This window comes from Saccostrea echinata, unplaced genomic scaffold (genome assembly GCF_033153115.1).
Source record: "Saccostrea echinata isolate AGI-Se365-2 ecotype Australia unplaced genomic scaffold, CSIRO_AGI_Sech_v1 ptg000009l, whole genome shotgun sequence".
Taxonomy (NCBI): Eukaryota; Metazoa; Mollusca; class Bivalvia; order Ostreida; family Ostreidae; genus Saccostrea; species Saccostrea echinata.
This window is the reverse complement of record NW_026889758.1, coordinates 10,210,803-10,263,378: the sequence shown is the minus strand read 5'-3', so window position 1 is coordinate 10,263,378 and position 52,576 is coordinate 10,210,803. Positions and strand designations below refer to the sequence as shown.

Here is a 52,576-nt window from a genome sequence, read left to right as displayed (position 1 = left end):
AGAAAAAGTTATTAGTGAACGAGGTAAAAATTTCAGTCAAGTGAGTAATGTGGCTAAGGTTTATTTTCTTACTATCAAATAAATGTGTCAACCATTGTTTCATATATGTTCACAATAGATAGATAGATGAACATGACAAAAAAGTTGAGAGAGAGAGAGAGAGAGAGAGAAAGAGAGAGAATTTTCATGGTATGGAAAATCATAATTGCTCCCTTTTCCCTAAGAAAAATGTGATGCTTTAAGTCACTTATCGACACCTACATCTACCGAACTTATTAGAGACTGGATAAAATTTAAAAAAGAAAAGAAAAAAAAGAAACGAAACTGTGCTACTAAACAATCATTCCTCCATTATTTCTAAGACCCATTTCCCTTTTATAACAGTTACAAGAACCTTTGGAAACAAGACAACTCCTAAAAATCTTTAAAACGTCTATATCTCAGATCCTGACGTCATCAGCGAAAAGTTATCCAACCAGGATCGAATAATTATTTATCATGTCTAAAATTTGCAAGAATATTGACCATGCCGTGCAAATTTTTTTTCAAAGTGCGTTAATATGGTCGATATTAACGCACTTTGAAAAGAATTTTTTTTTTCAAAGTGCGTTAACGTGGTCCCAAAATTAACGCACTTTGAAATTTTTTTTCAAAGTGCGTAATTTTTCAAAGTGCGTTGTAAAATACCTATTTTAAGGACATACGCAACGTACCTTACCTACTGATAATTTTTCAAGATATTCTTAATTTAAGATGAGAGGGCAATCAGGTGTTCTTAGACAAAAAATCAGCATGCATTACCTGGGGTTTTGAAAAGATATCAACTGATGAAAATTCTTGTATAATTTAAAGAAAAATATACAAAAATTACTAAACTTTTATTCTAAGTGTTTTGTCTATCCAAACTTCTTTTAGAGGAAGTATACAACACCATATATAGACAATTAAAATGTAGCACACAGTTCCTTTAAGTATTGGAACTCTTCAACTCCAGGGAAAAAGACAATAAAGTTCAAACTACGTTGCGTATGTCCTTAAGAATGCAGTGACTACCCGGATCGGTGAGTGCACCTGTGTTTGAATCGGAGACCTAAATTTTTCGTATTTATTTCTGTTCCGAAAAAAATGTTATCAATTCAGATTCCTTTCAAAATTTTCCATCGGCGCACTCTTAATAATATTAGTTCCAGCTGCATATATGTCGCATATTCTTGCTTAACAAAACGACATTCAATGCCATTTTAAAGCAAAACAATTCGATTACCACGAAATAATAAACTCAATACTTTATATCATGATCTAGATCATCTTAACTGCCCCAGTCGACAGCAGATATTCTATCAAGTTTTGTCCTTAATGACGAATCAAAACAAAACCTCACTCTCGCATTTTATCATTTCATCAAATGGTAAGGAAATTTCATCGGTTTTAAAAGGGAACAGTGTTTTGACGGAGCGTTCTGCCTTTTTCCGATTCTCTGCAGCAAAGAAAGTTTTAGACTGAGAATAAAGCCTTCCTGAGAATATTGCTAATACTAAGTAGCTGTTTCTCTTCATATGCGTCATTATATCCAACCCGTCTCCGAAAATTATATTTTTCATAGTTTAATTTTTCACATTCTCCAAAGATTCCTTCCAAGGTCTTTCGATACTTAGTAGTTCATTGAAAATACTTTCAGAGCATCTGCTTGTACATTCCTGCCATTGACCAATTCCCTAACTTCAAGTTTCTGAATATTGTCTGCCTTCTTTCTCTTGTTAGGTCATTCCATATAAGTGGAGAATTTAATTGAATATGGCATTAAAACCATAAACTGAGAATGATTTAAAATTTCAAATGAATCTTACTTGAAATAATTTTCATAATCACACAAATTTTTATCATGTGTTTGCATTTAGTTATTCTACGAATTCTTGAATTTTCCGAATTTTCTGGTATGAGAAATAAAACTCGATACGGTATTCAGAATCAAAATTTTTACTTAACTTTTTTTTCTCAATTCATGGTCTTGGGACCTGGGCATGCCAAGTTTTTAGCATATGAATAAAGACATCTAATGTTGTTTTACATACACAGTTTTTGACCCAACCATTTAAACAGCCATATTGTACAGTTGTAACCTGTTCTGTGTGGGACATATTGATGGTTTCTTTTTTGTAAATACTAGCTCTTAAATATTCGAACTCTTTTCTTTTTTTCTATGTTTTGCTTGATATCTTAAACACTTAAGTATATTAAGGAAACAGTCTCTGTTTCTTTTTATCTTCTGAGTATTATTTACCTAGAGATTCTCTAAAATCCTTCATTATCATCAGATGTTCATATTTTAAGTTACTTTTTCCCCCGAGTCTCTGAAACAGCTTCTTTTGACTTGTTCTTAAAAGTTTAAAACCAGTCGATAAATTGCTTTTATTCTTATGTGCCATCCTTCTAAGGTAAAATATATAAGGAAAAAATATAGAATTTGATCTTACGTCGTAGCGAAGACATTTATATTTTCCCTCCTCACATTGTATCCGTACAAAAGTATTAACTGCTACAAGTAATAGCTTTTCAAAAAACTTGCCTGACTTAATCAGTCAATATCTATGGAACGTAAAAGCAAGAAAAGTGATAAACGTTTCATCAAGGAGCGACATCGGGATTTTCTAAACATCCACATTAAACATTTTAAAATCATAGCGTGGAGTAGTTCATTTCCTGGCTGTATTATTAGATGTTTTAAGATAACAATCAAATATGCTGTATTGTATTGTTTCCAGCTTCATTACACAAAATGTACAATTGACTTTCTCAAATGTCATAACCAAATATTACAGATTAACGAATATATCGAAGACATGCCACTGTTTGGTCATTTATTAGCCTGTATTTGTTAAAATGCCGGTAACAAATTCCAATGTAAATCAGTTTGAACAAAATTTAGCTCAATAAGTATGATCGCTTAGTTTCGGACCATGGAAAATTTGTTCCTTATACTGCCTGACGCTAGTGGCGTCAGGCAATAAAGGAGAAACATCAGAAGTACCATGCTACTTCATCTTCTAGAAGTGGACTTAATCAAATGTGGATTATCAAAAACTGACAATTAAGTAATATCAAAACTTATGACTTTTCTACGCTTTATTCAACCATTCCTCACGATAAATTAAAAACTAGGCTTTTTGATACGATAAACAACTTACTGCTTCTTCATTTAAAATGGAACTCAGAAATTTTCATATTTTGTGACTGGTCATTAACAAAATTACTTTGTTAAAAATCACTCTGATCCTATATACAATTACTTTGAAGTTGATATTAAAAGAATGCTGGAGTTCCTCATCGACAACGTCTTTGTAGTCTTTGGAGATGTTTATGTCTCGCGACTGATTTGGTACTCAAGGGCATGCTCTGAGTACGGTCAATTTTTCAAACCAAGGCAGGCTACTGGCAGATAACTTCATGTTACAAGGAATTTCATCAGCCTCGTCGAAAGTCAGCATTTCGTAAATTCTAATGGTCTTTTGACCTTGTTAGCATATACAACCTATAATTGGGTCTTATTTTGACTTACGTATTTTTACCAATTATACAAATAACTTGCGACAGATGTAGCACCTAGCTGATCCAACATCTGGAATGGAATGTTGTTGTTGTTTTTTTTTTTTTTTTTAGATCGATCACTATTCGTTATCATCACCTTTTAATTCCAATACTCTCACCCCGTGTCCGGAAGGTCGTGGATTTAAACTCCGGACGCTACTGACGTAAGTCGCTATAAAATAGCTAACAACTGTTCCTTCGCCAAGCACTCGGAACCTTGAAGCAAAAGTTGCTGGTCTTTTGGATGAGACCTTAAAAACCAAGGCCCGGTGTCACGGCAGGCGTTGGCACGATATAAAGATTCTTCACTGCTCAATGGCCCTGCGTGCTGGGTAGAGCTCTAAATTTGAAGCCATAATCAGGTATATGGTGACGTCTTTATATGAGTGAAAAATTCTAGAACTGGACGTAAAACAACATAATTCAATCAATCAATCAATTAATCATTTCACTACTTGAAAAAAAAACCCATTATGGATTAGAACGGAGACACCGTTTTGCCTCAGATGTCTGCAACTCCTGCGATTGCTTTTCTGACTCGTCTTTGCCTGTTTTCTTCTTTTTCCTTTGGGGAGGGGGGAAGGGGGTAATGTTGTACAATGAATGGAATATCTCTACATTCATTTCTCTTCCCTTTTCTTTTTTCCGATAAAAACCCTTGGTTTATTAGGTTTTTCTTGCGCATTTTGAATCCCCGAACCTGAACTTCCAAGATTTTTCTTTAAAGTCTTACGAAAGAAACTAGGTAAACATACAAAGTCAACAGTATCTTTTTTTCATAAACAGAAAAAATTTAAGTGCCTTCCAGCCTTTCATGAGGAGGAGGGGGCAAAATTTTCATTAAAAAAAAAAAGCCAATCTAGAAATGTCATTCATTGCAAATCGTGAAATCTATCAGTCTAATTTTCTATAAACGTGATTTAAAGCTGATTAAATGATTTGAAAATATTCTACAGTTCGGAAATTTTAAGATTTTCTTAACATAAAACTCACGAAGAGTTAATTTTAGGACTTGCAAAATTGAAACTATTGTCAAATGATAATTGCTAGAATCTGAAACTAATGACAAGCGTACTCTATGACATAGAAGTGAGTTATTTTTCCCGAGTTCTTCAGTATGTCTTTGACATAACCTTGTTTTATTTAATTAGTTCTAAATCATTTAAGAACCATCAATACACTGTACACTAATGAGTTCTGATTCTGTGGTATTTTATGCGGTTAGAATAATCTGTCCTTAGATCTAGAACAAAATAACTACAATGTACATTTAATTTGTAATCAATTCAAACATTCTTAAAATACACTGAGATAGGTTAGGATAATTCGATTGAAAACTCTACTTTCATGCATTTCCTTCTACAGTAATTCCTGTTTATCAATACTTTGTTTTCTGAATATTTTCTTGGATACTAGATACCATTTGTTAAAAATGAAATAGATACTCAGTAAGCTCAGTATTTACACCTTTATATATTATAGACAAAATTGCTAACGCACCACCATTGAAAATTTATTTTGATCTTTCCAAAACTACTTTGTTTGGTATTTCATGTATAAATATGTTATTTTCATTATAAAATAAGACATTTAGTAGGAAAGACTAAATATGGTAAATAATAACTGAAGTGTGATTATTTCGAAGAAATGCATGAAAATTATACTTGCACTTTTTTCGAATAAATGTATAATTTCTTGGTGTTTATGGTCTTCATGTTTGCATTCTTTAAAAAATCAGAGAAGAATGACACCGTATGCAGCGTTTGGCCATAGAAGAGCATGGTAGGACAGTCAGTATGGTGTCTGTAGGATATATGTATTCCTGTCGAGAGGTTTAAAAAGATTTAAACACTTTCAAAAAATTATTTTATTCTAGTTAGAAAAAAATGCTGCCATTAGATTATTGAATATAAAAACGATTTCTTTTTAGGGCACGGCATTCAGTAGACACATATGGTAGATTGTACCGCAAAATTGTGGCAGCCAGAAGTATGGTGGGAAAATATGCCAAAGTACTGGATAACTTTTAGGCCGATAGGATAGGCATACCGCTTTACTTCATTTCAGATAAGTAAAATTTCGCTGTTGTAACCACAGTGACCATCACCGATAACCACCAAATTCATATCAGAGCATAAACGGTGTGCAGTCAGCTTCGAGAAATTTATTTCATCTCTTCCGCTGCCAACATCATCCAAACGTGACAAGAGCAACCATCCAGTCTTCCACTTGTCAGTTACGGGTGATTCTGAGACAGGGACTTCACGAGGGAATTATAACAAGTATATTTTGTGATACATTTTTGTGACAAGTTCTTTCGACTTTGTTTTTAAAAAGAAGTATTTGTGAAAACATAATTATTTCAACACCTCTAATGTGTCGCCTTAAACTGATTTATTCAAGTTACTGGGTTATTTGTTCAAGCCATCTTTCATTCATGCTCATTGTGGTAATGAACATTTTCGGAATCTCAGACATCTGACAACGTACTACGGACAGCGGACTGCAAACAATAGAAGACTTGCGGGGAACGTATAGAAATACGTTTTCAAATTTACTAACATGTGTGTACTGTACTGAGAATTTTTTTTCTCAGTATCTCCTACATCTATTGAAATTGAATGAAGATAAAATAATAAACAATGTCATAGCTGTAGAGATTGGTAGAAATTAAAAAAGAATTGATTTTGGGACATCTTACAAACAAATAAGTGCATGAATTGATCTTGATTAATATATATCTATACATGATATGCAGCTATAGATCCAGAGGGGGTTACGGCGGTTGCACTCTCCTCTATTTTTGTGCAAATAAAAACAAAAAAACATTTTCAAAAAAGGTAGATGTGGTGAAAAGGAGAGACTTGTGTAAATTGAATTTTAAAGATTTATCCGACCTTGTTTAGTCCAACCTCATGCAGTCGATCAAAAATTTCGATTTCTCTCAAGTGTACATGGAACATAGGAAAATAAGTGATTTTGTCATTTATTCACATCGGCTCGGTTAAAATAAATTGAATATAGAAACCAGTAAACACTTTTTACTTGTTTAAAATAAATCGGATATAAAAAAAGAGTGTTGAAAAATAGTTTTAGCATATTGCAATATATCTGGCTTGATCAAGAACGAGGAAATGCAAGCAAAATACTCGATTTGAATCATAAAGAAAGTTTATTGCTAGGCTGATTTCCTTGAGTGATTTTAATTACTCAAAATGAAAATAATAATGAAAATTTCTTCTCTATTATTTGAAGATATAAAATAATTGAGAAAGATAATACATATACGCGCAAAATGTTGAATAACTTTTAGCATAATTTAGGCGTTTCTTTGTTGAACATGAACTATTATATCCATGTATATAAGACTGATAGTGTTTATGCAATTCCCCCGATAATTCAAACTACATTATAATAATGGACAAGATCTAAATACACATTCTTCATTGTAATGCGTCGATGCGAACTTAAAATAAATTAATGCATTTTGTATTAAAAAGTCTGTTTTTCAAATTCCCAGAATCTAAGCTTCCTGGATCCAGCGGAGGCCCCAGATTTTAGATACTTGCCTAAATTGAAGCACGCCTGGCTCATCCAATATTAATGAGAATATTACGGAAGCGTATTAGGGCCGCAGCAGTATCTTTTATTAATTTGTTTTAACAAATTACTAATTTGTTATAACAAATTATTAATTTGTTATAACAGATTTCTAATTTGTTAAAACAGATTACTAATTTGTTATAACAAATTACTAATTTGATATAACAAATTACTTATTTGATATAACAAATTAGTAATTTGATTTAACAGATTACTAATTTGTTATAACAGATTACTAATTTGTTATAACAAATTAATAATTTGATATAACAAATTATCAATTTGATATAACAAATTATCAATTTGATATAACAAATTAGTAATTTGTTTTAACAAATTATTAATTTGTTATAACAGATTACTAGTTTGTTAAAACAGATTACTAATTTGTTATAACAAATTACTAATTTGATATAACAAATTAGTAATTTGATATAACAAATTAGTAATTTGATATAACAAATTAGTAATTTGATATAACAAATTAGTAATTTGATTTAACAAATTACTATTTTTGACAAAATATGAAGGTGTATACAGATCTACGGAAGCCAGATCAGTTAATATGGATTTAGATCAAATTGCAAGTTAGATTAAAGCACTTTATATTGGTTAAATTGTTACCGAAATTGCAGGGTTTTTTTTTTTAATTTTTGTTATGTTTTGTTGTTGTTGTTTCTGTTTTGAGTCGGTTTCTTGGAATAAATGTCTCTGTTAGACAATTAAAAGAATAGCTGCATCCCAGGGATTATGTAGAAGAAATATAGAATGTTGGATCCTTCCTATTGAGACAATTTAATATGATTTCAATGTCGTCCATTGAAATTAACATTGGAATGGATTTTTTTTTTCAAAGTCAACACAGGGGTCAGCAGGGGAGAAGATCTAATTTTTCCTTCTTTACACATGTGTAATATTTTGTGTGAATTGTTATAACAAAATTATATTGCTTACCGATTTCTTGTAAAATGTATGAGTAGTCCCATATGAGGCAACCAGGATACAAATTACAAATGAATTTGAAGAAACAACTGTCAAAGTTTTCAGCCAATAATAAGTTATGAAGGCTTTGGTGGGACTTTGAGGGTTTTTCCAAAAGGCGCTTATTTTGATTGTAAAAATTACATACATACATGAAAAGATAACACAAGGTATCTAAATCAAAATTTTACCAAGTACTACCCACTCAAGAATATTGTTTATTTTCGTTTTCAGAGAAGATTGTTACGGAGTGTTTATCATTTTTTCTGTGATAATTTATCTACAAATTCATTTTTGTCAATGTTGCCTTTATTGCCCCCAGCGTAAATTGGGGCCAAGGAGGTTCACCAGAGGAGCAGATTCAGGTTTTTGCATTAGGAACGGCGGTTTAGTTTAAAATATATTTTATTCATTATACATACACTGGATTGAACAGTAGGCATAAATACCTATAATCACTCTCTCCATTTGTCTCGGTACACACATGCATAAAATTAATGGTACATTTAAAAATTGAAAAGCAGTATGTAAAGTAGATCATCATTTGGTACATGTGGGGATGCTATGACCTGGTAGATGGGAGTCAAGGACGAAGCCGGGGGGGGGGGGGAGCAAGAAAGGACAAAATTCAATTGAAGCTCCTAAGAATAAGCAATTATAGGAACCAAAGAATTTGATGCATTGTATCTTTATAATAATAATGTTTGACTGTATAAAACTAAGTGCTAAAAGATGTAAATCCAGATTAACATATCAACATAATTGGTCAAAAGCTGTAGCTGCAGAACTTACATATTTATTGTTTTCACAAATCCAACTTTTAATAAGATTTCTGATCCGATCTGGCTTCCGTAGATCTGAATACACCTTCATTTTATTAAAAATAGTAATTTGTTATAACAAATTGCTAATTTGTTATAACAAATTGATAATTTGTTATAACAAATTAATAATTTGTTATAACAAATTAATAAAAGATACTGCTGCGGCCCTAATACGCGTCCGTAGAATATGATATTCAGTTATATTTTAAAAGAAAAAAATATTGAAATTAGAGTTATATAATCGAGTGTAGTTCAAAGCTCTTTGCTTTGGTTCGTAAATATTATTTTCTCTTCACCCTCTCCTTTCAAATACATGTGGATCCTATGATAACCCACTTATTGAAGGAAACAGAGTTGAATATGGATGCCAAATGCCGTATATGTATATTTAAGGAAAATTCGGTGACCAGCATAAAAAAATTCAAGTAACGCGTATGATAGGGTATGAAAAAAGTTGTAAATGATATGTTTGTGACATGTATGTGACATGGGGTAATGTCCCCCCCCCCCCCCCTAGACCAGGTATTTTTTCTTTAAATCAACAAAACATTTTTTTTTGAGGACGCCATTTACTGCTTTTTTAGTCGTAGACCTTGACCCATGGTTTGTTGGAAAAGGGTGGTAAATTAAAATTTATAAATTCGAACAATCTCTTGGGAATAGAGCGTTACATTATTATTATAATTCTCGGACAAGTGAGGGACCCCCCCCCCCCCCAACACACACATACCCACACTTCGTAAATGTGTTCACAGTGTATGGTGGTTTTAATCATACAAATATAAACAAAATGTATATATCGATAATCAAGACTTCAAAAAAAAAATATTCATTTTATCTAAATTATGTTTTGACACTTTCCCTTATCTGAAAAGTCCGTAGTCCGAAGTCTGCTGTCGGGTGTCTGAGATTCCGAAAATGTTTAATAGCCAGTTATAACGAGAAGCGCGAAGCGCTGCTTTCGAAGAGAGTTCAATAGACTAACGTGCAAGAACAGAGGAAATTCGGAATGAAATCTGTACATACATTCCCAGAATTCCTTCGCTACCAGGGTTCCTAGCCTGGTTTCCTGGCTCATCCTTGCCTTAAGTGCTATTCCATCGTTAACATTATGTTTTATTGTTGCCGGAAAGTTAAACATCTATTTCACCTGTGATATATCATAAAAATAGTGAAGATAACGAACAGTGATCGATCTTTAAAAAATGTACAAAAAATACAAATCTGTCAACAAGGCATAAAACACAGACCCCGGGAAATTCCAGAGAAGGGATAAGGTGCCTATAAGGAGTAAGCATCCCCTGTTAACCTGTCATACCCGGGATGAGCCCTATGTATGGATCAGGTAGACGAAAAATTCCGTAGTCAATGTAAGTATATATATGTAAAAACAAAGGCTAACAATTGGTATGAAATAAGTAAGTCAAAATAAGACCCAATGATATGTTATATTTGCTAACAAGGCTATTAAAGCTAGTTAAGCGACCATAAAATTTACGAAATACTGACTTTGAACGAAATTGTTGATATCTATGTAACATCAACTTATCTGTCAGTAGGCTGCATGGTTTAAAAATTGATCTTACTCAGGCTATGCTCTTGGGTATCGAATAAGTTTGGAGACGCAATCACTATATTCAGGTGATAGCGGAATATTGCTACATAAATAAGGAGAAATAGAGAATATGGAGTAAAGTTAATCAGACATGCCATTGCATATATAACGGTATACACATATACAATGATAGAGAAATTGAAACAAAGTAAATCAGTGATTGATTTAAATTTATTTCTTCATGCTATCATAAGTATAAACAATTTATGATATTGATTCTTATTACGAATCTGTCAGTCTCTTGTAATTTTTTCAACTTTTTAGGAACTAAAGCACTAGCTGTAATTAAATTTTCTGAAATATAGCTTATCATTTCAATCCATCATGAACTTTTAAAGCACATTTCTCTGTCGTATTTATTTTCTAGATATAATTGGAGACCATATAACCTAACTGATGCGGAATTAGTATATTTCTATTACGTGTATTTGCAGGTGATAAATATTTTGCCATTGATATATACTTTCTCTGGCTTCTAGCCCCCTGCTCCCCAACGAACATATGTCGATTTTCCGGTGTGGTATATTTCGTCACTTCCGACCATGCCTTTAAGGTAAGCGATGAGATCGTTAATGCTGTATCTGTCCCCTGGAATGACAAATCAAACAAATTGCTATTCTCTTTGTGTTTTTCTGATGTTATAGCTTGAAAGATTTTTTTCACGGTCAATTGAACAAACAGGAGAAATCTGGATCGAAAAGACCAGACCTGCAGCAAATGCTTCAAATATTGGCAACTAACACGGAATCAACTTTAAAAGATAAAAGGAAATAGAGTAGAATTGTACGATTTTGCCTCCAGGATATCGGTTTAGCATTACAACACAAAATATCGGCCACAATCATATTGAGTGTTATATATCTCATTGGAAGTGCTGATGACTGATGAGTAATCTTATACATGTATGTACATGTATATTAGTTGTCCCTTTAAATACATCCAATGTTGTGTGTATGAGGCTCTACATCCAACATTTGAGGGGAAAAAACCGTCAAATCAAAAAGTAAAAGTAAAATAGTATGAAATTTGAAATGTATCAATAAGGTAATTTGTATTTTATTAATTTATTTGTTTTTTCCCTCATATCAGACATTAATACATAACCTAAGCCAGATAGTTCTCTTTTAGACTCCATAAATGTCAGATTATGAAGCAGGATCTTTTATTGCTGTGTTTCTCGTGTAATTGAAGTATAAAGAGAGAAGAGAGGGAATGTCCTTAAGATACATCTCTGATATCAAGTGGCTTGTTTTCCATTTAGTTTTATGAGACAATAAAAGAGAATGGGGAAGATATGATACAAGTGAAATTATGAGTTCTTTAGAAACTAAATATCTCAACAATTATTTTTATTTCTTGGTGAAAAATGACACTTTATTAAAATAAAAAGAAAGTCCTTTTCAAAAATGGAATCTACCTGTATCAATTTGATTAATAATCTTATGATTTGTTTGACAGAGATAATGAAAACTGCAAGCAGATTATTAATTATTAAGAATAAAGAAGCTTGAACAATAAACGTACAATTGGGATATATTGTTGTGGAATCTTTAAAATATACGGAAACCTATCAGGAACCTAAAAAAATATTTCTAATTCGATATAACGAATTGCCGAATTAGTCTCAACGAATTAAACTCGATTTAACATTTTTTAAATTCCATATAACGAATTAAATTTGATATGACAGATTTGTTTATCAGGTCATTCGTCCAAAATTGTTATACACATTAAATTTATTATATCGAATATATCAATATTTTTCTATTAGGTTCTAAATGTCGAATTCGCTTAAACGAATTTAATTCGTTATTTAAAAAAAAAGGAATTCTTTTAACGCATTCAATAAATTGGTTATAACAGATTAAATTCGTTATAATGAATTCCAAAAATTCATACAATGAATAAAATTCGTTTTAATACGTGATATGGAATTCAAAAATATTTTCATAGGTCCGAAATGGGATTCCTAAAAATTGACTTAAATGCCATACATAAATCAAAAGTGCAATATCCTACAAAAGATATAAACTCGAGAAAATATTACCTCTTTTGACTGTGGTGATATATTGAGCTTGTTCTGGATACAAATGCCTGGACCTTGATTCTGCAATTGAACAGTTGAGATGGAATACAAAATTTAAATACATACATATCAAAATATGACATTGATAATTCTATTCTGATTGGTTTCCTAAACATCTGTCAAGTTTACAATTGTCATTATAGCCTCAGCTCAGCCTATGTTGCCTAAGTTTGCTTCTCTAGACAAACGTTTATTTTCGTGTATTTTTCTATATATTATAAAATTTTTCTTCTCTTTCAACACATCTAATTATTTATTCTTTCTCATTACATATTTTGCTTTATTACATGTATTTCAACCCGAACGTAGTAGGTGGTGATATTGTTATTGTTCCAACTAATTTGTCCACAAGAACCCTTGCAGCTGGCTCGGACATTTTTCAGAAAATTAAAAGCAATGATAATCACCAAGTAACATTCAAAATAGTTGCCATTGCCATGGAACTGGAGGAAGGTCAATTTCAGATGACATTCTATTAGTTGCAATAACAGACATAGATAATTGTCCTTCTCTATGTATAAAAATTTGTGCCGGAACATTTAGCCAAATACTTTCATTCAAAAATTGTTCTTACCTTTCAGTAAATCTTGCAAAATGGTATATGTTTGTCTCTCCGGTCTCTGTTTATATTCCTTTTCCCAAAAAAAGGCAAATATTCCAGGTAAAAATACAAGGAAAACGAGGCACTTGATTGTTGTTTGACAATGCATTCTTAATTTATATGATGCTACTGAAGATGTACAAATGCCTGTAACATGGAACAGTTCATATCTAATGCTCAAGAATCGTCTTATTGTTTGGACATCAACAGTGCTAAAGAAGCTTATCTGAGTCGTGAACCATTTTATATGAAATGTGAACGGATTCTGAACACTCAGCGCCTACGACACGTTTGAAATTAACTGCGCAGGCTAAGGAAGGCATCTATTATTGGATGAATACCTTGATATGACGTTAGATCACATGTCTATTCTTCATTGCAAACTCTATGTCGAAAGGTTAGATGAGAATGCTAATTATTTAAATGTTATATTGTTGTTCGGCACTATTCAGATTAAACGATAGGGTATCTATCATGATTCGAGATAATAAAAACAATTAACACCTAAGAAATAGATTGGAAAGATGCTCTTAGAAAAAATGACAAATCAATCAAGCTCCATATATATACCAGCAAAACATAGAAAAAACTACAATCAAAATGCTTGACAACATGGGTTTTAAGCACTGTAAATAAAAAAAAATCCCTGTTTTTAGATTTTTTTTTTTTTTTTTTTTTTTTTTTTTTTTTTTACATTTTGTAATATGAAAGTTATTATTATGACATAGATACTGTATTGTTATTTATTACAGTGTAATATAAAGTACGCGTGGTCAAGAAAGCTGTAATGTGTAGATCCATTGACGGAAAATACAAATTCATGATATAACTAAGGCTAGGATCTTAAAAACCGATAAATATAAATGCATTATATGGATGTTATTTATAATTTAATCTTAATAAGCATAGATAAAAGTATCTATAAATGATATCTGCACACGTGAATTAGAAGTTTATATAGGCGAATACGGCTAGTAACCTTCATTTCAGTTACACCAGATAATTGCATATAAAAAGTGAATATTGTCTTGTTTTCTTGTTTGGACCTCAAAAAAAGAAAATAATAATAATAATAATAATAATAATAAAAATAGATAAACGTTAACTCCTCTAAATGTAGTCTCCTACATATCTAGTATTTAGTATGATACATCTTTTTTGAGATGTTCCAAAAAGATTCAGTATGGCACAATTTTACAGTTTCAATTCACTTTTGCTGTACATATCAAGGTAAGATGAAATGTAAAATGTAAGTAAAGGGCAAGTTACGTTCTATATTTCTTTCAAAAGTTGTGATCGTATGGCGATGATTAATTTTCGAAAATTGCTTGAAGCAACATAGAGGGAAAATTCAAGCAAGAAAAAAAAAAACCGGTAAAATTATTGCCAAAATACTCCAATTATTGTTCAAGCCCGACAGTACAAATCATTATAATTTAAAGATATGCTTTGTGGGGGGTTTTAAATTCATTCACATATCGTCACCATTCAAAAATCTTTTTTACGAAATTTAAACAATGTTATAGCACGTTTAAGGAAGCTGTAATCACTGCACACTTAAGGGTTATAATTGGACGATAGTTTATGCAGTTAATGTGATCTGAACTTAAATATAAAAAAAAATATACCCCGGTACACCGTTTGTTGTCCTTTTCATTCGTATGGAGACGTCATTACCTGCCGGTGGAGGGCTGCAAATTTATACCTATACTCGGCACTCAGGGCCGTTGAGCAGTGAGGGATCTTCGTGCCAATACCTACTGTAAATGGGAATCTACAAACAGAAGATTACACAATTTGTAATAAATTAGAGTATTGAAATATATGGAGATAACGAAAAGTATTCAAGCTCAAAAGTCCATTAAACAATACAAATTTTGGAGCAGAGAAAACATGGACCTCTAAAACATCAGAGATGGGATCAGGTGTCATGGAGGAATGAGCATCCCCTGTCGACCGGTCACAGCCGCCGTGTGCTCCTTGTCATGACCGGGAAATAACGGAAAAAAATTCGTCTTAAACATTACTCCTCTATTATCCAATAATAAAGTAATGTGTACATTATAAGTGTGTACTTTTAGTTCTACTTGTCAGAGACCAGAAGAGCTTATGCGATAGTAAGGTGTCCGTCGTCAATCTGTCTGTCTGTAAACAATTTTTCAAAACGCTACTGTCTTGTTCTGATTTCAATATAACTTGGCACACAAGTGACTATATTAAGATACATAACTTAGTGCATCAGTTTTTGATTTTGTTTAACGGTGTTGGTTGCCATGGTTACTGAAAATAGAAATTTATGTGAAATTCCCTCAAAACACTACTTCTCCTACAGTTTTGGATTGATTTCAATATAACTTGGCACACAAGTAGACAACACTAAGATACATCATTCAATGCATCGGTTTTATATTTTGTTGAGCAGTGTTGCAATGGTTACTAAAAATAGAAATTTCTGTTTCGTTTGTTTGTTGTTTAACGTCCCTCTCGAGAATTTTTCACTCATATGGAGACGCCACCACTTGCCGGTGAAGAGCTGCAAATTTTGACCTACGGGTATGCTCGGCACTCAGGGCCATTCAGCAGTGAGGGATCCTTTTCGTGCCAGCACCTACTGCGACACGGGACTTCGTTTACACGGTCTCATCCGAAGGACCGGTCTCCAAGACCCACGGTGGGATTCGAACCCGTGACGTAAGGATCAACTCTTTTGATTCATTACTACCTTACGTAAATCAACAGTTAGGTCTAGATCATATTCGCCCCAAACTTTACTCTGTCCCTTTAAAACTGTTAAATAGTCTTCTTGGAAAGGTCAAGGAAAGTCCATTTTTTAATTCCTCGACAGCAGAATATGGGCTCGGATCTGTGATTATGGATATTGCAAATCATAGGCTTTTTAAACCCCCACTTTTTACTGAAGAGAATGCAGCTAAAACAATCCGTTTTTCCTTAAATTTCAATATGCCAACAAAGGAATTGACGCGGTTAATATAAGTAATATTCTTAATCACAAAAGGGTCCAGTCTTGTATTCCACCATATTTCAAGTTAAAGACTACACCTTGTATTTCCTACAAATATACACCGACTATTGCTTCCAAACTTTTTAAATACAAGAAAACTTTACAGGGCCTGGATATCGAATATCTGAAGCATAATCCTCCATCGTGTTCATGTTCTTCTTCACCCTATAACTATAGTCCTGCTGGACACGTTTTTACTGGTGACGTAAATATAGTTAATAATGAGGACCCTAGATCACTAATTTTAAAAGGTCCTAAATATAGGGAACCCCGATCCTTCAACTTGCGTCGGAATTTCATAAATATTATGGATTCTGTAGAGGATTACACCTGGCGATGGAACAGACATGAAAATAAAGACCTTGACACTTTGTCAGAATGGATTAAATGTATCAGATGTATGTTAAAATCGCGCATTAAAAGATTGAGGGGCAATATGAGAACCATCTATCCTTCTGTATTCAATAATCCAGAAGTGAAAAAAGAATTAGATAGATTACATGATCAGTACGTGCTGGTCCCTGCTGACAAAGCAAATAACAATATTGTCCTTGTTTGTAAGGCTCATTATATTAAATGTATTTTAGAGGAACTTGGATTTAATTCTACAAGTGGTTATCCAACTTATACTCATAGTTCCCTTTCTAAGGAAGAAGTTCTTTAAAATCATATGTCAGTTTTGAATATTTTTTAATATTCCAAACAACCAAAATGAATTTGAATTACCATATCTATATTGGATTCCGAAATTCATAAAAATCCTTACAAACAAAGTTACATAGCGGGTTCCAGTAAATGTTCAACCAAGCCTCTTTCTATTCCTCACTAAGATATCAACAGTAGTGAGGGAGAAACTTCAAGAATACTGTGCAACAATATATTCGAGAAGTGGTGTAAACCAGATGTGGATACTTAAGAATTCCAAGGAACTTTTGGAAAATTTGAAATCACAAGATTTTACCAAAATCAACAGCTTGAAAACTTACGACTTTTCAACTTTATACACAACCATTCCCCATCATAAATTAAAGTCCAAGCTTTTTGATATCATTGACAGCTGCTTTTTCAATAAAAATGGAAGACGTAAATTTACTTACCTTGTCATTGGTCATTTGCAAACTTATTTTGTTAAAAAACATTCTGATTGTACTCACAAGTACTCTGAAGTTGACATTAAAAAGATGCTTGAATTTCTGATTGACAATATCTATGTGGCTTTTGGAGACCAGGTCTTCCAACAATCTATTGGAATTCCCATGGGTACCAATTGCGCTCCGTTATTAGCAGACCTATTTTTGTATTCATATGAAGCAGAATTTGTCCAAAATCTTATACGTGAAAAGAAGAAAACCCTTGCTGTGGTTTTCAACTCGACATTTAGATATATCGACGACATATTGTCAATTAACAGTGGTTATTTCCATTCTTATGTCGATACGATATATCCTGATGAGCTTGAGATAAAAGATACCACAGAGTCTGATACATCTGTTTCATATTTGGATATTTTACTTGAAAAAGACGTTAATGGCAAACGTGATGACTTTAACTTTTCAATCGTCAACTTCCCTTACTTATGCAGCAATATACCTTCATCACCTGCATACGGGGTTTATATCTCTCAGTTGATTCGATACGCAAGAGCATGCTCTACTTATGTACAATTTCTATAACGAGGTAAATTATTGACAAACAAGTTGCTGAAACAAGAATTTTAGCAGTCTCGTTTAAAGTCATCATTTCGTAAGTTCTATGGTCGATACATTGACCTTGTCAGCAAATACAACTTATCATTGAGTCAAATGCTGACTGACGTTTTTCGTACTAATTGTTATTCCATTATTTACAAACTGAATTGTCGACGGATTTTCCCGTTATTTCCCGATCATGACAAGGAGCGCACGGCGTATTGTTTAATGGACTTTTGAGCTTGAATACTGTTCGTTATCTCCATATATTTCATTACTAAAAATAGAAATTTCTGTGATATTCCTTTAAACACTACTCCTCCTACATAGTTTTGATTTGATCTCAATATAACTTGGCACACAAGTAGACTACACTAAGATACATAACTTAGTGCATTAGATTTTGATGAATAGTGTTGCCATGGTTACAAGAAATACAAATTTCTGTGAAATTCTTTTAAAACGCTACTTCTCCTATTATAATAGTTTCGGCTTGATTTCAATATTACTTGGCACACAAGTAGACTACACTGAGATAAATAATTCTGTTAATCAGTTTTTGATTTTTGTGAAGTGTTACCATGGTAACTAGAAATACAAATTTCTGTGAAATACATTCAAAATGCTACTTCTGGTTTCAATATAAGTTAATTCTATTCACTAATACTTCAATGACTTTGGATTTCTTCCAGAGGTAATAAGGCACATACCCTATGGTTTAGATGAACTCAATATATTCACCTTTATATTTTATAATTTTCTCTCCAAAAATACTTTTATCTAGTAATTCGAGCTTCCATCAGGAAAGACACATTTGTCAGAGCTTAGCCCTCACTACATTCATAATCTTATTGTCGTCCTTATGTATATTTTTCTACCAGACAATAACAAGTTAATATCATATAGTTTATTGGATAATTAAACTTCAGGTTGTATAATTTTTTAAAGACTTATAAATACCTTTTGACATGCTCGTTTACACAAGGATGTACGAGGGTTGTTAGAAGAGTGCGCGGACACATTGATTTACGAAAAATTTTATTGTGTGCTTTGAAGTATGAAGTATGTATGATTAAATTCTTATTTTATGTGTATTAGTATGTAAAAAATGAGGTCCATTTATTAAAATTTTGAAAATCTACAATGATTTTTTCTGTGCGGTCATAGGATTCAATGAGAAATCACGTCGTTAGGTGACGTGGCAATCTGAATTCAAACCTCTAAAGCATTTTCACAGTTCTAGATATCTTTCAGTTCTATAGACTTTTCATGTCTTTTTCGTACTAAAAAATTAAATATTTATATTAAAACGGTTCTTTTCTTAAAATGTTTTTGTGCGTATTTTGTGGATATTAGTGAAATATTAAAATTAACGTAAGCGATCAGGCATGGAAACAACGCAAAACTCATAGGTGCGACGTCCGTGCGATACGTGAGGTTTTGGGTATCACAGGCGTTGATCATAAAAAATATCAATCCTTCCATTCTTACAAAGTTACTACCTTTTGAATACTTTGGTCCTGGGTATGTTAGGCAATCTCCAGCAGCATCTGAAAAATTTTGTCTCTTTCGGGCATTTCCCTGTTTGCACACATTATTTTTCAATATATTTCGGTGCTCCAAGACGTTCAAAGACGTTGTCATTCTTGATTTTGTTTTTACGCATTGATCATCTATAATTAGATGATCAATATCCCCTTCAGTCATATCCCCTCCAATTTAATTAAAAATTTCGCCAAATGACTTTTCATAATTATTGTAGCGACTGGTGAAATATCATATATCTTTATATGCTTCAACGGTACAACTTTTAATTTAATTTTTTTTTTAAATGTCTGTGCAATGTAAACGTGCAAAAAAGTGGCATGCTCCATGAACAATGTTTTTGTTAATAATATCTATTAGCTGTATATTTTTAAAGGAAAACACCAAATCTTTGCATATTTATTGGAAAATACATATTGTTTTTATCTAAAGAGTTTTGCTGGTTTCATGCAATTAGCGCATTCACTATTATAGAACTTGTCCGTGAACTTTTCTAACAACCTTCGCATAACGATAAATCATTCAAGTGCTATTTGATTTGTAAAAGTTTCTGATATAACATTATGTCTTGCAAGTTATACAACTCCAAGATATCATATACATTGTACCAACTCAAATTTGTTCACTCAAATAATTTTTTTTTCCTTTAACCCGAATTATTTTCCAGAAGAAATCTGATAGAAAAGTAAAATGCATACAATATTGTTCAGCACGCCTTGTCTGGCAAAACTTGGCTTTTTTTTTAATCGACAATTTTTTTTACAAGAGTAAAGGTCATTTATCCCAGTAAGAGTTATCAATGAACCTTTAATTTTGAAAGTGTTGACAAGATATTTATTTTTTATGACTAACGTTCTTTTGTGTTAAGCCAAAAGGTATAGGGAAACCAGAGTATTCTTAATTTTACTGTTGATATTTTTTGTGTATTTAATCAATTTTGTTTATCTTGATTTCTTGAAATGAAGTGAGTAAACAATTTTGATTCCTTTAAATTACAGCCAAATCTTTTTATTGTTTAAACCATTTCAAGAATTCCCTTCTCTTAGCCAGAAATAATAACTCTTGAAGTAAGTACGTCACAAAAGAAGATTGAAGCTGAAATCTTTAATTTCTTGCAAGGTTCTCTTAAGTCCTTGAAACGGCCTTTTCAAAAATAGATAATTATGTGCATTCTATAAAAGGACAAAAATTGACATTTTCAGAAAATTAAATTCAATTTCCTTTAAACTCTACACATATTCCAATTTAATGTAAAAGGTTAAGTTAACGAACAGTGATCAATCTCATAATCTCTGTAAATTAATAAAACGAATCATGAACAGGGCAAAAACACAGATCCCTGCAAACACCAGGTGGGATCAGATGTCTAAGAGGAGTAAACATCCCATGCAGTCACACCACCGTGCGCTCTATGTGTTGATCAGGTAGACGGAACACTCCGAAGTCAAAGAAGAAGGTACAGTTTTAGCTTTATTGTGCCCTAAAAATTTAATGTTTTCAAAAAGTTTTGAAACTGGCTTAAATATTAGTTGAGTATATGGCTGTGATAAATCAGAAAAGAATATGGCATGAAGGATTACCATTCTGGAAATTTGACGTCATTAATTTGATGCATTTCTCTATTTCAAACAGAAAAAGCCTCAAAAGGACCCATTTCAATGGTTATTTTTCTTAAGAAAATAATGTCCACAGCCATCGCCCACTTTAATTTTCGGATATGTTGTGTAAAATTCTTTGAAAAAACACATATCTCAAAATCTTTGTGGGCGATGCCTGTGGACAATATTATCTGAAAGAAAATTCCATTGAAAATTGGTGTCTTCTGCAACTTTTAAGAAAATACGGGAAAATGCACAAGTTTATGACGTCACAGTTGGCATTTAAAAGGTCATGTGAGAAAAATGATTTGTATGATCTTTCTGCATGTAACTTCAATGATTCAGAAAGCACAAGTTTTAATTTTTTACATCACTTTCATTTTTAAGAAAAACACAGGGCAAGATTTGTATTGAAACTGTACCTTGTTCTTTAAAAAAACAAAAAAAAAAAAAAAAAAAAAAAAAAGAGTGTCCAAGGAACGCATGTGTCGCCTACTTTATAGCATCATTAAAGATGTAAATAATCTAAGAATGGTCAGCTATTACTGCAATTGTCAGTCTTCAACTTTATTTGAAATACAATCTATTTTAGTGTACCGATCCCCATGCATTTTCATATCACTCCCCATGCATTTTCATATCACTCAAATTTCATTTTGTGTGGTTTATATACAGTTTCAAAGTACAGTGTCACAAACTCATAAACATATGATATACATGTATATGCCAGTAATCGAAAGTAAGTCTGCCTCCCAGGAGGCCAAAGTTCAAGGTCAAGTGGACTGTCACTCTGATACTTTTTATTAATGTCTTTTGACAAACAGTACACATGTCAACAATAAGCTGTCTATCGGCTCTGTGAACTATTTGAAAAGAAGGTCATAGATCAAGTTCAAAAATCACAAGGTCGACAACAATGGTATTTCACGAAAGCCATAGTGCCAAGTAATATATGTGTAAAATATCAAATCCATATCTATTACAGTTCTGGAGATATAAGGTGTGACAGACGGACAGACAGCTGGACGGACGGAGAGAAAGATGGATGCCGGGTAAAGTGATCCTCTTAGTGGCGCTCTGCTCTGCAGGCGACAAAACAATGGCCTAACAAACGGTATGAAACATGCCAGACCAACTACGACCCAACGATAGGGTGTTATTTAAAAATAAGGACATAAAGACCGTAGAATTTTGGGAAAAGCTGAATTTGATGAAATCTTGGTAACATCAACTTAATTATCACTTGCCTCGGTTACAAAAGTTTTGTATCCAGAGCGTGCTCTTGCATATCAAATCAGTCAGTCTTTGTACTCTCCCTCCCACTTTTTCAGCTCTTTGAAGTTTTTTTTTTAATTTACATATTTCGAATTTCCAACGTTTCGGCATGAGCATCACTGAAGATACATTGTTTGTCGAAATGCGCATCTGCTGCATCAAAATTGGTACCGTATAAGATTTACATTCGGAATTATAAACACCATAATTATACATAAACACCATAATTATGATGTTGGAATATTACTATATAAGTAAGAAAAGTTTAAGATGGAAAAGCTCAAATCAACCTGTTTGTCATACAGTTTAGATATTAGTAGACCATTACCGTCTATAGTCAGTTAAACATCCAAATATGAAACAGATGTAGCAGAATCTGTAGTGTCTTTTGTTTTGAGCTCACTGGGATATATATCGAGTCGAATATGAATGAAAAAAACTATTTTTAATTGATAAAACGTCGTCGATATATCTTATGATGAATTGAAGGCCATAGCAAGAGTTTTTTCTTCTCATGAAGAAGGCTTTGAATAAATTCTGCTTCATAGGAATATAAAACAGGTCGGGTAATAAAAGAGCATAATAAGTGCCTATCGGTTTTCGAACATATTGTTGGAAAATCTGGTCTCCTACGACTACATAGATATTGTCGATGAGGAACTTAAGCATCTTTTTTTATATCAACTTCAGAGCATTTGCATGTAGAATCAGAATAATTTTCATAACAAAGTAATTTTGTAGATGACCAATCACAAGATATGAAAAGAACGAGTGCACTTATGGGCCCCGGTAAAATGTGAAAAAAATGAAAAATCAAAATAAGCATAATTTTTCATCTCAGATCATTAAAGGCCGAGGTTTTCAACCGGTCGGTTTTCCTCAGGTAAGTTTGGTGTGGGGTGGAGCTTAATCGAAGCGGGTGAGAAGCCCCGAGGAAACGACGCTAGCTTGTGTATACCTACCTTTATACACAGGATGTTACCTGAATGTATTACCTGTATACGTTTTACTACGACATAGTAAAATGAAGTCATTGTTTTTCTTGTGTAGTTCAATTGAAATGTTGACCGTAAAATTCTGAAATAAAGCATGCGAAATGTTTTTGTTGCGGACAGTATCCTACTCAAATTCTTTCTTTTAAAATTAATCTTTTTTAATAATTTGACAATTTCAATTATACTGTATGTTTGTTATCTAATTTCATATGTTATAACGAATATTATAGGACCAAAATTTGTCGTTGTAAGCTGGCGACACAAAGGGAAGTAATTCAAATTGCACGTCGTGTACGCAATTTATACGAAAGAAAGTGAGTCATAAATAAGTCTCTCAGAAATAATAAAACTCAAAAACGCTGTTTGGAGGCTAAATTGTGTAGCAATATAATAAACTCAATAAATATTTTTAGAAGATAATTCCTACGTGATTTTAATCCATGACGCATTGTCTGTAAAAATGGCCAGGGCTTTGGACCGGGGGTGATTCCCCCGACAGCTATAGGTGAAACGGGAATTGAATCACCTGCATTGTACTTTTTTCCTTCGGGATTCATAATTTCAAATATTATATGCAAAGCAAGATGTTATAATCCGAATAATTTCTCTTCTAAAACTGGTTATGATACTGTAACTTCGCCACCATGTCTTGAAGAAAAGCGACACGTATTTGTCTTATAAAGTTTCACTTCAGCAATATTACAATGTTGTCATACTTGTTTTAAAAAATGATTTTATTTAATTCTATGATATTTCAAACGCGGGTCGGTATATTTTGTTAAGGTAGAATAAATGTACGTCAGTTAAATTATGTTTTGACAAATTAGAATTATCGATTGTAATCGTGAAATAAAATCCCCCTTTTTAAATTACAATTTTAATATATAAGCATGATTTTTCTTATCATTTATTTAATTATTTGACAAAATGATTATATTTATGGCATATTCTTATGAATTAAAAAATGCCTTGATTGCTTCTTTATCACGTTGGCATTTGCGGTAGGCATCAAAAGCCTGAATGTAAATTCGATGGTCGGTACAAGCTCCAGACAAGGTACACAAGATATACACAACAGCAGAAAACTAAATATCAATCAAATCCAAGTATCCAATCCAAGGCTTAATTTCAGATGATTGACAGGGGTTCTAAGACCAGGTAAATTTGAAGGAGGTGCTTATTTCCTCCCCTTTTAATTGATATCTAAACCATTTTATGGGTAAAATTCATGAATATACAAAGAGCAAAGCAATACAATATGGTAGGGGTCAGCCGACATTCGTGATTTTCTATGGTAAATCGAGGACGGTCATTCATTTCAAAGCTTTTGTTTACTGTCAGCATAACGTTGTACAAACCTGTGCGAATGACAAAAAACGCATTATACATTTATAAAACTTGTGTGGAAGTAGGAAATTTGTACAAGATTAGGCTTGTACTTAAAATATTAAAAATGTGTGAAAAGTTCAATGTTTAGCAAGCGAGAGCTATTTACCTGTATGACCTTTGTTAAACCCACCCGTGGAATAAATTATTTAAAATAATAATCAATAACCATGAAATTTCAAAAGTAGGTCACGGTGACCTACTTTTCAGTTGTCGTACTTGGCAATTGTCGTATTGTTATTTCCTGATTATGACAAGGAGCACATGGCGGGTGTGATCGGTCGACAGTGGATGCTCACTCCTCCATGGCACCTGATCCCACCTCTGATGTTTTAGAGGTCCGTGTTTGTTTTGCTCCTGATTTGTATTGTTTGAATGGACTTTTGAGCTTGAATACTGTTTGTTCTCTCCATATATTTCATTGCTGTTGATGTCTAAAATCCTGTTCTTTAATTTATCGTGAAGAATGGTTGTATAAATCGTAGAAAAGTTATGGCATGTCAAAAGCATTTTCTGCACAACGATCGCGATTTTATACACGAGCTTGTTGAAAAATATACATGAGTGAAATAAAACTGCACATGTCGGTAAAAATTGCACATAGATTGGAAGATTTTTACACAAATATAACGAAAAATATACGAATTTGAAATTTTTTACAGGATTAAGGCATTAAAAAATAAGAAATTACACAATCAAAAGAACTGAAAATATAATATAACAATACAACAATAAACAGCACAACTGTCCTTGATTATAATTTAGAAAATGTTGATAGAATCATTAAGATATATGTTCTTTTTTAATTTAGTTAATGATTTTTTTAATAAACACTTTAGCCTTGGAAAATTCCCTTACTTGTTAGATACAGTTTTAATGATAAACATAGAATTAAAAAACATGCACTTTACAAAACAATTAATAAAGTGGGTTTTTTATGATAATGATGGTGGATTTATTACTTATTATATTTATTATATTATAGAATTTATTTTGAGTTACTTTTCATTTGTACAGATTTCTTTTGGGCAGTTTTTTTTCTTTTGGAGAAGAAAATAATAGTAGTTGGCAGAAAAGATTTTTTTTCAAAAGGGTGCAAAAAGTTATTATCATCTGTGAAACCATAGAAATATTAAACGTCAGATATGAAATATTTCTAACTATTTCTAATTTTGTTCTTACTTATAAAATATGAGCACATTAGATAAATTATATAGATAATAAAAGTTAAAAGAACATATAGGGTACACAAACACTTAATGGATTGAAACTGTACAGGAATTCAGATATCAATTTTGGCTGGATATATTTTGAATTCCATGGCTTTCGTGATTTTGCATTCTTAATGAAGATTATTATTATGTTCCCCAAACGGAGTTTGGGAACATATTGTTTTTACTCTGTTTCTTATTAAGGTCTTCCGTTTCAGTCGGAAGACCTTATAGTGATTGTACTGTTTATTAAGGTCTTCCGTTTCAGACGGAAGACCTTATAGTGATTCTACTGTTTATTAAGGTCTTCCGTCTTCACGGAAGACCTTATAGTGATTCTACTGTTTCTTATTATTATTATTATTATTATTATTATTATTATTATTCTTATTTTTTAGACAAATTTTGTGCACGCAATATCTCGAGAACTATTCAGTGGTTTTTCATCAAACTTTCAGGGATAATGCGCTTTCAAATGCCATTGTTACATTTGAAAGAGTTTTGGAGAAATTCTCTTCCGGTTCCAAGTTATGGACATTTTTCTGATTTTGAAATGAAATTTTATCCGCGCGAGATCTAAAGAACGGCTATAGATATGAACTGGAGACTTGTTGGAGAGCATAGAACATGACTTTTAAATATGCGGGTTTGCCTTTTCGTGCGTCGTGAGTACTTCCGGTCGCTACCGGAAGCGAATTTAAAAAGTCAATTTTTTCAACTTTTTGGTTTTTCAATATTTTTCTTTGATTTTTATAGGGGTAATAGAAACTCTTATTGTCATGCGTAATTTTTAATTTGTTTTTAAAACTGTCCACCAGAAGACATTTTAAAAATAGATTTTTTAGTCAAATTTTGTGCACGCAATATCTCGAGAACTATTCAGTGGTATTTCATCAAACTTTCAGGGATAATGCGCTATGAAATGCCATTGTTACATTTGAAAGAATTTCGGAGAAATTCGCTTCCGGTTCCAAGTTATGGACATTTTTCTGATTTTGAAATGAAATTTTATCCCCGCGAGATCTAAAGAACGGCTAAAGTTATGAACTGGAGACTTGTTGGAGAGCATAGAACATGACTTGTAGATATGCGGGTTTGCCTTTTCGTGCGTCGTGAGTACTTCTGGTCGCTACCGGAAGCGAATTTAAAAAGTCAATTTTTTCAACTTTTACGTTTTTCAATATTTTTCTTTGATTTTAGTAGGGTTATATTCCTTTATAGATGCAAGTTACCAAACATAATAGGTATCAGATTCCTTAAGCGTCATATGGCGAGACGTGTTTTGTTGCAAAACATTCCAGTCTTTTCATTAATGTTTCACTAATTGGAATAATCCACTTTGGGGGTAAAGAGGAATATGAAATGTGTAAGAAAACTTAGCGCTGCCTTTATGTTACTTGCCCGTATACGATATGTTATATGTACAGTGTGATAAATAAACATTCTTAGGCTCGAAAATCAGGCTATAGCAACATATATTTTTTTAATTTCATTGAAGCTATCACGTACACTTATTCAATTGAAGACACATTTCAAAGAAAAGGCGCGAAGATTTACTCGTGAAGTTTGGCGCGAAATAATGTATCGTGACCCGCCTTTCACAAATGGTCTGATGCAGTAGTGTAGAAGTACAGAAAAAGATTACACGGACATGTCTGTATTTGGAATTGCATAGAATAGAAAGTTGAATGCATAAAGAAAAAAGGAAGTAAACACAATAGTTTTTTTTTTTTAGTTTTTATTAGTAACAGATTATTTTCTCTGCTATCAGTTATTGTTAAAACTCAAGTAACAAATCCGATGTAAATCTATTAGCACTTGCACAAAATTTAGCTGGCTAATTTTCATCCTATAATTCCACACTAGAAGAAAAAAAATTAACCTGTCTGACACTCGTTACTTCAGGGAAAGAGTGCAAGGTAAACATCGATGATGGCTGGTACATTGCGCTAGTGTAGTGGTTTCAATATTAAAGAACAAGGTTCACTTAGGGCCTTTTTTGGCCCTGTGAACTCAGAAAAACTGAAACTGCTTCGTTTTAGTTGACAATGCATTAAATTTCATTTAGACCTTTGATGACTGCGTATCTATAAAAAATGACGTAATTTTCTGGCTTGCATATGCATTAAGACGTCATGAAATGCGTCATTTTCCTCATATCCTGAAAATTTCTACAAAACAGCCAATTTTTAAAGCTATTTTTCGATATTTAATATAGGGCGTAACCTCTGATCTTAAATATGCAACTATTAAATGATAGTACTATTTCTGAGGATTACAAAACCTGTTTTATTTTTCAGATCAGAGGGTGCGCACATATTATTTCTCTTCTGTGAAAGTACTTAAATATACTTGTTTTTCTTAAAATTCAAGAACATTGCAATTCCATGAAGCCTGTTTTCCAAGACCTTGGCTTTAAGGAGAAAACTTTTAATAGGAAACGAAAGCACTAAGTCTCTACTTCATCTTCATGTTTAAAATGGAGCATAAAGTGTTAGTCAATAAATTGGTATATCTACAGGGCTATTTTATGCATAAAGTGAACCTAGCTGTTTTTGGGCAGCCGATCTTGGTTTAATCCCGACTAAATCTGATTTTTTTGCTTAAATTTACGTTTTCATCTTTATCAATGATGTTGAACTTTTTTTTCTCTTTGTGAATTCTGTGCTCTTTTTTTTCATAAATAAAAAATCTTTTTAAAGACCCATATTAAATTTTATTAGATCTCTTTTGTAGTTTCGAAATATGTTGGTCCCAAGAAACAACGTCAACGTCTTCCGGTTATAAGAGAAAAACTACAAAATTTGAGTGTTTTTCTTTCCCATTAATGTCTTTTGTAGATAAAGTATTTGAAATGATTTCTAAATATGTTATTCAGACTGCAAATGTCTAGAGTAACGTCAAATATCTTTGTAAAATTCACTTCCGGTCGTGTGTTTTTCTGTCCTCAAGATAAGAAGTTGTCTGAGCAAGATCTCGAATACGGTAAGAGATTAAGACACCAAACTTATATGAGCAACAGACCTTAAGATGTACGCAAAACCATTGGGGTTCAGAGCGTCAGCCGTCACTTCCGGTCGTTACAGGAAGTGATCAAAAAATTCGAAAATTTCAACTTTTCTTTTTTTTAATTAAAAATTACATCACTTTATTGCATCTTTTTCGCAGATTCGAAAGATGTTGGTCCCACCGGAAACAAAAACGACAACTTCCGGTTATAAGACAAAAACTAAATAATTTGAGTATTTTACTTTCCCATAAATATTATTTATAGATAAAGTATTTGAAATAAATTTTAAATATGTTATTCAGACTGCAAATGTCTAGAGTAACCTTAATTATCTTTCAATGATTTACTTCCGGTCGCGTGTTTTCCTGACTTCAAAATGAGAAATATGAGCGAGATCTCAAAAACAGGTAAAAGATTAAAACACCAATCTTTTATGAATAATAGACTTTGAGGAGAAGACGAAACCATTTGGGTTAAACGCGTTAGTCATCACTTCCGCTTGCTACAGGAAGTGATCAAAGAAATCAAAAATTTCAACTTTTCTTTTTTAAATTAAAACTTGCATCACTTTATTGCATCTCTTTTCTGTTTTGAAATATGTTAAATTCCATCGGAAACAAAAACGTCAATTTCCGGTTTTAGGAGATAAAATGCAATATTTTTATATTATAAAAAAATATATAAAAATATACTTTCTCATTAATATTGCTTATCGATAAAGTGCTTGAAATAATTTTATGTATGTTGTAGTTACTGCAAATGTCTAGAGAAAAGTCAGAAATTTTTATAAAATTCACTTCCGATCGCGTGTTTATCTTCCCCAGAATTAGAATTTGTTCTCACAATATTGCTCGGCAACAGTAAACGACTGAAGCCTAAAACTTTCAGGACTGATAGTCAGTCATCAGTTTATTTGAATCGTGAGAAAATCTTGTATCGCCGTTACTTCCGGTCGTGATAGGAAGTGATGCAAAAAAGTGAATGGTTAATGCTTAACACATTGGATTTTCACGCCGACGACCAGTGTTAAATCTCAGAGTGTCTGAATTTCGTTTATCACTTTTTCAGCTTCAATTTTCGTTTTTATTTTCAGAATCGGACGGAAGACCTCTCATTGCTCGCAATGAGTTTCTAGTTATTATTATTATTTTTTTCCCGTTTTTTGTCCAAGCGATTTCTCAGAGATGGCTCAATGGATTTCTTGAAACTTTCAGGGATTATGAAAAATAAAATAAACTAAAAACATTTTTAAGGATTTTGCAAAATTCACTTCCGGTCGTCAGATATGTCCAATTTCCGTTTTTTCAAAAGAGATCATGTCCGGACGATATCTCAGAAACGGTAAAAGATTAAGACCTCAAACTTTCAGGGATTATAGATCATGACTAGTATGTTTGCAGAATATGTTTAAATCCGTCAGCCGTCACTTCCGGTCGTCACAGGAGGAGATCAAAGAAATCAAAATTTTCAACTTTCCTTTTTCGATTTTTTCTTTCATCACATTGTTGCATCTTATTTGTAGATTCGAAATATGTTAGTCCCACTGGAAACAAAAACGTCAACTTCCGGCTATAAGCGAAAAACTGCATAATTTGAGTATTTTACTTTCCCATAAATATTTTTTATATATAACGTATTTGAACTGATTTTTGAATATGTTATCAAGACTGCAAATGTCTAGAGTAACGTCAAATATCTTGGTAAAATTCACTTCCGGTCGCGCGATTAAATGTCCGCAAAATGAGAACTTGTCCGAGTGAGATCTCAGAAATTGTAAGAGATTTAGACACCAAATTATAGGAGTATTAGACCTTGAGAAGTAGACAAAACCATTTGGGTAAAGAGCGTCAGTCGTCACTTCCGGTCGTCACAGGAAGTGATCAAAGAAATCAAAAATTTCAACTTTTCTCTTTTGGAATAAGACTTGCATCATATAATTGTATCTTTTTCACAGTTACGATATGTGTTGGTTCCACCGGAAACAAAAAACGACAACTTCCGGTTATAAGAGAAAAACTACATAATAGGGGTTTTGAATTTTCCCCAACATATCGCTTATAGATAGTGTTCTTTAAATGATTTTTATATATGTTATTGAGACTGCAGATGTCTAGAGTGACGTGAAATATCTTAGTAAAGTTCACTTCCGGTCTCGTGTTTTCTTGTCCTCAAAATGAAAAGTTATTTCAGCGATATCTCGGAAATGGCATGAAAGTAAGACACTAAACTTATAGGAGTAATAAAACTTGGTGAGAAGGCAAAACACATAGGGTTAAAAGCGTCAGCCGTCACTTCCGGTCATCACAGGAAGTGATCGAAGAAATCGAAAATTTCAACTTTTCTTTTTAAAATTAAAACTTTCCTCACTTTCTTGCTTCCCTTTCGCTGTTTTGAAATATGTTAGATTCCACCGGAAAAGAACTTTAAACTTCGGGTTTTAGGAGATAAACTACGTTATTTCGTGGTTTAACTTTCTCATAAATATCACTTATAGATACGAGTAAGTATTTGAAATGTTTTTTACACATGCTGTAGATACTGCAAAAGTCAAGAGAAAATTCAGAGATTTTCATTCAGTTCACTTCCGGTCGTGTGTTTTCCTGTCCTCAAAATTTGAATTTTTTCTCACAATTGTTCGGCAACAGTAAAAGACTGAAGTCTAAAACTTTCAGGACTTATAGTCAGTCATCAGTTCATTTGCTTCTTGTAAAAATCGTGTGTCGTCATTACTTACGGTCGTGACAGGAAACGAAGCAAAAAAGTATTTTTTAAGTTATTTTGTTTTTACATAAGTTTCAATCCAATACCGATGTTGGAAAAGACATGTTCATGCAAACAGGAAGTGGTATAATGGAAGACCTTCTCATTACTAGTAATGAGTTTCTAGTTATTATTATTATTATTATTTTTTTCCCATTTTTTGTCCAAGCGATTTCTCAGAGATGTCTCGATGGATTTTCTTGAAACTTTCAGGGATTATGTAGAATTAAATAAACTAAAAACATTTTTAAGGATTTTGCAAAATTCACTTCCGGTCGTCAGATATGTCCGATTTCCGTTTTTTCAAAAGAGTTCATGTCCGGACGTTTTCTCAGAAACGGTAAAAGATTAAGACACCAAACTTTCAGGGATTATAGACCATGACAAGTAGGTTTGTGGAATATCTTTAGATCCGTCAGCTGTCACTTCCGTTCGTCACAGAAAGTGATCAAAGAAATCAAAAATTTTAACTTTTCTGTTTTTGATTAAATCTTGCATGACATTATTGCATCTGTTTTGTGGTTTCGAAATATGTTGGTCCCACCGGAAACAGAAACGTCAACTTCCGGTTATAAGCGAAAAACTACATAATTTGAGCATTTTACTTTCCCATAAATATCGCTTATAGATGAAGTATTTGAAATGATTTTTAGATATGTTATTTAGACTGCTAATGTCTAGAGTAACGTCAAATATCTTGGTAAAATTCACTTCCGGTCGCGTGTTTTACTGTCCGCAAAATAAGAACTTGTCAAAGTGAGATCTCAAAAACGGTAAGAGATTAAGACACCAAACTTATATGAGTATTAGAACTTAATGAGTAGGCAAAACCCTTTGGGTTAAGAGCGTCAGCCGTCACTTCCGGTCGTCACAGGAAGTGATCAAAGAAATCAAAAATTTTATCTTTTATCTTTTGAAATAAAATTGGCATCATATAATTGAATCTCTTTCACAGTTTCTATATGTGTTGGTCTCACTGGAAACAAAAAACGACAACTTCCGGTTATAAGAGAAAACTATGTAATTGGGATTTTTAACTTTCCCAAAAATATTGCTTATATATAAAGTCTTTGAAATGGTTTTCATATATTTTATTGAGGCTGCAATTGCCTAGTGTGACGATAACCATCTTATGAAAATGCACTTCCGGTCGCGTGTTTTTCTGTCCTCAAATTGAGATTTTGTTCACCAAATTGCTCAGAAACAGTACATTGCTGAAGTCTAAAACTTTCAGAACTAATAGTCAGTCCTCAGTTTATCTACATCATGTAAAAATCGTACGTTGCCGTCACTTCCGGTAGTGACAGGAAGCGATGAAAAAAGTGAATTTTTAAAGTTTTTTCTTCTTTTTACAGAAATGTTTGGCTAATGCGAATGTTAGGTAGACCATAACCATGCAAATTATTTTCACCGGAAGTGCCAACCGAAAACCCGGAAGTTGTCTCAAACATGAGTAGTTTTTCATGGAAACTTTTAAGGATGATCAGTTGTGAATAATTTAGGTGTAGAATGAACATTTTATTCGTTTGGAGCACTTTCGTTCACGACGAAGTACATAAAGAAAACAGGAAAGTAATTCCGTTTGTTTTTACTTGTATTTACATATCTTTGGAAGCCTTGAGATAACTTTTGTTAATTATTTAGAGTAATCTTATTGAGAAGATTCTGTTTGTTTTTCAAAGAAGTCAAGAAAACGGAAGACCTGTTATTGCCTAGGCAATAAGTATCTAGTTATTATTATTATTATTATTTTTTTCCCATTTTTTGTCCAAGCGATTTCTCAGAGATGGCTCTATGGATTTTCTTGAAACTTTCAGGCATTATGTAAAATTAAATAAACTAAAAACATTTTTAAGGATTTTGCAAAATTCACTTCCGGTCGTCAGATATGTCCGATTTCCGTTTTTTCAAAAGAGTTCATGCCCGGACGTTTTCTCAGAAACGGTAAAAGATTAAGACCTCAAACTTTCAGGGATTATAGATCATGACAAGTACGTTTGTGGAACATGTCTAAATCCGTCAGCCGTCACTTCCGGTCGTCACAGGAAGTGATCAAAGAAATCGAAAATTTCAACTTTTCTTTTTTTGATTAAATTTTGCATGACATTATTGCATCTGTTTTGCAGTTTCGAAATATGTTGGTCCCACCGGAAACAAAAACGTCAACTTCCGGTTATAAGCGAAAAACTACATAATTTGAGTATTTTACTTTCCCATAAATATCGCTTATAGATGAAGTATTTGAAATGATTTTAAGATATGTTATTTAGACTGCAAATGTCTAGAGTAACGTCAAATATCTTGGTAAAATTTACTTCCGGTCGCGTGTTTTACTGTCCGCAAAATAAGAACTTGTCAAAGTGAGATCTCAGAAACGGTAAGAGATTAAGACACCAAACTTATATAATTAATAGAACTTAATGAGTAGGCAAAACCCTTTGGGTTAATAGCGTCAGCCGTCACTTCCGGTCGCTGCAGGAAGTGATCAAAGAAATCAAAAATTTAAACTTTTCTCTTTTGAAATAAAACTTGCATCATATAATTGAATCTCTTTCACAGTTTCTATATGTGTTGGTCTCACTTGAAAAAAATGACGACAACTTCCGGATATGAGAGGGAAACTATTTAATCGGTATTTTTAACTTTCCCGAAAATATCACTTATTGATAAAGTTTTTGAAATGATTTTTACATATGTTATTGAGACTGCAATTATCTAGTGTGAAGTCAACCATCTTAAGAAAATGCACTTCCGGTCGCGTGTTTTTCTGTCCTCAAATTGAGATTTTGTTCACCTAATTGCTCAAAAACAGTATATAAATGAAGTCTAAAACTTTCAGAACTGATAGTCAGTCACTGGTTTATCTACATCATGTAAAAATCGTACGTTGCCGTCACTTCCGGTCGTGACAGGAAGCGATGCAAAAAAGTTAATTTTTAAAGTTTTTTTTCGTTTTACAGAAATGTTAGGCTAATGCAGATGTTAGATAGACAATGACCATGCAAATTATTTTCATTGGAAGTTCCAACCGAAAAACAAGAAGTTGTCTCAAACATGAGTAGTTTTTCATGGAAGCTTTTAGGGATGATCGGTAGTGAATAATTTAGGTGTAGAATGAACATTTAATTCGTTTGGAGCACTTTCGTTCATGACGAAGTATATAAAGAAAACAGAAAAGTAATTCCCTTTGTTTTTATCTGTATTTACATATCTTTGGAAGCCTTGAGATAACTTTTGTTATTTATTTAGAGTAATCTTATTGAGAAGATTGTGTTTTTTTTTCAAAGAAGTCAAGAAAACGGAAGACCTGTTATTGCCTAGGCAATAAGTATCTAGTTATTATTATTATTTTTATTATTAAGGTCTTCCGTTTCAGACGGAAGACCTTATAGTGATTCTACTGTTTATTATTATTATTATTTTTTCCCGTTTTTTGTCCAAGCGATTTCTCAGAGATGGGTCGATGGATTTTCTTGAAACTTTCAGGGATTATGACAAATAAAATAGACTAAAAACATTTTGAAGGAATTTGCAAAATTCACTTCCGGTCGTCAGATATGTCCAATTTCCGTTTTTCCAAAAGAGATCATGTCCGGACGATATCTCAGAAACGGTAAAAGATTAAGACCTCAAACTTTCAGGGATTATAGATCATGACAAGTACGTTTGCAGAATATGTTTAAATCCGTCAGCTGTCACTCCCGGTCGTCACAGGAGGAGATCAAAGAAATCGAAAATTTCATCTTTTCTTATTTTAATTAAATCTTGCATCGCATTATTGCATCTGTTTTACAGTTTCGAAATATGTTAGTCCCACTGGAAACAGAAACGTCAACTTCCGGTTATAAGAGAAAAACTACATAATTTGAGTATTTTACTTTCCAATAAATATCGCTTATAGATGAAGTATTTGAAATGATTTTTAGATATGTTATTTAGACTGCAAATGTCTAGAGTAACCTCAAATATCTTGGTAATATTCACTTCCGGTCGCATGTTTTACTGTCCGCAAAATAAGAACTTGTCAAAGTGAGATCTCAGAAACGGTAAGAGATTAAGACACCAAACATATGAGTAATAGAACTTAATGAGTACACAAAACCATTTAGGTTAATAGCTTCAGCCGTCACTTCCGGTCGTCACAGGAAGTGATCAAAGAAATAAAAAAATTCAACTTTTCTCTTTTGAAATAAAACTTGCATCATATAATTGAATCTCTTTCGCGGTTTCTATATGTGTTGGTCTCACTGGAAACAAAATACGACAACTTCCGGTTATAAGAGAAAACTATGTAATTGGGATTTTTAACTTTCCTAAAAGTATCGCTTATAGATAAAGTTTTTTGAAATGATTTTTATGTATGTTATTGAGATTGCAATTGTCTAGTTTGACGTAAATCATCTTATGAAAATGCACTTCCGGTCGCGTGTTTTTCTGTCCTCAAATTGAGATTTTGTTCACCAAATTGCTCAGAAACAGTACATTGCTGAAGTCTAAAACTTTCAGAACTGATAGTCAGTCCTCAGTTTATCTACATCATGTAAAAATCGTACGTTGCCGTCACTTCCGGTCGTGACAGGAAGCGATGCAGAAAAGGGAATTGTTACAGTTTTTTTTCTTTTTACAGATATGTTTGGCAAATGCGGATGTTAGATAGACCATAACCATGCAATTTGTTATCACTGGAAGTGCCAACCGAAAATCGGAAGTTGTCTCAAACATGAGTAGTTTTTCATGGAAACTTTTAGGGAGGATCAGTTGTGAATAATTAAGGTGTAGAATGAACAATTTATTCGTTTGGAGCACTTTCGTTCATGACGAATTACGTAAAGAAAACAGGAAAGTAATTCCGTTTGTTTTTATTTGTATTTATATATCTTTGGAAGCCTTGAGATAACTTTTGTTAATTATTTAGAGTAATCTTATTGGCAAAATTGTGTTTTTTTTTCCCGAAGAAGTCAAGAAAACGGAAGACCTGTTATTGCCTAGGCAATAAGTATCTAGTTAAGGTCTTCCGTTTCAGACGGAAGACCTTATAGTGATTCTACTGTTTATTATTATTATTATTTTTTTTCTGTATTTTGTCCAAGCGATTTCTCAGAGATGGCTTGATGGATTTTCCTGAAACTTTCAGGGATTATGACAAATAAAATAAACTAAAAACATTTTCAAGGATTTTGCAAAATTCACTTCCGGTCGTCAGATATGTCCAATTTCCGTTTTTTCAAAAGAGATCATGTCCGGACGATATCTCAGAAACGGTAAAAGATTAAGACCTCAAACTTTCAGAATATGTTTAAATCCGTATGCCGTCACTTCCGGTCGTCACAGGAGGAGATCAAATAAATCGAAAATTTCAACTTTTCTTATTTTAATTAAATCTTGCATGACATTATTGTATCCGTTTTACAGTTTCGAAATATGTTAATCCCACCGGAAACAGAAACATCAACTTCCGGTTATAAGAGAAAAAATACATAATTTGAGTAATTTAGTTTCCAATAAATATCGCTTATAGATGAAGTATTTGAAATGATTTTAAGATATGTTATTTAGACGTTGTCTAGAGTAACGTCAAATATCTTGGTAATATTCACTTCCGGTCGCGTGTTTTACTGTCCGCAAAATAAGAACTTGTCAAAGTGTGATCTCAGAAACGGTAAGAGATTAAGACACCAAACTTATATGAGTAATAGAACTTAATGAGTAGTCAAAACTTTTTGGGTTAATAGCGTCAGCCGTCACTTCTGGTCGTTACAGGAAGTGATCAAAGAAATCAAAAATTTAAACTTTTCACTTTTGAAATAAAACTTGCATCATATAATTGAATCTCTTTCACAGTTTCTATATGTGTTGGTCTCACTGGAAACAAAAAACGACACTTTCCGATTATAAAAGAGAAACTATGCTATTGGGATTTTTAACATTCCCAAAAAATTTCACTTATTGATAAAGTTTTTGAAATGATTTTTACATATGTTATTGAAACTGCAATTGTCTAGTGTGAAGTCAACCATCCTAAGAAAATGCACTTCCGGTCGCGTGTTTTTCTGTCCTCAAGTTGAGATTTTGTTCACCTAAATGCTCAAAAACACTACATGACTGAAGTCAAAAACTTTCAGAACTTATAGTTAGTTACCAGTTTATCTACATCATGTAAAAATCGTACGTTGTCGTCACTTCCGGTCGTGACAGGAAGCGATGCAAAAAAGTGAATTTTTAAAGTTTTTTTTTTTTTTTTTTTTTTTTTTTTTTTTTTTTTTGCAGAAATGTTTGGCTAATGCAGATGTTAGATAGACCATGACCATGCAAATTATTTTTATACATTTTATTCGTTTGGAGCACTTTCGTTCATGACGAAGTACATAAAGAAAACAGAAAAGTAATTCCGTTTGTTTTTATCTGTATCTACATATCTTTGGAAGCCTTGAGATAACTTTTGTTATTATTTAGAGTAATCTTATTGAGATGATTGTGGGTTTTTTTTTCAAAGAAGTCAAGAAAACGGAAGACCTGTTATTGCCTAGGCAATAAGTATCTAGTTATTATTATTATTCTTTTTTATTCTTATTTCTTCTCCGGTACTTTTTTGTCCGCGAGTGTTCTCAGAAACTGCTCATCCAATTGAGTTGAAACCTTTTTAGGGTTACTAGGCATGATATGTAGATTTGCGGAACGAAGGTCATTTTGCGCGCACATGCATGCACGTGCGGGCGCGTGCATTGCGTAAAATGACCAATATACTTGATATAGCTGTAACTTTTATATTTGTTGATGAAATGCTTTGATACTCAAAATATTTATATATATTAAAAGTGTAGACAAGATGACATGATCATCATGCACATGCATGCATATGCATGCACGTGCGCGCGCGTGGAATGTGTTAAATGACCAATATACTTAATATAACCGTATTTTTTATATTTTTTGATGAAAAGCTTTGATATTAGAAATATACAGATATGTTAAAAGTGTAGACAAGATGATGTGGACATCATGCACATGCATGCATATGCGCGCGCGTGCAATGTGTTTAATGACCAATATACTTAATATAGCCGTTTCTTTTATATTTTGTGATGAAAAGCTTTGATACTAAGAATAAACAGACATTTTATAAGTGTAGACAAGATGGCATGGTCATTATAAACATGCATGCAGGTGCACGTGCGCGCAATGCTAAGATGACCAATATACTTGATATAGCCGGAACTTATATATTTTTTGATGAAATGTTTTGATACTGAGAACATAAAGATGCATTAATAGTATAGACTGGACGACATGGTCATCCTGCATATGCATGCATGTGCGCGCGCGTGACCAATATACTTCATTGCCTTATTTAATGAAGCTTACAGGAAATAAGACACCAAAAGGGAAGTTGGGGAGCGTTTGGGGAACATCTGTAACGGTCTCCGTTACAATTATAACTAGTTACATGTATTATGATGATATGTTTTCGAAACAAATAAAGGGAGAACATACACTAAGTGATTAATGAACAAGCAGTTGTGTATTTAATTATTGATTAAAATTCGCCAATATGGAATAACAAAAAAAATACTCAAATAATCCTGGTACCAGAAAACATATATGCAGATAGGGTTCGTGGCTCGATGAGAGTTCCATTCATGTAATAACATCTGAAAATGTGTATTTAATAAAATTTCAAACACAGGTACCCAAACAAACAAACAGGAACCCACCCACCCACCCACCCCCAAATACTCAGGCCCTGGGCTTTTGAAAATTTCAGCACAAATTATAATTATAACACTTATTTATCATGTATACCATAGCAAAAAAAAAAAAGAAAAAAAGAATAATAATAATAAAATAAAATAAAAATCGGGGGGGGGGGGCGCGCGCAAAGTAATCTTTCTTTACAAAAAAAATATCCCACTTGTTAAGTTTTTTTTTTTTTTTTTTTTTTTTTTTAAGACGATTATTTTTGTTTTTTTTTTTCGATTGTGCTATGGTAAACATGATAAATAAATAAGTGTAATAATATAATTTTTGAAGAGAAGTCCAAGCCCTGGCCTTGAATATTGGAAGGGGGGTGTCCTTGTACAACATTACCTGTGGTTTCAAATTGTTGAGCCATATGACACGTTAAAAACATAGTAAATTAATATATGTACGTGCAATATGTTGCAGATTGTAAGAATCTGAGAATGAGCATAATAAATAAATAGAAAGTACATAGAATGTGTTTTAACAGAGAATTACTGTAATTTTTAAACTCTTGAGCATTGCAAATAAATCGTTTTCTTTGAAGCTTGAGGTTTGACAAATACTTTCCGAGATTAAGCTGTACAAAGTCCTTTACATTTCCTATGCTTAGAAGTTTATTTTCCAATACTTTTCTTTTTATAGTAATACTTTTTTAAATAGTTCAATCTAAGGTCATGATAAAAGGAAGATGTATTATAAAATGAAAATCATCTTCAATAACATACCATGAACATATTTCATACAAAATACACGTTTTAAAAGCTTATTTAAGGGAATATCTAAAGACTTATTTATTTTAAATTTTAATAACTCTTTCACGTGCATTTTACCTATTCAAAACAGACTTGATTTTTAAACATATTTAATTATGAATTAATCTTTTATTTACATAAAAGACTGTGTAGTTTTTCTACATTTGCATGGGTCTTTTATGTAAGGAAGTCAGTAAGTAATCTTAGTAAGTGAATATTTAATTATAGTGACTTGTGTTTAACATAATATAATTTTACATTCATTAGACAAATAAACATACAACGCCCGACCCATCGGAGCTTTAAGTCATTTTTAGCAATATAGATATTCATTTCATAGTACATACGTGTGATTTTTTTATGAAATCACCACGCCTTTGTTCCAATTAGGACTACTACTTACATACCTATATCAAAAAGTGATATACATATGCGTTTCAATACATAAAGGTATTGATCAAATTGCTATCATCCATTAGCGTACAGGTGACCTTTCATTCCAGAACCAGCAGGAATAGAACTCTGTATGAAAAGGCCAACCACGCACATCCTTGATTATTACCAAAAGTGAGTGGTAGGGGACTATAGTTTTATTTGTTCAGGAATCTACAGTTGTTTTTAAAATAGCGTTATTATTTATGCTTATTTTGGCCAATACGCCTTTGTGTTAAACTTTGAAAATAAAAAATGCTACATAGAGGATTGACATATTTCAAAAATACCTTATACAATCACAAACACAATCAATAATATGCAACCCTTTTTTACGTTTTCTATGAAATATGGAGATACCGAACAGAATTCAAGTTCAAAGTCCATTAAACCAATATAAATCGGAAGCAGAGCAAACACGGACCTCCAAAAACATCAGAAGTTGGATCAGGTGCCATGGAGGAATGAGCACCCCCTGCCGACCGGTCACACCCGCCGTGTGCTCCTTGTCATAATCGGGAAAATAATTAAAAACTCCGTCGACAATTCAGGTGTAAATAATGGCCTAACAATTAGTATGAAAAACGTCAGACAGCATATGATTTAATGATATATTGTATTTGCTGACAATGTCATTGTATCGACCATAGAACTTACGAAATGATGACTTTAAACGAGGCTGTTGATATTCTTGTTTCATCAACTTGTTTTTCAAAAACTAACATGTTTTAGAAATTGCTCATACGAAGAGCATGCTCTTGCGTATCGAAACAACTGAGATATACACCCCATATCGTGTCGACGTATGAATGGAAATAACTATAGCTGAAGGCCACAGCAAAAGATTTCTTTTGTCAAAAAGCCTGGACTTTAATCTATCTTGGGGAATGGTTGTATATAGAGTTGAAAGGTCATTAGTTTTGATTATGAGTTTTGATTAGTTAATGATTTTGGTAAAATTTTGGTATTTCAAATTTTACAAACGTTCCTTGGAATTTTTAACTATAAGCATCAGATTTACACCACTTCTCGAATAATTATTGTTGCACAGTACTCCTGAAGTTTCTCCTTCACTGCTGTTAAAATATTAGTGAGGATTAAAATAAAAGGCTTGGTAGAACATTTATTGGAACCCGCTATGTATCTTTGTTTGTAAGGATTTTTATGAAGTTTCGGAATCCAATATAAATATGGTAATTCAAATTCATTTTGGTTGTTGGGAATATCAAAAATATTCAAAACTGGCATATGATTTTGGAGAATTTCCTCCGTAGAGAGGGATGTATGGGTATAAGTTGGATTACCACGTGTAGAATTAAGTCACACACATACATACACAATCGATAATACAGTACACCCCCCCCCCCATTTTTACACTTTCTGTACATGTATTTTGACTTATTTTTGAGTGGAACTTTTTGAAATCGGGGATTTTCATGTATTACTAAGGAGTGTGTATCCGTCAAATTATCTATAATACGTTGTGCACGTTGAGAGTCCAGCGGGATTTAAAAAAGAATTAAAAGATTACTAACACCGTTACATTGATAATAAGTTTAAGAATCCAAGCCATTTTGAGCTGTTCTCCAATGAATATGAATGAAATGTGTGTAATGAGGATCATTGCATATTATGTCGATGTTGTATTCTCACTCGTGAAGTTTTCATTTTTACGTTTGTGTAATTTTCCCATTATATCGTGTGAATATTTTGTTCATTGTGCAGTTTTTCCATAGTTTGTGTAAATTTCAATATGTTAATGTGTATTTCGCTAACTTTGTGTAAGTTTTTATTTACTCCTGTAAGTTTTGTTTAAGGTCGTGCAAAAAATACTTTTCCGAAAAGGTCATATGTTTTGATGCTATAGATGTTTCTGAGATTTTAAATTTTCCAAAAATTTCTTAGAGCTTTGTTTTAGAACCCACATTCGATTTACACCACTTTTTTGAATATGTTGTAGCACAATACGTCTGAAGTTACTTTTTCCACAGCAGTTGACATTTTGGTGAGGATAGGGGCTTGGTTGAATATTTATCTTTGTATATGTTCTTAAAATATTTTTAATGAAATTTGATAATCCAGGATATAGGTACTGTAAATCAAACTCACTTCCGTTGACTCTGATCTTTTGAAAATTCCATCCTTTGAAAAGGAATTGCGAGTATAGGTTGGATTACCAGATGTGGAATTAAAAGTTCTTCTTAAATGCATTTGTAATAATGAGGCCTACAAACGAAACTATTGTTACAAGTCTTGTCAGCTGGAACCAAACCATATTTTACAAGTCGTCTTTCTAATTCTTTTATCACTTCCGGTCTACTGAAAACGAAAGGATAGATAGTTCGTATTTTGCCCTTTTAATTTTCCAATGCGATTCTTTAATATACAGTGTATAACTTAAACGTTTAATCCATTCTGAAAGAGTATCTAGGTATTCCCCATCATATTTAGCCTACCCTCTAAGCATGAAATGAAGTGAAATTGGAAGTGGTTTATGATATCTTGCAATGATATCGGCACAGCGTATTATAGAGGATTTAAAGTTAAAAGAACTCAAATACCACAAAAGCATAAAAAAAAATACATAATCATTCTTTCAGATGCTTAGATACTCATTGATTTTTTTTTTTATCCTAAAATGTATTTCATCAATTTCAAATATTGATGCTTTTATTCACATTCCCTTAAAATATATTTGAACTTTGGTAATGCTTCCCATATAAAATATTGAACTTTTGATTGCTTGGGTTGATACACATTGCTTTGTGAAATCAGTGACATTTTCATAAGCTTTTATCAGACCATGTTTTTGCCCTGTTCACGTTCTGTACTGTTGACAGGATTTGTGAAATTGATCACTGTTCGTTATCTTCATCTTTTCTCATTTTTTTTCTTAACTGTTTCTTTTCAGATTCTGAGGAGTGGACTACCTTAAATTTATAGCATAGTGAAGAGAAGACTGAAGTGTTTAATCCATTCCATTAAAAAATCGTCTAACATACATTGTTATTAATGCATGTTAGATTTTGTCGTTTCTGCCGATTTGAGGATTTAAAAAAAAAATTCAATCATTATTACTTTTGAAGAATTCCATCAGTTCATGGGAATAATTTTTATTGTTATTCATGTTATTGAATAATTTTTCAAAAAAATCTTCTTTGAGGCAAGTTTTCATGTACATTGTAGTCGACAATAGCTTTGATATATTTCTAAGGAGGAAATTCTTCAAAACCATATGTCATTTTTAAATATTTTTAATATTCCCAACAATCGAAATGAATTTGACTTACCATACTTATACTGGATTCCAAAACTCCATAAAAATCCTTACCCCCCCCCCCCCAAAGAAAAAAAATACATAGCGGGTTCCAGTAAAATGTTGTACCAAGCCTCTTTACTCTTCACTAAAATATTTACAGCAGCGAAGGAAAAACTTCAGGATACTGTACAACAGTATATTCGAAAAGTGGTGTAAATCAGATGTGGATACTTAATTTAAAGAGTCCAAAGAACTTTTAGAAAATCTGAAATCACAATTAAAATTTTACTAAAATCATTAACATCATAACATACGGCTTTTCAACTCTTTATTCAACCATTCCCCGCGATGAATTAAAATCCGGGCTTTTTGACATCATAGACATCTGCATTTTCAATAAAAAAGGAACTCGTAAATATACTTACCTTGTCATTGGTCATTTGCAAAATTATTTTGTTAAAACATTCCGATTGTACACACAAGTACTCTGAAGTTGAAATTAAAAAGATGCTTTAGTTTCTGATTGACAATATCTATATAGCTTTTGGAGATCAGGTCTTCCAACAATCTAGCTGTTGGAATTCCCATGGGACCAATTGCGCCCCGTTATTAGCAGACCTATTTTTGTATTCATTTGAATTAGAATTCATTCAAAAACTCCTACATGAGAAGAGGATAACACTTGCTGTGGCCTTCAACTCGACATTTCGATATATCGACGAGGTATTATCAGTTAGCAATCGTCAACTTCCCATACTTATGTAGCAATATACCCTTGTCACCTGCATATGGGGTTTATGTCTCTCAGTTGATTCGATACGCAAGAGCATGCTCTACTTATGAACAATTTCTAAAACGAGACAAGCTATTAACAAACAAGTTGATGAAACAAGGATATCAACAGTCTCGTTTGAAGTCACCATTTCGCAAGTTTTTCGGTCGATACAATGACCATGTCAGCACATACAACCTCTCATTGAGTCAAATGCTGACTGATGTTTTTCATACTAATTGTTTTGTAATTATTTATACACTGTTTACGAATTTTTCCGGTTTTTTTTCCTGATTATGACAAGGAGCACACGGCGGGTGTGACACCTGTCGCATAATATTTGGTCCGCCTCGTTTAAAGGTCCGGGGGGACCTAATACGATAACATATAAGGTCCGGCCTGCCTCTATAATAAAAGGTCCGCCTTCGGTTTAATATGCAGAATTTTCTCCTTTATTGATTCGAAATTAATTTGCTTTATTAATCTTTTTAAATTATTTAAGGTATAGTTGTTATAAAAGTGTCCCTCCCAGCAAAATGGAGTTCCAGAGACGTACATGTATGTACATTGTATATATACTAAAAGGATCAAGTCTTGCGATATATCGCTAGTTGCTGGATTTCGTTAGCCAATTTTAATTAATTATATTTCTAATACTATGATATATTTCAGTACAAAACCTCAAATTATCTATCAAAAAATTATTCAAAATTTGACGTTAGCACTGATTAACTGTTAGCTCCTTATCGTAGTACATACCTCCCAGGTAGTGCACAAAACAAAAAATATAAAGATGCAAAGATCTGTTGATCGAGTTACCTTATGGGAAAATCATGTACGACATGTGTCTTTTATAGTTTAAGTGATATCAATATTATCATTGCAAAATAAAAAAAATACATATATATAATACGCATACCTTCACTGGCACATTGTTCAGTATATGGTGTTCGTAAGTCCAACAATGATCATTTCATTACAGTCTCTTTCCTAACAACGTTCGACTTCCACTTCCCAAAAAGAATTTTCATATCTTTCGAAAGATATTTCGTTATATCATTAATAATAATTATGCATAATTCTTACGATTCATATTGTACCTAACTATAAAATAATTGGAGGGTCACTTTGACAGGGACTTGTGTTACGGTGTACTTGCCTATCCCGTTGTTGTTAAAACAACATGTCTGTGCTTTGGGGGGTAGGCCTATTGTCTCACCTGACGAAACTTGAAGTCGCATATCCCCCGTGTTTTTATAACCATCGTTTCTTATCCAGTTAAAGACTAACGATTATTTCATTCTACTTGATATTACCCCGGGGTTAACACTGGTTAAGGAAGATGTGCATTAATTGGCAAAATCAAACCAAAGTCAATCGAGTTGAACATTTTAAGCAATAAAACACCCCCTCCCCCCAAAAAAGGAAAAGATTATAAATGGTGTTGTTGTATTTTTGGTGGGTGGGGTATAGCAAAATTATGCTGATAAATGTCAAATAGTTTAAAAAGTACTGATGTTGTAGACTTTCCTCCCGCATTAATATTTTTTCCCGGAAAAACGAGCTTGGGTTTAAAGACCCCTCCCCTTTTGGAAAATGAGCCTAGCATAGGATTTTATTTCCGGAATTTTTTTTTAAATATTGTTTATTTCATTCCCTACATTTTGTAGTTTTCATTTCTGACGTTTTAAAATTTTCATCTCTGACATTTATCATCATAAAGTACTTTTCCGGCAATGAAAACAAAATTGAAATTTCCCTTATAAAAAAAATTAAAGAATAAATCAAGAATAATTCATTGATTTCCAAATAATTTGTTCTGCTTATATTTAAAAGAATCTTATGATGATTTTATCCTCGGACACATGTAAGTGTAAGTTGTGAATTTTTGTTCATCTTTTCAAATCAAGATAATCAGACTGAATTTGAGATCAGAAAGGTTTAGATAGAATTTATGACATACAGAAACTATGTTTGACGGAATAAAGTAATCAAAGTTGAGGAGATTCTGTTTTTCGGTGCTTTCAAACATATATAATTCAGTGGGCATTAAAATTTGGTGATCAAAAATTGCATGTTTTATTATTGAAATTATTGCATTTTATTACTAAACTTCGTATTTTTACTAGATTTAGTGTTGATTGTATTGTAAAATGAAAACAAAAAATGTCGGAAATGCAATGCAAAATTTCGGAAAAGACATGCAGCGAGCTTGGAAGAAACAACCCCGGCTTTATTACCCACCATAGGAAATACTCAGTACGCTTCAGTACAGAATTTTCTCCTTTTCCACCTTCTTACTAGGGAGAATCTTATCCACCCATACTGTTTACAGAGGGGTTTTACAGAGCAACTTGACATGTATTTCCCCCTAAAATAAAAAGGAAAGTGTCTGTTGAGATCGTGACTGATATAAAAATTCATAAAACACCACCAAGTCGTGTTCTTTTGTTAATATTTTTTATATTTATTTTGATTTTGGTTTAAAATAGATTTTCTACGACTTTAAGCGGCTATTTCTTTTTTATTTATGTGTGTGTGATGGAGGGGAGGGGGGGGGGGGGGTTATAGTTCTCTTGCTGCACGTCATCAACATTACTAATTAAATGGTAATATATATCCTTGGTCCCTTCAGACAGATGTTTATGGTTGCATATAGATATACAATACAGTAGACACATCTCCTGCAAACGTACATAGAGTGGATAATTAACTGACATTAAAGTTTTGTCTTTTTGTCAGCATATTAAATGAAAAATGTACACTACTACATGTAGTATATATGCAATTCTTATGCACAATTAGGCCATTCCAAGAGTTTTCTAAGTTAATTTAGCGTCCATCCGAAAATTAAAAAACTAATTATATTTTTACCCTGGAAAAACACACGAACCAACAAAGAAAAAAAAAATAGGAACTTACAGCATTTCCATAATTTTTGCTTTGTAAGTGAGATACATGTATGTGGGAAAAAAGAAAAACAGAGGGCGGACCTTTTATTATACTGCGTTTTAAGGTCCGCCCTGCCATTTTAACGAGTTTTTTTTTTTTTTTACGCTACGATAACTTTTAATAAACTCTGTTCAAAATATTCGCCTTGTAATAGTAAGATATCTGAAATACAGAGGGCGGACCTTTTATTATACTGCGTTTTAAGGTCCTCCCTGCCTCTTTCTCTAGTTTGTATGCTACGAAAATAAACCCTATTCAAAATTTTCGCCTTGTAATAGTGAGGTGTCTGAAATATAAAGGGCGGACCTTTTATTATACTGCGTTTTAAGGTCCGCCCTATCTCTAGTTTGTATGCTACGAAAATAAACCTTGTTCAAAATTTTCGCCTTGTAATAGTACGATATCTGAAAAACAGAGGGCAGACCTTTTATTATACTGCGTTTTAAGGTCCGCCCTGCCATTTTGACTAGTTTTTATGTTACGGAAATAAACCTTGTCCAAAATGTTTTCTTTCTAACAGTAAGACATCTGAATTATAGATGGCGGACCTTTAAATATACTGCGTTTTAAGGTCCACCCTGTCTCTTTCTCTAGTTTTTATGCTACGAAAATAAACCCTGTTCAAAATTTTCGCCTTGTAATAGTAAGATATCTGAAATATAAAGGGCGGACCTTTTACTATATTGCGCTTTAAGGTCCGCCCTGTCTCTTTCTAACCCTGTTCAAAATTTTCGCCTTGTAATAGTAAGATATCTGAAATATAGAGGGCGGACCTTTTATTATACTGCGTTTTAAGGTACGCCCTGTCTCTTTCTCTAGTTTGTATGCTACAAAAATAAACCCCGTTCACAATTTTCGCTTTATAATAGTAAGATATCTGAAATATACAGGGCGGACCTTTTATTATATTGCGTTTTAAGGTCCGCCCTGTCTCTTTCTCTAATTTGTATGCTACGAAAATAAACCCTGTTCAAAATTTTCGCCTTGTAATAGTAAGATTTCTGAAATATAGAGGGCGAACCTTTTATTATACTGCGTTTTAAGGTCCGCCCTGTCTCTTTCTCTAATTTTTATGCTACGAAAATAAACCCCGTTCAAAATTTTCGCCTTGTAATAGTAAGATATCTGAAATATAGAGGGCGGACCTTTTATTATATTGCGTTTTAAGGTCCGCCCTGTCTCTTTCTCTAATTTTTATGCTACGAAAATAAACCCTGTTCAAAATTTTCGCCTTCTAATAGTAAGATATCTGAAATATAGAGGGCGGACCTTTTATTATACTGCGTTTTAAGGTCCGCCCTGTCATTTTGACTAGTTTTTATGTTACGGAAATAAACCCTGTCCAAAATGTTTGCTTTCTAATGGTAAAATATCTGAAAAACAGAGGGCGGAGCTTTTATTTTACTGCGTTTTAAGGTCCGCCCTGCCTATTTCTCTAGCTTTTATGCTACGAAAATAAACCTGTTCAAAGTTTTCGCCTTGTAATAGTACGATATCTGAAATACAGAAGGCGGGGCTTTTATTATACTGCGTTTTAAGGTCCGCCCTGCCCCTTTCTCTATTTTTCATGCTACAGAAAAAAACCCTGTCTATAATTTTCTCTTTGTAATAGATAGATCAAAACGGGGGATAAAGGTTTTACATAGGAATATCTAGGAAAAAGTCTTCAAAAATCTTCTTCTTAAGAACAACAATGTCATGATTAGTCATATTAATATGGAAGCATCATCAGTTAGTGTAGATGTACGTTTGTTCAAATCATGACCCCCGGGGTAGGGTGGGGTCACAATGGGGGATCAAAGTTTTACATAGGATATATATATATATCGAAAAATCTTCTCCACAAGAACAGCAAAGCCATCTTTAGTCAGATTGATATGGAAACATCCTCAGGTATTGTAGATTCAAATTTGTTTAAACCATGATAACAGGTCATATAAAATTAATTTTCCGCCGGAATATGGCTGAAATATAGCCGACTCGGCGTTAAACCCTAATCAATCAATCTATCAAACCATGACCCCCTAGGGGTAGGATGGGCCACAATGCACTATCAGGGTTTAGCATGTGAATGTATAGGAAAAAAATTCTAAAACCTTTTTTTCAGGAACAACAAAGCCATGTTTAGTCACATTGATATAGAAGTATCTTGAGGTAGTGTAAATTCAAGTTTGTTTAAATCATGACCCGTCACCCCGTGGGGTAGGGTGGGGCTAGCGCTATATCTATAAAAATCATGACACCTGGGGTAGGGTGGGGTCACAATAGTGATTAATGTTTTACATTGGAAGATATGTTAGAATAAATTTGCTGATGAAAAACAGCAGGCCTTATTGACTCAGGTGAGCGTTGTGGCCCATGGGCCTCTTATTTTATGTCAAGGTCTTGGAAAATCGTAGGACGATTCTTTTATAAAAGGCAGTGACGAATCTGAATGTATAATGGTAGTACAATGTATATTTATCTAGAATATATTCACCACATACAATCAAAAGATATGTTCAGATTTATTATCCATGTATATCACAAAAATGTTATGTTAGAATGATCATATTAGTTGTACTGTATCCGTATCTATAGACTTTGATTCATATAGCATGAAAAAGAGGGAGTATTTGTTTCTGTATTCATACAAAGATTTGGGAAAATAATCACCTTAAAAATAAGAAAGGGGTTCATCAACACTACGTACATAATGTATGTGGTAAATGCCTTGTGTGACAAGTAAAAAGAAATCTGTAATACACCAGATGGTGTTTATTTTCTACGTACTTGATACGCAATGAGCAGATGGAAATTTAAAGAAGGTGTTATTGCCACCCCCCCCCCCCCCTTCCTCACCTGAGATGCAATGTATTACCGGAAATTTCTCCAGCCACTACCGAAATTATTCATATAACATGCGCAGATCTAGGGGGGAGGGCAGTCGGGGGACCCCCCCCCCCATCTGGAATTTGCAGAGTACTGAAGTAAATAAATGACTTTGGGCCCCTTAGAAAACGTGGACCCTACCATCACCACCACGAAATAGGTGTTTTTCACGTTTTGGAAATGGAATTGGATTTTACGTTTTTTTCTTCCTTCTCAAGAAATTTTTGGGTTACAAATTTTTTTGACTGGGATGCCCCCCCCCCCCCCCCCGGAAAAATTCTTGATCCGCGCCTGTATAATCATTATTCAAAATTGTTAGGTAATATCCGAAACAACATATGTGCAATGTATAGCATTTATGAAAATCGAACTTCAAAAATTCTGTCATGACTACATGAGACCGATTGTATTATTTCCTCCATGGTTACCACGGAGAATGACTGAGGACTTCGAAAAGGATAATTTAAGGAGATTGGCAAAGTTCCTAGCTTTCGTAAAGAATTTTTCAAAAACTCTTGAGCAGGTGTAGTGGTACTAAACAATACACTTTATTGGTTTTCACCGCGTAGAAAATTCTACACGGGAGATCACTCTCAATCAAGCTCCAGACAGCTCAGTATTACTCCGTATATTTCTGGGTGCATTTGTGGGCGGGGGGGGGGGGGGGGGGTTAAAGCACAAATTAATGTAGAAAATAGAAATTCCTTGATACGCAAAAAAAAGGGATGAGGATCAACTGATGTTCCCTCCCCCTTCCCCCGTTCATACAGACGTGAGATACATAAATGACTTGTATATAGAACTGGACATTCAACTTTGCCCAAAATGCTTCATGTCGGTAATAAAAGAAAATATTTTACAATAATGATTTCAAATTTTAATCTGTCAAGCAATACAGCCTGCTAGATTATCCCACAGTCTGTCTATTATAGTCACAGTAAAATGTGTAAATTCTTTTTCTTTTGGCAAAAAAAAAAAAAAAAAAAAAAAAAAAAAAAAATACAAAAATGAAATATTTTTTCATATGTAGTTCATTATGACGAGGAAGAGTGATATTTTTATAAGAAAGAATTAAATCCAAACCATGATTATACTTTAAATCTGATGTATATGTTTTCAATATTGAATTACCTGTTTTAAGCTTTAACATTACATGTATTTTGTTTCTGCAGTAAATATAGATCGAATACAACATTAGGCTATAAATTACCCTATCCACAAATAAAGGGCAAAATATTATTATAAACTGAAAACAAGTTAATTGTTAAAACTAAAGGGAAGCATAATATACATGTTTTTATTTTTTATCGGTCGTAGTATTAAACTCTACATACACTTGGAATAAGAAATTTCTTTAAATATTGTAATAAAAATAGACTATATATAATTATATAATTATATCACAATTTTGATGTGTACGTATGAATATCATAATAGTATTATAATTTGTTCTTCAGCATAATTTATTAATATAGAGAATTCATATCTATTGATTTAAAGCAAACACGTGACCATTACATTGTCATTGCTATCTGCCGCGGGCTCTATATACCTGCGGGTACCTGTCAAGTATACGAATACTTCACACCCCCATTGTTTTATTGCCTATACACACCGGCAGATTCCACACCTTTAATCGTCCTAATTTACACAAAGCAAATGCTGTGGAAAAACAAACACAAGCCCAATAAATGCGACATTTTTTTTTAAAATCATTGCCCTAAACGGTATTGCTAAAAGCACACTAAACATGGAGTAGCAATTCCTGCCCTTAGAGATATATTGTACAAAAAAATAAACACAACAGCTAGGGTAAATCCTTAATCTTTCTTCATATGATGTAAACAAACTCTCTTTAATTTTATGTGTTTAAGTCAAGATTAAAACATTTTGCACCACCCGGACCACTTCGGCGGACCTTTTCTTATACGGGCCGGACCTTTTCTTATAAAAGGCGGACCTTATATGATATCGTATTAGGTCCCCCCGGACCTTTAAACGAGGCGGACCAAA

The 52,576-nt window shown here is 32.9% G+C and overlaps 1 protein-coding gene across 1 annotated transcript; it reads right to left on the bottom strand.

Annotated features, from left to right (window-relative positions):
* Positions 1–10,859: 10,859 nt before the first annotated feature.
* Positions 10,860–13,404, bottom strand: LOC133183276 (uncharacterized). The gene is made up of 3 exons (XM_061318234.1): positions 13,269–13,404; positions 12,656–12,715; positions 10,860–11,196 (listed from the first exon to the last, which is right to left on the bottom strand). The coding sequence occupies exons 1-3, from the start codon at positions 13,402–13,404 to the stop codon at positions 11,084–11,086; spliced, it is 309 nt and encodes a 102-aa protein (XP_061174218.1). The 3' UTR covers positions 10,860–11,083.
* Between the last annotated feature and the right edge of the window lie 39,172 nt (positions 13,405–52,576).

Coding starts and splice junctions, on each gene's coding strand:
- LOC133183276 (XM_061318234.1), bottom strand. CDS start 13,404: ATGCATTGTCAAACAACAATCAAGTGCCTCGTTTTCCTTGTATTTTTA. Junction 12,716..13,268: donor TTTGCAAGATTTACTGAAAG/GTAAGAACAATT, acceptor GTTCAATTGCAG/AATCAAGGTCCAGGCATTTG. Junction 11,197..12,655: donor TATCACCACAGTCAAAAGAG/GTAATATTTTCT, acceptor TTGTCATTCCAG/GGGACAGATACAGCATTAAC.